Genomic DNA, 72,089 nt, shown 5'->3' with positions numbered 1-72,089 from the left:
ACCAAATCCACAGCAAGGGTGCACTACACATAGGCTTTTGGCAGACGGTTTTGTTCGTATATTAATTCAACACATTTATTTCCCAAAGTGCTTGTAACGATAACTGGAAGTGGAATGCTTGGTGGTTTGATCTGCACTGTGGTCTCAGTATGGTCTAGAGGCCTTTCAGTGCCCTCTGAGGAGAACCTGGAGAATCTTCCTGTGACATCCTAGTTGGGGCTGATTTGGATTTCCCCGACCTGATTAAGTCCTTCCCCAACACTGACCAGAGGTCCACCCTGCCATCAATTCCCTCTGTAACTCCTTTCTTCTTTTTTCTTAAGGACAGTGGATGCTCAGTAACCAAATTTACTCATGAGCCAACCAGCAAGAGAGCACTTCCCTGGCTACCATTTCCTTGGTCAACCCTGTTCTGCTCACTGTAAGTGATAGAATCTCTGACAGAAAATGAGTACTTGGTAAAGAAAAGGGCTTATGGAGAGCTTATGTGGGTCCAAACAGGGAAGGTACCATGACCACTGTAGGGTACTGGACCCTGTGGGGTACTGGATACTGAGTCCAGTACCTGGTCCAGAGCAGCTCCCCCCCAGTGCTCCCCACTGCTCCTGGGTCCTGGGGTCTGCTCTCCTCTGCACACTGTTCTGCTGTTGCCTTCAGGAGCCTCCTGCATATGCCCATCCAAGTCTCTGCTCTATTTCTCCATCCTGTTTATTGGTGATACCTGCATATTTACACCTATAATTTCTTGCTGTTCATATGGGCCAGTTTGTTGATTTGATTCTCTTGTTTTTCCTTCCCTACCCTGGAAGATAACTCTCTGACTACTAATATGAGTTCTAGTTTGTTCTCTTCTGTACCCCAGTGCCTGGCATAATAGGTACTCAATAAAACTGTGCTGAGTGAATCACACAAAGCACCACAGCCACTTTGGCCCTGCAAGATGGCACACCCTTCACTAGGAACAGGGCTGTAGCTCCCCTGCAGGGTCCCTGATAGCTATCACAATTATGTACATCACAGGCAGTGGTGATAAAAATCCCTCCTGGCTGGTAATGCTGTCTTCTCTTTTACATCACTAAGGGAAGTCCTAAAATATATGCCCACGGGTTAAATTCCTACAGAAGCTCTCTGCAACAAAATAACAGTTCAGGTTTTTCTTCATTTGTCTCTGATCTCTTTGGGAAAATAGTTCAATAGGGGCCAGGTTTTACTCTGTGAATAAGAAGCAGCATTTAATTACAACAGACAGAATGGGAGCAATGCTATTTACCTGAGTTCTCCAATGGTGCCTTCCACTTAATTGCTACCGGCTGGCGGTGCAGAACACCCTGGTTCCTGACATCTGTGCATTAGCTGTATGTATGTGGAAGACTGGCTTAAGGTTTTAAGACCCCAATTTATCATATGTAAAACAGCAGTGCTATTTCTTTGAAACAAATTGCTTAAGCAATTTAATATAATAACTAAAAAGGGACAATGTATGCTTTGCGATATTCTCACACCATAAAACAAATCAGAACAGTACATTCAGTTGACATTGATGTTAGGAAGGACACAACACCAACGTCCAGTCCCAGATATGACAATTAAACTCATGCATTACAGAGCATGCAATTATAAAATAAAATAAACATTGACTCTCAATGCCATGTTGTTGTGTTTTTTTTTTTTTTTTGGAAATGTCAAAGGGTGATAAAAAATTATTCATAAATTATGAGTTTTCCCACAGTGAAGCTCTAATTTGGCAGGTGGTTACCCAGGCAGCAAGCAGGAATAAGGAATAAAACATATTTAAAAAGATTTCATAGGTGGAGGTTTGGTAGTTAAAAGCATATTTTTATTTACTGTTTGGGCTTTCTACAGTATGATTTTTATAATTTTTCTTAAAAAGAAAACAAATTTATGTACATAAGTAACTTAAATGAGTATGATTTTCAATTACATAATGCTACAAAAATCTGAAAATGTGAATGCAAAGAATAAAAACATTTAAGCAAAGTGTCACATATGCAATGATTTATTTCAAATAAAATAGGGACTTGGAAGGTTGAAAACTGAAATGCTTTCTGGTTCCCCTCCACTTTGTAGAATTTTGTGTGCAACCAATCTTTACAAATAACAAACCTTGAGGGTTCAATCTGCTTCCATTAGTTACACTGACGTTGTGATTTGCTTGGTTTCTATAAGTTCCAGAGTGCAATAAATGTGGAAGCAAATGAAGTGATGAAATAGCTGGCCGGTGAGTCATTTATCCCAATAAATAATTGATATTCTAGTGTCTAAGACACAAGCTAGGTATTAACACCCAAACTCTTCCTGAGAATGTGTCATCTTTACCCAATTCACAGTTTCAGCTTGTGGGCTTTGGCATCCACTAGGAGCAAGTTCTCCTGGAGCCGGCCTTGCTGGCCATTCCCTGTGCCTTCAAAGCACACTCGCTTTCACCAGTGCTGTGTGGGAAGGGTGGGAAAGCCTGGGGACGGTATCTAAAAGTGGCAGTTACTCTAATAGAATATTGTAGACCACAGGCCAAGAGCTGTTGGGGAATGCTAATGAATGACTCAAGATTTCTCTCCGCAGAGAAGGAGGAAGATGGTAACATGATGGCTGAAAACTTAGGTCCTAATAAATCTCTTAGAGTCCCTGAGACTGCTCAATGCTCCAGAAAGCACTTTAGATTATTTTTCTACCATTTGCTCTTAAGTACGTTAATTCATAAAATACTTCCATTAACCAAATCTTAACTTTGATAATCTAAAAAGAAATTTCTAGCATCTCCCAGCTTGTTCCCTGAGAGACACAGAGCAAAGCTTTTCTCATTCAGAGAAACCCAACATCCACAAGGGGAAGATAGGCCAGACAGATTTCTATAGCCACCAGGAATTTGCAGAACAAAGCCTCTTGGAGGATTTCATGCATCTGCATGCATAAAATTTGTGCATGAACCCAGCGGTGGGTGCAAGGTTGATTTCAGTGGCTAGGGGTTTAAATCACCCAGAGCCTCACCTCCCCATGTGTCTGGATGCTGACCCTGGCCCTGGGTGGAGCCAGCCAGGAATGTCATGACATTCTACCTTGGATTCCTCAAAGCATGGTGGCTGGATGAGAAGAGCTGCTATCCCAAGAGCCACTAGCCACTCCCAGGTAGTCTTAAGGCTTGGGGCCAGAAACTGTCACAGTGTCACGCTGTACTTTACTAGTAAAGCCCTCACAGCTTACAGAATGTCTTCCGCCTCTCAATGGCAAGAGTGTCAAAGAATTTCAAGTCCATTTTTAGAACTACCATAGTCAGCACTTCCATTCCCTCAAGGATTGAGTTGGCATTTTCCTTGAAGAACCTAAAACTATCTCCTAAGGAGGCTCCATAAATTGTCCAGAGGCAGCTGACAGAGCAATATGCAAGTTACTTTAATGATTTCAGGATCAGAGGTGGAAGTCACTGGACACACTTCACCTTATTAGGGCCTCACAGTTCAATTTATGGAGGTGCAAAACAAAATCTCCTGTTTTGTGATTTTTCCTACTGTCCAAAGAAGAGAAGCATAGTTTACCATTCTTGAAAATTCTGAAGAACTTTGTAGGATTTTTGCATTACCCTGTTTTACTTTTGAATCAATTCTAACTCAAGAAGATAAAATTAAGGAGCTGGTATGCTCAGTGCCAGAGCCTTTGACTGACATGTGTGAGGCCCTGGGTTCAGTCCCCAGTGCCAGAGACAAATGAGCAAACATATAATTAAGAAAATAAGTACCAAGGGAAGAAAAGTGTTTAAGACTTTAGAATATTTTATGTTAAATGCTATGTTCATAATCATCCTTAATATATACAAAGGACGATTGCTCAATTACCATACAATTATTTTAAATTTTTTGAAATTTAAATTTTGTTTTCAAACTGTAAAACGAGTTCCACTGTTATATTAATAACCAGGTAGAACTGGGATTCAAATATTAAAATGATTTTCATGACATCTGAGCATTTAGAATAGTAACCAAAAACAGATTAAAAATGCACATTCTCTACCCTCAGGATGGGAATTCATACCAGAAATATCTTTCAAGGAGGTTATACCTACAATGATTCTTAATGGACACAGTTTCTCCCAATTTGAAAGTGTCCCAGAGATGCTCACTGGCTGAGAAAGGACAAGAACAGTGACCGGCCTCAGACACAGAGGATGGCTCTCAGATGTCTTCCTCTGCCCTTCCTATGCTCCTGGAGCAGCAAGACCCATCTGGACTCCCCCTGTCCCCCCCCCCCCAATCACCTCTGGAGCCACCGGCAGGGCTTTCTCTGATGGTTTCTTACCTAGGGCTGTGTTCCCAAAAAGCAGGTCTAGAGATGTGGGAAGTGCAGCCACTCAAATAAAAGTGACAGTGAGATTGAGATGCTGATGAATTAATCCGGAATCTTTAAGATAATTGATTTTGTTTGCACTGTGCTGACTAGAAAAGCAAAAATTGATTCAGTCCAGAAAATTATCTTCATAAGCATAAAAATGACAATATTCTAATGCCATGGGATATTCTTATGCCCTCATTGACCCAAAACTAAACAAGCTTTTTTTTTATCTCAGTTTTAAATAATATTGATCATATACCTTGATTGGTGGCACCCCCAGCCCAAACACAGATTGATTGCTTTGTACCTGGTACTCTCTTAGGCACTTGGGAGTCATCAGTGAGTAAAACAGGTTCTGCCCTCTTGGAACTTATATTTGATCAGGAAAATACAGATACAGGATAAACGAATGGTTAATATACCATATTTTATTATAAATTCATTTATGCTGTTAAGTATATTTACATATGATGCATGCTGGTTATTAAGTTTGCCCCTTGTATGGATCAGAGTTCTCCAGAGAAACAGAACCAATAAAATATACACAGACATGTAAGAAGAGTTGATTGGGGCTGGGGTTATAGCTTTGTGGCAGAGCACTTGAGTGGCATGTGTGAAGCACTGGGTTCAATCCTCAGCATCACATTAAAAAAAAAACAAATAAAGGTGTGTGTGTGTGTGTGTGTGTGTGTGTGTGTGTGTGTGAGTTTATTATGGGATACAGCTGGTGAGATGACAAAGGCCAAGGACCACAGTATGTTGTCTAAACACTGGTGGAATCTTCAGTCTGAGTCTGAACGTCCGAAAGTCCTGAGAGCCAGGGAAGAAAATGGTATCACTCCATGTCCAAGGTCAGAGGCCTGAGAACCAGGAAGCGGGTGGGACACCGGTGTAAGTCCTAGGGTCTACAGGCCTGAGAATCTGGGGCTCTGCTGTCCCAGAGAGGGAGAAGATGGACATGCCAGCTTCAGAGAGGGTGGATTTGATGTTGCTCTGCCTATGAGGACCCTCAGTGGGTTGGATGATGCCCACCCTCATTGGTGGGGACAATATTCTTTACTCAGTCTACTGAGTCAAATGCTCATCTCTTTAGAAACACCCACACAGAAACATCAGAAATGAGGGTATCTCTTAACCCAGTCAAAATCAGCAATTGCCTGCCTGTCCCCCACTCCAGCCTCAGTTCTGCCCTGTGCCTGTGGAAGCACCCACCCAGGCTTCCTAGGCCAGGGTGGGTGCAGTGGGTCATGCTTTTCCTGCTTCATCTCCACCTGGGGCCACATTTCGGGAAGAGTCCGGGCCCCTGCCCACTTAGTTCCTCTGAGGCCACTGCTTCTTCCGAGGACCTGTCCCTTTCTAGGCCCAGGACCACACTGCCTCCTTTGTGCCCTCCTCCTGTTTCTAGGGTCTTGGTGTCCCTTACAGTCCCTCACCTTGACCACAGCTCCCTGGCCAGCCCCTCTAGGGAACCCTCTTGAGTTACCTGCTGGTGTTTCTGAAAAGATTCTAAATCATCATGGCGTCACTTCTATGTGGAAAAGAGCACCCACAAGACAGGGAGGCAGGAGCAGTGTGGGGGACGCACCCCTAGGGCAGGGACTCGAGAGAAGCTTGAGGCAGCCTGATGTTTTCACTTTATTACTTCCTCTGAGCCCTACTTACAAGTCTACTCCAGTTTCTACTCTTCATCCCTGCAGGTAGACCTTCTTACCCAGTTCATGTGTTCTTTTGAATATACATGCATGTAGTATAAATTTTTATACATGCACCCTCACACATGTACATAGACACACATGCACACAAACATATGGTCAGATACAACCGTGAACAATGTAGCATTTTAAATTTACATAGATGGTATTGTGTTGTATTTTATTTTCTTAATTTATAACTCAATGTTATGTTTTTGAGATGTATTTCTGATGATATGCAGATTCACCTAATTATATAAACTTGTTTTATATTCTATCAATCACATATAATGTTTTACTTGTTCTTAACTGATGGACACAAATTATTTTTAATAGTTTATCATTATAAATTATTTTGGTAAATATCCTACAACCTGTGTCTTTGCATATCTAAAATTTTACAGTGAGATCCTTTGTGAATTATGAATCTCTTAATTAAGAATTCTGAATTTCTTAATTGGAGTAGAGCTTTTGCTAAAAAAAAAAAAAAAAAAAAAAAAAAAAAAAAAAAAAAAAAAAAAACTATGCCAAGAAACAATTTTAAATTTAAAAAGGAAATGAATCTAGTCCCATTCTAGTATGTTCTACATGAGCAGGAATGGCATCTTTATTTTGTCACTTTAAAGTGAAACCTGCTGGTTCATAGAAAAAAAAATCATAAATATCAAGACACCCAGCTAAAACATTAAAATACAAGATATAAGCAAAACAAAAAGGTGATTTTGATATTTTAACTGCCATGTAACCAGGAGGAAAAATGTAATCAGATGAATTGAAGGAGCTCCAGTTCACTTAAAAATATATATTCCATAGTTTAAATTCATCTCCACCTGGGCCTCTAAGTTGAGGGAAAAGCCGTAAACCCTGCAGGCACTGTGGAGAAAGTTTGCCCTTCTTCTCTTTGAAATCTGTACCACACGTTTCAATATGAACATGTTCAAAGCAAGGCCCCTGGTGAGCAGTAGCAGCTCCTGAGGGCTTTCAATCACCTTTGTATGGCATCTGGGAGGGAAATCAGTTTTAGGGCGTCCTAGTGGGGCTGACCTAACCACCATAACTCAGGCCAACACAGACCCTGCTTCTGCTTGGACTGTGTGCTCTGCTAAAAGTGAACGTGAAGCTCAATGATGTCTGGGATTGGCTTGCAGATTCTGTTCCTATGTCTTCCCATCCCTGTCTTAAGCAGTCACCAACTCTGTCTTCTCTGTACCCGGAGCACAGCCAGGCTCACTTCAGCATGTTTTATTAGTCCCTTGGAACTTAAAGTGAATTATTAGCAATCTGAAAAAAAATATTTAGCAAATTCGTGGTGACCAGGAAAGAGGGAAGAGAGCAGCCCTTCACACCAAACGTGCCCAGTGCCCACAGAAAGGACTCAAGGGGCTAATGGCTGTGAGCCTGGAAGGCACACAGGACCAGAGGCTGCTGTGTCAAAGAAAGCCCAAGCCTCAAGAGTGGCACAGAAACAGGGGGGGACCGAAGGATCTGAAGGTAAGTGGGGTAACCCCTGATGGGCGGATAACAAAGATGGGGGAGAAAAAGAAAGAACCCAGATAATGAGGGCCAGACTCCCTGGGCCCCACCCCACCCTGCTCCCCAGCAAGGCAAATATCCCAGCCAAGCCCCACCCATGGAGGAGGGTCCTTGCAACACCGAGGTTGTTGTTTGATTTCCCTTCCTTTTCTCATCCTGCCAATCAGTCGGAAAGGACGATTCAAACCAGAGAGTATGTGGAGCTATAGGAAAAAAAAAGAACAGTATATTTCTAGATGCCCTAGTTTACAGACCGAGAGCTACTCATACCTGAGGGTAGAGACCTCTGTGTCCCTGTCACACAGGGCTCTGAGCCGAGTGCTGTTACATCCAGTGCTCACTGAACTGCAAGCAACCTCCAAGGGGAGTTACAGGGTGCAGTTGGGGGTCTACATAAGAAAACTGAAGGAAGCCAAGCGCCAGGCGGAAAGCTCCAATCACAGGAGGGCAGAAAGCTGTGGCTCCCTTGGCTTTGGAGTACTTCTGCCTGGAGCAGGGCTTAGCGCACACTCCGCGGCTGCTCTCCTCACCATGGGCCTCCTTCTCCACCTCCACCTCTGGCTGGACTTCTCCTGCTGATGGTCCTGCCACTGAGGTATGCTTGCTCCGCAGACAGTGACTTCTGTGGACCAAAAAGGTGACATGAGACCTAATTCCTGAGTTCCCATCTGCTCTGGCTTGGGTGTACACCCTGGAACTCATGTATTGGAATTGTAACCCAAAGTCATGTGTGGATGCCATCTGGAGGTGATATTTAGAATTAGACCAGGTCATGAGGGTGGCAGGCCATGATTGCCCCAGTGGCTTTAGAAGAGAAAAAAGAGACCAAGGTCGCAGGCTTGTCCTGGACACTGCAGAGCCCTCAGTGAGAAGGACTGCCCCAGATGCGGCCACCTGTCTTGAACTGCTCAGCCTTCAGAGCCATGAGCAAATGCAACTCTATCCTCTATAAATTACTCAGTTAGTGGCAATCAGCCAGAGCAAGAGAAAACAGCCTGGGACGTCCTCTGTCCCTTGTGAACCTTCTCAGACTTTACAGAAGGCACTAACTACCCAGTCCCCCTCTCTGAAACTCTGTCAGGGAATCTGGCTCCTGTCCACCTCTGACAAGGGATCATGGTCTTCCTGAGCCTCATGTGGGTGCAGAAGGCTCCTTGTCACACTCAGAGACCACAGGAGTGCTCTGTGGTACTTCCTCCTGGAGGGCCCCTGGGCAAGCCTTTCCCCGCAAGCCAGCTACGTATTGCAATTCCTTACTCACTGAAGTGTGCGTCCTGTCCTCCTCCCTGTGAACACCCCAGGATTTGTGTCCCCCTCCCTGGCACTGGATCCTGGTAGGTTTCCCAAACACCACTCAGCTGGTTTTATCCGGCTCTTCCTAATCAAGGCTCACCCCTCCCCCTGCCCCTGTGGTGGGTTCTATGCGTGTGAAATACACGGCCAGCAATGATGGCCATCTCCCAGGGAGGCAGCCCGTCTGGGAATTTTTTCCTCAAGAGCAAAGAAAATTTGGAACATGAAGACAGTGACCACGAAACCAGTCAAGGAGTCTCTGAAAGTTGTCGTGAAGCTGCGTCAGGGGACGGATGCAGTAAAGAGATCCAGCGCTCCGCAGCGAGGCCCTTGGTCCCTCCTTGTCTGCAGCTGCCACCTTCCACTGGACGCCTGTCTATCATGTAGCTTTAGTTTCGTAGGCTCTCCTAGAGGAGGCAAGCACCAAGAAACTGCCCAGATCCTCAGTCCTATTCATGAAATTAGCTACTAAGTACTTTATTCTGAATTTGCCATAACCAGTTTGCAAAAATGTTTGCAGTGTGACTTTTTTTTTTCCAGTATCTTTTCTCTCTTTCAATTTTCTGTGGTTTAATATCATTGATTGCTTTATAAATAATTTCCTTAGTGGATAATATTGATATTTTGGGGAAGCATTTGATCTCTTCTGGTATCCATAGTCTTTAGGATTGCAGCAACATGCACAGGATTTCTATTGATGAACTAGAGGATTCAAAGTACCAATTGTATCATTAAAACTCAGTTCCTGTTTCTCTCAGCATTACTTGATGTCATCCTCAGCCTCTGGTCTGAGGGAGAATCATAGGTCTGCTCCTATAAGTCTGCGGTGGGACCCAGTTGGGGACATAATGTGATAGCAATGCTGTGACAGAGACTTGGTGATGATATCCTTGGGCAAAGGACAGAGCAAAGAAATTGACAGATGTCTATAATTAATTCCACTGCTTTTGTACAAGCCTGGATTGAATTTTAAATTTCTTGCTTAGAAGAGTCAACAACAGCATGACATCCATCAATAATTCATTATTTCAAAGTTCCTCTGAGCATATCTAAGGGTGCCCCAGCTTGGAAAGGAAGAAATATGGATCTTTCGTCTTAAATGTCTTAATGTGACATTTAACTTTCTGCACTTCTGTTTCCTGATATTTAAAGAAGAATTGCTCACTGTTTTCCTGAGACAAATTCGTATGTGCTGAGATAATTAATTGTAAGACAATTGGTTACTTTAGTGTTTGTATAAGTAGTTCACATTTCATCTTTGAGGCCATTATTCCTTACAAAACATGAGAAAAATTTTCTAAACATTATTACACCATTTATTTTTCTTACTTTATTTATGGATCTCTCATCTTCCCACCCAGCCAGTTTGTGAAAATCCACAGATAACAAATATTTAAAATTACAGTATGGTCAGGAAAGGGGTTTTGTTTGCAGAGACACAACTACATCATGCAACTTACAGAAGACATATCCTGTCCTTGTTAAAGGGAAGTTATTGAGTTATTATTATCCTTCCAAATGCTATTGTAAGTAAAGGAAACAAGATGCAAATACAATGAAAAACATGTCTTTTCTTTCAAAACAATACCATTCACACATTTTGACACAGAATTTCTTAGCTTTTTCAACGATAAAGTTGCTTTGTGTTAAACAAAGTTACATGGATAATGCTCATTTTTGCTTCATACATATAACATGTCTGATTGGCTAATAAATGAACTCTAGATAGGGCAAAGGGGAAAAGGGGAGGGCAGGGAAGGGAGAGGACATAGGGGTAGGAAAGATGGTGGAATGCAATGGTCACCATTATCTTAGGTACATGTATGAAGACATGAAGGGTGTCATTCTACTTTGTGTACAACCAGAGATATGAAAAATTGTGCTCTATATGTGTAATATGAATTCTAATGCATTCTGTTGTCATATATAACAAATTGAGATTTTTTAAAAAATGTAATTACCAAAGAGTTTTAAAAAAGTCTTGCCCAAGATCAGACACCAGGCTAGAACCTCAAGCTAATCCATTGCTCTAGAGAACTTTAGGGAATCTAGTTTGGGTATTCTATTTCACACAAAGACATAATAATTCCCTTAATGTTATTCCTGATAATTTTTAGACTATCCCAAAATGAAAATTGAAGTGCATTTTTATGATCCTTGCCACAGAATCAATATGCTCCCACTTTCAAATAATACTTTTTTTTATATATAAACTGATGTTTCTCTTTTACTTGAATAAGTTTAAATTGATGCTATCCATACAAGTAGGTCAGAATTGGATTCTACAATCTATGGTAGAAAAATAACAAATGATACTAACTGAAACAAGATTTAACTTAATTTCCATCTCACATAGAGTAAGCCTAAGGGCAGTAGTACGGATTTATGGAAGTTTCTCAAACCTCAGAACCTCAGAAATCACTGTAGGTGCGGTGACAGGGATGCACACCTGCAATCCCAAGTGCTCAAATAGCTGAGGCCAAAGGATGAAAGTTCCAGGCCCCCCAAGCAACCCAGAGAGATCCTGTCTCAGAATTTTAAATGAGGGCTGCTGGTGAGGTGTAGCTCAGTGGTAAAGCATTTGCGTAGAATGTGTGAGGCCTTGGGTTCAATCCCCAGTACTGGGGGAAAAAAAAAGCCCAGAAACCCAGTGTCCTTGAAGTTCTCAGATTCCATTCTCTACAATGCAAACTGCATCTTCATGTCTCCTGTGGCTGCTAGGACACCAACCCCATGTCTTCACTGTGTCACCTCATACTGGTCAGAGCTTGGTAATACAGCCACGTCTGGCCTCGAGTGAAACAGAGAAAGAAATCATCCCTTAGGGAGCAATATCCCAAGGCAAAATTAAGTGTTCTGTTCCTAGAGAGAGAATAGACATTGGGAAGCCATCAGCCATTAGTGCTATGGTGCTCTTGGGCATGTTCCCAAATGAAGTCATGGTTTTAAAATATTGGGAAAGAAATATATTTTCTAGGAGATGCTCAATAACCCAGCATCAAACGTTATATTTACACAAATATTCATTGATACATCCACCTAAATATTCACCTCACAAAGTGAATTTTCAGTTAAAAATAACATGCCTGATGAGACAGTCCATTTACATAATAATTAATATTTTGTAGTAAAAATTCTGCCAGTATAGAATATGGACAAGCACATAGAAGTCACAAAATTGGGCATGTCTAAAAATTTGGGCCATTTAAAATATGTATAAAAAATGGCAATAATTAACCTCAATTTGAAAAGGAAACAGTTACCAGCCAAGTAATACATATTCGTGTTAGTGCTTCCTGGACCCCTGCAGTTATGCCTGTGAACTCCTGTTCTGACCTCTGACTCAGCACCCTCTGGTGTGTTCTGAGAGTGACACACTATGGAATAAGCAAGGTGCTTTTAACGGTGATTTCTCATTCAACAGTCATGCAATTCCGGAAGGGGATGTCCATTGTACAGGACAAGGGTGGAAACCCGAGATGGGAGAGGTTGGCTACCTGGCTGAGCACCAACATCAGAGGAGGGGCTGAGCTCGCTCTGGTTAAAATCACACCACCTTGTTTTGGCTGCTGATGGGAGGGGGAGTTGAAGGTCAGGTGCATGAGGAAAAGACTAATAGTAAACAAAAACGAATGGGGGGAGAGAAAGGGGGAGAGAAGGGAAAGCATATGGAAATGGTAGGAGACCTTCAATGATACACAAAATTATATGAGGTTATGAGGGGCAAGGGGGGGGAAAGGGGAGAGAATTGAACAACAGCAGAGGAGGTAGAGAGGGAAGAGGGCAGGGGAGGGGAGGGGGGATAGTAGGGGATAGGAAAGGTAGCAGAAGAAAAATAAAATAAAATAAAATAAAATCACACCACCTCACACCATGCACGTTCTGTGTCTCTGGCCACAAGGCCACTCCAGCAATTCACTGAGAAATCATGAGCATCCAAAGAGGCAGATGCGCAAATCTAATAGCTGGAAGCTCAAGGCACAACAGGACAAGTGTCCTTGGCCTTCGGAAATACCTAGTGTTCAGGGAGTCGCCCTTATAATATGGCAGCCTCCTGCATTCCTGAAGCATGAGTGGCTACAACTCTGAGAGCCACAGGGGGAAGGAGACAAGGTACTTCTTTTTTTAAAAATTTTTTATTTGTTTTAATTAGTTACACAGGACACTACAATGACCTTGACATATCATACATTTGAATCAGATGGGATATAATTTCTCATTTTTCTGAGTGTGCAGGTTACAGAATCACATTGGTACTTCTTAATACAGACTCAACACCTTAAAGATAAAGGTGTTATTTAGTGTTTCCCTTTCAAGCCTCCTAGTCTGTTTCATCAGCCCAGAGCAGAGGTCGGCAAGCTTTGTAAAGGGCCTGAGGGTTGGCAAGCCTGTGCAGTCTTGGCAGCCCATTCTTTTGTTGGTTTTGTTTGTTTACAATCCTTAAAAGTGTAGCACAGACTCAGGATGGATCTGACCCCTTGCCTGTGATCTGCCAATTCCTGTATTGTTATTAAACAACTGAAAAAAAAATTTCTGGGCCCAAATGAAGTTGCAAAGAAAATTAATGCTCATAGCCTAACCCCAAAGTGGTAAAGTTGAACCATGAGCCCCGAGTTTGACACAGAGGACCGCGAGAGACAGCTAGCTTGGATGTGACCAGGAGCACGGCACTGGCCCATTTACCCTCTGTGATACCATTAGAGCGGCTTTCCTTTCAACTGGGTACCGTCCCCAGGCTTTACTCCCACACAGAAGCAGTGTGGTTCCCTCTTAAGATTTAGACTTGAAAAAAAAAAAAAAGAAAGAAAAGAAAGGACTGAACACCAGAGAAAAAAAGATTTAGACTTGAAAACTAAGCCTCTTTTTTTTTTTTGTACTGGAGATTGAACCCAGGGGACCTTCACCCCTGAGCTAAAACCCAACCCTTTTTATTTTGAGACAGGTTCTCTCTAAGTTGCCCAGGTTAGTCTTGAACTTGACATACTCCTGCCTCGGCCTACTGAGTAGCTGAGAATATGGGCATGCACACCCAGCTTAAAATTAAAGTACTTACCCAAGGTAACATAGATTTTAAGCAAAGGGAGGACATGAGAGAGAATTAGAAGCAATCATGTGACCTTCCTTGTTCTTCCTATTCAGAACCTGAGTTCTTAAAGTGTATGACTCTTAGTAAATCTGAATACTTACTCAAGGAGTATTTGACTCTCTACAGTCTTTAAAGATGACATTTTCTTGAACTCTCTCAATTTATTCTTATGAACATTTCCATAACTTTCTTCAATGATTGATCCACAGAGAAGCTGCCACTATGGAACAATCTGATTTGCATACTGAATGCCTTTAAACTGTCTGAATGAAGATAATGCAGTCACAACAGTCTATTTTCTTTTATTCAATTTACTGGGAAATCAATCACAAAGTGGAGTTCACATTGTTTTCAGGCTTATCAAACTTTGAAATTCAAAAAGACTCCATTTACTTCCAGGTTAGGTGGCTGACCAAAACATGTGCTTTCTGAAGCCTTGAATTTTGATCTCTCAATAAGAGTGAATTCCTTGGCTTCAAAGAACTTGAAAAGCTTTTACTTAGAGCTTGACAAAAATCAAGTGGATTATGGACTTGTCTCAGTTCCCTGAGGTAATTGTTTGATTGTAATGCAAAGTTATTTTAATTATTGCTAAATTCACTGCGGCTGGAATCAACAGGAAGCTACCACCAATAGAAAATTACAAAAGCATTTAACTATGGACTTTATTTTTGCTATTTTTGAATAATAGCCATTGTGGTACACAATAATTAGGAGTGAATAAAAAAACCAATTATGAAATAATTATCCTTCTCATAATCACTCTCATCTTAATTGAGCATCCTGCTTCCTGTTAACCTAAAGTCAGCAGCCAGCCAGACTAAAGCAACAATAAAATCAGAAATAAAGTGCCACTGAATGTAATCATTCTTCTTTGTTCTAATCTGCCTTTAATTCAAATGTGAAAACTCAAAAGCCAATTAACTACTCCTCGAGGTAAATGCCAAGATCTGAAAGTGGAGGGTTCCTGGACTTTTCTCCCCTCGAGGCTGACTGCTCAGCTTCAGAAAATGGGGAGCAGGCACAAAGGCATAAATCTGACCATTTATAAAGGACAGAACAGCAGGAGGCTTATTGATATTCCTCTCCTTTTATTTCCTTCAAGCTCTAGGCTTGACAGCCAGTTTTCTTGAGAATTGATTGCCGAGACAAAAGATGAACTTGAAACACATTCAGTTCTTGATGAGGGAGAAAAAAGTGATAAAATATGAAAGACTGTACTTACATGCTGATATTGAATGAAGCCCCTGGCAGTGACTTTCGATCTGATTATTAAATTATGTGTGTTGATTTTGTGTCTGAATTAAGTACTCATTTGCTTTAGATTGGTATTTTCCTTCCAAGGTGACCTTGGGAGCAGTGGCCAGACAAAGCTCCAAAGAGTCTAAGCCACAAATGAGACATATCCAGGGTGCCTGGAGATGGCCAAGTTGAACTTGCAGTAGACAAGCAGGTCTGAATTCCCTTATTGATGCTGATGCTTCACACAGCATTCAGAGACAACCATGCTCTTGTTTTCCTAGATGTCAGATAGCTCCTTAAAGCAGAAGGGTAAAAAGCACTCCTGCAAACGAGATGAGATTGCAGCCCAGGACATCTTGAGGTGTCAAGTGAAACCCAACCCCGGCTCCACCCACCATCATCCAGGCTTTGCCAACCAACCTTGCTTATGCTTCCTCTCTTCCAGGATGTCCAGATCACAGATCTGCTCCTTCAAGGCCCTTTCTGTGCTCTCTCCCTGCATGAAGGCCTTCTTCAGTTTGACCCCTGTCTTCTAGAGGGAGTGTGGCGACTGGGAAAGGCCTTGAACCCAAGGTCAGGTGTCCATGGTCATCTGCCAGAACTCTGAGACATCACAGGAATCCATTCAGCCTTCAGTTTCTTCATTTGCAAAATGACCTGAATGACCATAACTATCTGTCAAAGTTCAAATTCAAGTTCAAGTTCAAGATGTCTCCCATGCTGCAGACCTCCCACTTCGGTCTCTCTCTGGCCATCCTGTGTCCACTCAGACCCCAGCTAACCCGAAACTAAAGAGTCATTTAAGAGAACTTTCTTCCTAAGTCTACTCCACAATACCTAATCCTCCCCATCTGCATGTCCCCAACCAAACCCTTCTCTGACTCCTTAGTGAGGACTCATTTCTCATTGACTTTATTACCTATACTTCACCCAACTAATTTTTAGTTACATACCTAGTAAATTATTAGCTCAGGAAAGAAAAGACAGTACTATTTATATATGTGGTACTATGTCACTTAACAGTGTTTTACAATTAATTCGATCTCAAATAAAACTACAATTTGACTCATAATATATTTGTTAAGTTTAAATGGTTACTGGTATAAATAAGTAGATAATGTTGTTTCCGCTTACTTGTGGAACCTAATAAGAAAAAAATTGAGTTGGAACAATTGGTTCATGCTTACAGAATAAAACACATCATAACCAAGGGCAGTTACACTTTTAAATATGCTCATTCAGATAGATTATTCCATAAAAATCAAATATATAGTCATTTTATCATTACTTGAGTCAGATACTAATAAGGCCATCTGTTTTCTCTGTGTTCACTTCCAGCCATACTTGTGAGCACTGTATACTTGTTCAAATGCTTCACATATTCCAGTTACTGTATCTTACTTCAAATACCACAGAGCTCAGCATGCCCACCCTAGGTGTTGGCACCACTGAGATACACTGTGAGGTGGGGCAGAGGTCTGCCTCCTTCGCCTCCAGTGTCTTTCGACCATTCAAAGGAGGGTCTCTCTGCTTCTTTCTGACCTATCAGAATGGGCAGAGTGACACTGCTTTCTCTGTCCTGCTTCTATACACCCCAAAACACATGCACGCACACACGCACATACACACACACACACCCCTGTAGATGCGGCACCAGAGGCCAATCATGTCTTCCCATGCTTTAGGACATACTAAGAAAACAGAGTAAAAAGGAACAAAAGCATGGGCTATTTCCTGCCCCAGCACTGAGTTCCAAAGCTCTGCTGTCACCATGGGTCATGGCAATGGGGCACCCCGGCACCTCCATACGGTGACAACCTGCTGGCTTGGAGCACAGCCCATGTCCTTCTGTGTCCTCATACACACAGCAGCTCCAGGAAAACCCCACAAATCCAGACATTGGCAAAGGAGTAATACAAAGCCACGCTAAGGTAGAGGAGACTACAGTGTCCAAGAAATCACCCACAAAACGACACAGCAGATGAAAATTAGGATAACATATCTCACTGTGAATTGTACGAAAAGCTTAACGAATCAGTTCCTTAACAAAGGTTCTTAAACTTTAAAAAATGAAAGAACTCAAAAATGAAGCTACGGGAAAAGAAGTACAATCTGGCAGATTTCAGGAAAGTTGTGGGGGAAAAAAACTGTAACTGAAGTTGGAAGGAAAGGCACTGAGCTGAAAACCCCCAGAAAACTCAGCAGGAGTAAGGAAGACAAAGATGAAAAAGTGAGCAGAATCAACCAGGAGCAAAGAGCGGAAAGGAATTAGAAAGAAAATGATGTAGAAGATGGTAAGAGATCAGCACATCCATGAATGTCCTTCTCAAAGTAGAAGAACAGAAAATAAAGGGACCAATACAGAAGACACATTAATAAGATAAACTTCCCTGATGTGAAGTGCTCATCTTAAATGATCAACACAAGAACGTTCTTCCCATTTATTTGGGTGATGGTTACTCGAATGTGTTTAGTCTGAAATAATCAGTCACATATGATGCGTGTAATTTTCTCTACATGTTATACTTGAATTTAAAACACTAAAAATTAATATTAATCAAATAACATCGTTCCAATATTATGGTTGGGATCTGAAATGTTCTCTAAGTCCACAAGTTGGGAGCCCAGGCCCCAGGGTATCGAGTTTGGGGGGATAGGGTTTGAGGCAGTGGTTAGGGTTCAACCCCATTGGTGGCTTAATCCATTACTGGATTAATCCACTGGTAGCTGAATGGACTACTGGGAAGTAAAGTACGGCTCCAGGCCCTGGAAGGTTGATCTAATCCCTGCCCTGCCCCTCTGCCTCTGCCTCCTGGCTGCCCAGTCCTGAGCACCTCTGCCCTGCCCTGCCCTGCCCTTCTGCCATGATGTTCTGCCTCACCTCAAGCCCAGAGCCATGTACTCTGCCAACGATGGTCTGAGACCTCTGAAACCATGAATAAACTTTTCCTCCTCTAAGTCATTCTTTTATGTATTTGGCCACAGTCATGAAAAACTGATTGACACAATCACTATATGTAGAAAAAGCACAGAAATTGTAAGGAGAAATTAAAAATAAATTATTAGTGGATATTTCAGCGCATGACAGATCAAATGGACAAACATAAATCAGTATAGAGATGTTCTAAAAACATCTTTAATAAGGTAAATGCAAATGTTACACTTGTACCGTGTTGAAAACACAGAATTAATTTTTCTTTGAGATTTAAGAAATATTGGCTATAATGTAACTTAAAAAAAATCAATGAATTACAGAAACTAAAAATGATACAGGCCATACTTTCTAACCTCACTGCAATATAAAGCAAAAAAGAAAAAGAAAGTACAACTAAAGCACTGATATCCAGCGGTAGGTAAAACAGAAATAGAGCCAGGGCAGAGCAGCCCGTGCCTGTAATCCCAGGGATCGGGAGGCTGAGGTAGAAGAGTTCAAGTTCATAACCAGCTTCAGTGACTTATCAAGACCCTGCCTCAAAATAAAAGAATAAAAAAGGACTGGCAAAAGAAGTAGAAGGCAAGAAATAATTAAAATCAGAGCTGAAATTAATGAAATCGAAACAAAAGAAACAATTGAAAAAATTGATAAAACTAAAAGTTGGTTCTTTGAAAAAATAAATAAGATCGACAGACCCTTAGCCATGCTAACGAAGAGAAGAAGAGAGAGAACTCAAATTACTAGCATACAGGATGAAAAAGGCAATATCACAACAGACACTTCAGAAATACAGAAGATAATCAGAAATTATTTTGAATCCTTATACTCCAATAAAATAGAAGATAGTGAAGGCATCGATAAATTTCTTAAGTCATATGATCTGCCCAGATTGAGACAGGAGGATATAGACAACATAAACAGACCAATATCAATTGAGGAAATAGAAGAAACCATCAAAAGATTACCAACTAAGAAAAGCCCAGGACCAGATGGGTATACAGCAGAGTTTTACAAAACCTTTAAAGAGGAACTAATACCAATACTTTTCAAGCTATTTCAGGAAATAGAAAAAGAGGGAGAACTTCCAAATTCATTCTACGAGGCCAACATCACACTGATTCCTAAACCAGACAAAGATACTTCAAAGAAAGAAAACTACAGACCTATATCTCTAATGAACCTAGACGCAAAAATCCTCAATAAAATTCTGGCGAATCGGATACAAAATCATATCAAAAAAATTGTACACCATGATCAAGTAGGATTCATCCCTGGGATGCAAGGCTGGTTCAATACACGGAAATCAATAAATGTTATCCACCACATCAATAGACTTAAAAATAAGAACCATATGATCATCTCGATAGATGCAGAAAAAGCATTCGACAAAGTACAACATCCCTTTTTGTTCAAAACTCTCGAAAAAATAGGGATAACAGGAACATACCTCAACATTGTAAAAGCAATCTACACTAAGCCCCAGGCTAGCATCATTCTGAATGGAGAAAAATTGAAGGCATTCCCTCTAAATTCTGGAACAAGACAGGGATGCCCTCTCTCACCACTTCTGTTCAACATAGTTCTCTAAACACTGGCCAGAGCAATTAGACAGACGAAAGAAATTAAAGGCATAAAAATAGGAAAAGAAGAACTTAAATTATCACTATTTGCAGATGACATGATTCTATACCTAGCAGACCCAAAAGGGTCTACAAAGAAACTATTAGAGCTAATAAATGAATTCAGCAAAGTGGCAGGATATAAAATCAACACGCATAAATCAAAGGCATTCCTGTATATCAGCGACAAACCCTCTGAAATGGAAATGAGGACAACCACTCTATTCACAATATCCTCAAAAACAATAAAATACTTGGGAATCAACCTAACAAAAGAGGTAAAAGACTTATACGATGAAAACTACAGAACCCTAAAGAGAGAAATTGAAGAAGATCTTAGAAGATGGAAAAATATACCCTGTTCATGGATAGGCAGAACTAACATCATCAAAATGGCTATATTACCAAAAGTTCTCTATAGGTTTAATGCAATGCCAATCAAAATCCCAATGGCATTTCTTGTAGAAATAGAGAAAGCAATCATGAAATTCATATGGAAAAATAAAAGACCCAGAATAGCAAAAACAATGCTAAGCAGGAAGTGTGAATCAGGCGATATAGCGATACCAGACTTCAAACTATACTACAGAGCAATAGTAACAAAAACAGCATGGTATTGGTACCAAAGCAGGCGGGTGGGCCAATGGTACAGAATAGAGGACACAGAAACCAACCCACAAAACTACAACTTTCTTATATTTGATAAAGGGGCTAAAAGCATGCAATGGAGGAAGGATAGCATCTTCAACAAATGGTGCTGGGAAAACTGGAAATCCATATGCAACAAAATGAAACTGAATCCCTTTCTCTCGCCATGCACAAAAGTTAACTCAAAATGGATCAAGGAGCTTGATATCAAACCAGAGACAAGGCATCTGATAGAAGAAAAAGTTGGCTACGACCTACACACTGTGGGGTCGGGCTCCAAATTCCTCAATAGGACACCCATAGCACAAGAATTAATATCTAGAATCAACAAATGGGACTTGCTCAAACTAAAAAGTTTTTTCTCAGCAAAAGAAACAATAAGAGAGGTAAATAGGGAGCCAACATCATGGGAACAAATTTTTACTCCTCACACTTCAGATAGAGCCCTAATATCCAGAGTATACAAAGAACTCAAAAAATTAGACAATAAGATAACAAATAACCCAATCAACAAATGGGCCAAGGACCTAAACAGACACTTCTCAGAGGAGGACATACAATCAATCAACAAGTACATGAAAAAATGCTCACCATCGCTAGCAGTCAGAGAAATGCAAATCAAAACCACCCTAAGATATCATCTCACTCCAGTAAGATTGGCAGCCATTAAGAAGTCAAACAACAACAAGTGCTGGCGAGGATGTGGAGAAAAGGGTACACTTGTACATTGTTGGTGGGACTGCAAATTGGTGCAACCAATTTGGAAAGGAGTATGGAGATTTCTTGGAAAGCTGGGAATGGAACCACCATTTGATCCAGCTATTCCCCTTCTGGGTCTATTCCCTAAAGACCTAAAAACAGCATGCTACAGGGACACTGCTACATCGATGTTCATAGCAGTACAATTCACAATAGCAAGACTGTGGAAGCAACCTAGATGCCCTTCAATAGACGAATGGATAAAAAAAATGTGGCATTTATACACAATGGAGTATTACTCTGCATTAAAAAATGACAAAATTATAGAATTTGGAGGGAAATGGATGGCATTAGAGCAGATTATGCTAAGTGAAGCTAGCCAATCCCTAAAAAACAAATGCCAAATGTCCTCTTTGATATAAGGAGAGTAACTAAGAACAGAGTAGGGAAGAAGAGCATGAGAAGATGACTAACATTAAACAGGGATGAGAGGTGGGAGGGACAGGGAGAGAGAAGGGAAATTGCTTGGAAATGGAAGGAGACCCTCAGGGTTATACAAAATTATATACAAGAGGAAGTGAGGGGAAAGGGAAAAATAATACAAGGGGGAGAAATGAATTACAGTAGAGGGGGTAGAGAGAGAAGAGGGGAGGGGAGGGGAGGGGAGGGGGATAGTAGAGGATAGGAAAGGCAGCAGAATACAACAGACACTAGTATGGCAATATGTAAATCAGTGGAAGTGTAACTGATGTGACTCTGCAATCTGTATACGGGTAAAAATGGGAGTTCATAACCCACTTGAATCAAAGTGTGAAATATGATATATCAACAACTATGTAATGTTTTGAACAACCAATAAAAAAATAAAAAATAAATAAATAAATAAAAAATAATAATAATAAATAAAAAAGGACTGGGAATGTAGCCCAGTGGTAAAGCACCCCTGGGTTCAATCCCCAGTAGCACAAAGAAAAGGAAAAAGAAATGAGAGAAAGACAAACCAGATATAAGGATGGTCTATAAAGTATTTGCAATTAAAATGTATCATTGGGCTGGGGATGTGGCTCAAGCAGTAGCGCGCTCGCCTGGCATGTGTGCGGCCCGGGTTCAGTCCTCACCACCACATGCCAACAGAGATGCTGTGTCCGCCAAGAACTAAAAGATGAATATTGAAAATTCTCCCTCTCTCACTCTCTCTTTAAAAAAATAAAATAAAAAAAAAATAAAATGTAGGGGCTGGGGATGTGGCTCAAGCGGTAGCGCGCTCGCCTGGCATGCGTGCGGCCCAGGTTCGATCCTCAGCACCACATACAAACAAAGATGTTGTGTCCGCCAAAAACTAAAAAATAAATATTAAAAATTCTCTCTCTCTCTCTCTCCCCCCTCTCACTCTCTCTTAAAAAAAAATAAAAAAATAAAATAAAATGTATCATATCTGGGATGGGGTGGGGGCCACTGGTAGAACGCTTGCCTGGCATGTTCGAGGAACTGGGTTTGATTCTCAGCACCACTTAAAAATAAATTAATAAAGGTCCATTGACAAGTAAAAAAGTATTTTTAAAAATATTTAAAAAAAAAACTGTCAAAGCAGAGCTTTGAAGAAAATCATGGAAGCATATTATAGACTTACATTAACAAATTATAAATGCAAAAGAAGGTGTGAAAATAAACAGCATGCAAGTCAGAAGTTTGGAAAAAATGAGAGAGGAGTAAAACAACTTCAAAATATAAAACAGAATATTGAAGTTTAAAAAACCACAAAAATATCTGGGGGAAATGTAAAAACAACAGTAGACACAACAAAATAGCTTAACTATTTGGTAACTGATGGGGTGGGTATGAGGAAATGTATGCTGTCCCCTAAAACCACTAAACAGCCAAGGAAACAATGGACACAGTTGAGAGAACCCCACAAAACAGGAGACTATTGCAAACTCTTGGTCTGAGAAGGAATTAACATCCAGCATCTAAAAGGACTCAAATAACTCAATATCAAAAACAAATACTTCTATTAAAAAATGGGCAGGTGTCAAAGGACTTAAAAACAGCATACTACATACACAGCCACATCAATGCTTATAGCAGCACAATTCACAAAAGCTAAACTATGGAACCAACATAGATGCCCTTTAGTAGATGAATAGATAAAGAAAATGTGACACACACACACACACACAGCACACACACACACACACACACACACACACACAGAGGAATATTACTCCTCATTGAAAGAAAATAAATTCATGGCATTTGCAGGTAAATAGATGGAGTTGGAGAATATCATGCTAAGTGAAGTAAGACAATCCCAAGAAACCAAATGCCTCATGTTTTCTCTGATATAAAGATGCTGATTCATAATGGGGATGGGGGGGTCAGCATGGGAGGAACAGACCGACTTTAGATAGGGCAAAGGGGATGAAAGGAAAGGCACGGTGCATGGGGGTAGGAAAGACGGTGGAATGAGATGGACATCATTACCTAGGTACATGTATGCAGACACGAATGATGTGACTCTATTTTGTGTACAACCATAGACATGAAAAATTGTGCTCTATTTGTGTAATATGGACTGAATTGCATTCTGCTGACATGTATAACAAATTAGAATAAATAAAATGAAATAAATGGGCAGGTCACCTGAAGACACTACTCAAAAGAAAACATACGAATGGTAGACATACGTGCCCACCAACTGGAAAGGCCCATCTAAACCACAAGCAGATAGCACCTCATCCCGAAAGACTCCCTCCAAAAAGATGAATAGATAAATAAAAATGAAAAGTGCTGGTGAGGGTGTGGATAAAGGGAAACTCTCTTACACTGCTGGGGGGAATGTAAATTATCACAATGACTATGGAGGACAGAGTGGCACTTTCTCAAAAACTAGGAACAGTATTACCACATGATTCAGCAATGCTGATAAAAGATACAAACCCAAAGGAAAGGAAATTAGTTGGCCAAAGAGAGTTGCACATGTGTGTGTGCATGTGTGTGAAATGAAATATTATACAGCCATAAAAAGAATGAAATCTTATCATTTGCAGCAATGTGATCAAGCCTGGAAGATATAGAGTAAGTGAAATGTCAGGTACAAAAAGGCAAATATGACCTGTGTTCACTTATAAATGGAAATAAAATAGTTAATCTCCTGGAAGTAGAGAATAGAATAATGGTAAACAGAGACTGGAAAGGATGGGGCTTAGGACTTGCGTGTCCATGATCCCAATCTAAATCAAGAATTGTAGGCTTCTGTGCCCCTTGCTCACACTAGAGGAAGAGAATCTGGCTGTTAAAGTGGGACCCTCTTTCTTGCTTTCTGTAGGAGCTCTGAGGACTTAGTGCAGAGGTTCTGGAGCCTGAGTGTGCATCAGTGGGTGAAGAGCTTGCTGGCACGTGCAAGGCTCTGGGTTCAGTCTCTATCACCACAGGGGGAAAAAGTTTTCATTTAAAAAACACACATGCAACAAATTGAAGAAAAGAAAGTGTTACCATACAAATCCCTTTTAAAAAGTTAATTTCTCAAGTATATAAAATGTTCCTACAAAGACTGATATCCCAATAGAAAATTAGTAGAAAATAGACAAGAAATGTGAACAGATGGCTCACAGGAGAGAAACACTACTGGCCCAGAGATTCCATCATAATACAATAAATGCAGGTTAAAACTCGCTGAGGTGAAGTTCTCACCTAGTTGTTTGGCAGAAGCATCATAGTTGGGAAAGAGTCTGTAGACAGGATTTTGAGGATGCATTGGTAGTGAGGCTATAAATCAGTGACACTTTTGTGGAAGTTTGGCATTAACTTCTAAATCACAGTGAAGGGTGTTTGCCACGTTTCTTACAACTTCTAGGATGTCAGAGCTCTCCAGTGCTCAGTCAATAGGAGACCAGTTAGTATATCCTGCTTTGCATGCAGAGGATTTCCAGGTCCCTGCAGAAAGAACGGAGACACTGTAGAACCAAAGGGGGCGTCTCCAAGGTATGTTGTCGCAACAATGAACCTAACACCAAAAACGCAAAGGGAGGGCTGGGGATGTGGCTCAAGTGGTAGCGCGCTCGCCTGGCATGTGTGCGGCCCAGGTTCGATCCTCAGCACCACATACCAACAAAGATGTTGTGTCCACCGAGAACTAAAAAATAAATATTAAAAATTCTCTCTCTCTCTCTCTCTCTCTCCTCTCTCACTCTCTCTTTAAAAAAAAAAAACGCAAAGGGAAGTCTGTCAAGTAAAGAGAGTGATCTTTTGTGTAAAAAAAATGGCAGCAAAAGAATATTTTTTCTTATGTACTTTAGAAAAATTCCTTAGAAGAATACCTGAGAAACACAGGGGGTGGTAGAAGGACATTTCTTGTAGTATACTTTTTAATTCTTTATTATTTTTGAATGATAAAAGCATGCAACTTGTTCAAAGTTCAAGCAAATAATATTTTAATTATAAAGAAAATACAGAAGACCAGTATCTGAAGTGTATAGAAATCACAAACTCTAGAATTCAACCTTCATTGGGATTTTCCGTGTGCGGGAATGAGTCATTCCAGGGCTCCTGGGGCTTATGTGTTTTCCAATCCTATTAACATCCCAATAAAACATACTATTTTGTGATGTTAGAATAAGCTTAACTGTAAACTGAATATGTGTTCTTTCAACGAAGAGATTTACAGTTCAACAAACAATAGGCACCAGTATCATTTAGAAATTGCTTTTCATTACCTTAATACCATCACTATTTTAATTCATCTGTTCAAAATGTTGTTCTAACACAAAAGCAGCTTTCAAATTAATAGGTACTGACTGAAACGAAGAAATAAGCTATTTTAAAGCCAACAGCTTATAAACTTTACACCATTTTATCTGTTCATTTCAAATTTTCTGTTTTTAAGATGTGCTAAAAATCGTTAAGATGAAGTGTGGCATTGAAGGAGGTGGGTATTTTGCATTTGTGCAGTATTTTAAAATATTTAAATTGGTTCAAAATTTAGAATAGAATCACACACACCGAATCGCAGGGCTGGAGGGGATGTTCAGCAGGAGGGTGCTCTTCTCTGGGGTGGTGCACTTTTGACAGTTCTCTCCATGTGGCTGCTCCGTCCTGGCCTCTAGTGACTCATATCTGGGGGTCAGCGACTGCAGCACAGCCCTGACTCTCCCTCACGAGGCCACGGCCAAGAGAAATGCCAACATTGACATCCACTGTGTCATTTTAGGCATTAAATTGTCTCTCCAATGAATATAAAGATCCAGACCAAGGAATGTGATTCCATAGCTAAGAAGAGTAGCCTCACCAGGAACAAGAAGCAGAACGAAGGTTCCAACATCTTCACGACGACTCTTTGTGAAGCAGGCCATGGAAATCCCTAGAACTATGGCTGACAAATCCTGAGAATCCCCGAAGTCACCCACAAGACTTTCACAGTAGAACTTGATTCCCGAGACTGTTCTTGAAGGCCCCTCATACAAAGGTGCCTAGCAGTGAGATGTGGCTTCATGGTATACAAAGGCCTGAGAGTCGAGACACACATGTCACCCATCACAGCTATAGAGGACTTGATCAGGTGGCCTCTAGATGGTAAGAGGGCAAGCACACAGGATGGAGAGGAGAAGAGAAAAATAGAGTATGAAAACATAATGATTTTGAGAAGATGACAGCGTATCTTCTTTGATCCGTCCCATGCTGAATTTTATACCCGTGCTGTTTGTGACAGAGTCCCACATTCCCAAGTAGGGCACATCCCATTGTACGGGGTTTTCATAATTTCTTGGGAAATTAAATTTTATCAGACTGATAACATCTTGTGTTTTACAGAGAGCTCTCTCAAGCCAGATGGTACAAATTCCCACCTTACTAGGCTGACATTGCCAATAACTTATCAGCCATTTCTCCCTTGCCCCGAAGGCTCACGGGGATATAGACCTAAAGAGAAAATGATCTCTGCCCTTGACGTTCACAGCCTCAGGAGGAGATGCTATGCCTGGACCCCAATAATGAGAGCAAGAGAGTCACAGTGCAGTCACGCGGACCTGCTTGGGGAGGACCTGGGAAAGGGTTGGACTGGAGACGAACCTTTAAGGAGGTGGAATCCATCCAGAAGACAGGAAGTGTAAGGGTGTCCCACGGGGAGGTGACCACAGAAAGGATATCGAGCTGTGGCCTGGCTTGGTGAAAAAGACAGGTGCTAGAGAGCTGTTTGGAAGATCTGGGTTTGAGTGGGAGGCAAAGGGCCTGTCCAGTGGAGGCTTTCCTACTGATCAGCCAGCAAGCCACACTTTCTTTTGAGACCTCTGGGCAGGGTGGGGAACCAAAGAGGAATTCTACCTTACTGTGGGCTATGAGTCTGGTCCCTGGAAGTGTTTGAAAGCTATTGAAATACTTTAGGAAAGCAGAGTTGCCAAATTGCAAATTACCTTGCTGAGCTGCTGGACTTAACTAATTTTTGATTTTGTTTTACATGCACTGATAAATCGTTTGCACTGCTTAACCTAGTTTTAGGTTTCCCACTAGTTGGTACCAAAAACATCCTTATTGACACAATGATGGTTCAGTACTGCCTTTCAAAAGAAAGAGACCCACGTAGTTCTTATTTACCAAGGGGAGTCTACCTAGGTGTGTTGAAACCCCCAAGCCAGAGACTGTGAGCATGAAGAAGCACACACAGCATGTTGATGTTGGTAAGGATGAAGAGGGACAGAACCCAAGGGAGAAGCTGCTACAGGCTCCTTAGACGAGGGAAGCGGATCCTTCATTTCTGGACTGTCACTGTTTCCATTCAGCCAACGGCCAGGTGTGTCTGAAGCAGGAGAATACCAGCCCAGTTTGAAAGGACATCCAGATTCTGGCCATGTGGGAGAGATGACTCCCTGGAGTAGATTGTCATGCCTCTATTTGAGTTAAATGAAGAAGGGCTTGAAGAAGGGGTTCTAAAGCAATACAAAAGGGCTTCTGAAATGTCATTCAATGGCTGGAAAAGAGACAGATTTTTTGAAGCAATGAAGCCCAGCAGATACATATGGGCGTCGCGTTTGAAAGAGTTAAAACCCGGGATCGCTGTCTGTGATCAGTTCTGTTTTATCTGTGGAAAAACAGATGGATCCCAGGCCATGGGTGTGTAGTTCAGTGGCCAGCAGCACTGCACATGCTGTGGGGTGGGCAGCTCCATGTGAAGGCACCCTGCAGACGCTGAGCAGAGAGGGATGTGCAAGGCATCCTGGAGTGCCGTGGGGGGGGGTGGGTGAGCATCCCATCTGCATGGGGACTGGCTGCCTGGGGCCAGTGTGCAGAGAGCTGCCCGCTAGAGAAGCCAAGGGAAACTACCTATTTCTGGGATCCTGGTTATTTTTTGAAGTTGTTGGACTGTTTTCCAGGTGACTCACAGGTGATATTATGGAGTTGGGGTTTCTCACTGTCAGGGATCTCTTTTTAGTGCTGCCAGTAATAGGATGAGTTAAATTTAAATTCCCTGGTCTGACGCTCAGGCTCCCTGTACTCTGCTCTCCATTGGCCTTGGAGCCCTTCCTTCCTGCCCTCCTCCCCTGCAATACAAGCCTACAGGATGGTGGACCCCTGGCTTGGCCTCCACCCACCACACTCCGCACGCTTCGATTTCCATCTGCCTTGGAACCAGCGGAGGGGCTGGCTGGGATTCCAGGGTCCTGCTAAAAACTAGTGCCTGATATTTCCACACAGGGATCTGCATGTTAAATTTGCTCCCTGTGATTTAGTTTTAAGGGCATTGAGGTTTGAGGCCCACATCCCACATCCCTGGTGACCCACAGGTAACCAGCCTGGGGACCAGGGAGCTGGGAGTCTAAGGAGGGCCCAGGACAGGATGGTCCCAATGGGATGCAGGCTCGCTCTGGAAGGCAGAGTCCGTGGAGGCTGCAGGGAGGCTGGGAATGAGCCCTTCAGGAAACAGATGCCTATGCTGGTTCTGGACCAAGAATAAGAATCACCCAAGAGTCAAAGAAAAGGGTATGATTCCAGTCCCAGGTAGAGAGGTATGCATGTGATCAAGAGAGACAGAACAACCGGATAGATTCACATGGCAAACCAGCAACCTCTGCCTTCATATCTCCCCCTTCACTTTCCTCACTCCATGAATGTGTGTGTGTGTGTGTGTGTGTGTGTGTGTGTGTGTATGCACATGCTCACTTGCATATGATTATGAACAAGGGAGCAACAGAAAATGTGCATTGAGGCCAGGTGATGTGGTGGTGCAGTGGACACTAGCATGGTATAAGGACAGTCTAGGCTGCAGGATGAAGGACTCCTGGTTTCAGGTTCCAGTGTGGTTGGCTGCAGCCAAATAACCTTGGGCAGGTTGTAGCCTCTTCCTTGTCTCTCATTTACATAACAGATGCAGTGATAGCATCTACCTGGAATGTTATGCTGACTGAAAGAAGTACTTAGCACGATGCTCTGCCCATAGTGGGCACTTTTAAAAGGGTGCAAGTCAGTACGTTCTGGATTGGGATCTTCCTTCCAAGTCCCAGCTGCACCATTTCCTAAATCTGCTAGACTGTGGGAAATTAATTAAATTAGCCTTAATGTGTGTCCCCAAGATCCTCACCCTCCCCATTCAGTAGGGAAACAAATCAAATCCACAGCCCAGCACCTAGTACCCGGGAGCACTAGATAGATCATTATTCTCATTATTACTGTTAAAATTTATTTTGTTTGTCAGTTCTGCAACAAAAATATGCCATTCATGCTTGGAAAGTTACCTTGTGAAATAAAGCATCTCATTTTGCTGCCATAAAAGATTCTGTTTTAAAAAAAACATCTAATGACAGGCGACGACCACAAGGTGGCTCCAGACGGTTTCTGGTATCTACCCAGTGCTGAACTCTCTTTCTGGGAAGAGTTGATTTTCAAGCAATGCCTGAGAACAACTGTGTTTTTGTTTGTTTTACAAACAAATATGGAACTCTCAAATAAATTTGTCTTCATTGTTTTCCGTTTTCCTCCCACATCTTTGTTAAAGGTAGGTATAATTTTAATTGAAGAACATAAATTCAGACATTGGCCTAAAGAGAATTTAACTGCAGTTGATATTTATTCAATTAAATTCTTTAGTTTTACAATATTGATATTACTGTCTTCAGTTTCCTTGTGTTTTTAAGTATTCATACTATCTAGTATTTTTTTTTTTTTTACAAATGATGCCAAAAATCTAGTAATGGGAAATACAATGAAAGAATATATTTTTTTTTTCTTTTATAAGCTTTCATTTAGAAGAGTAGTTTCAGGACACTTCAGCTTTTGAGTTTTACTTTTCAAAATAAGTGAAATACAGGGGCTTTTTCAGCAAAGCTCTGTGGTGGTGTTAGCTCTCAGAATTGGGGAGTCTGGGTGATTCGGGATACGTAGTCGGTAGAAGGCAGGGATACAGCCAGGCCCTCCGGCTCCCGGGGCTGTACTGCCTCGCGCTGCCCTAGCTTACCCTGTACTTGGGGTCTGAAGTGCTCCGGCCACCACTGTAGGAGAATGTGCTTCCTCACTCATGTCCCTGTGCACATGAGTGTGTCCCTGGAGCTGCTGTGGGTGTGTCCTCCTGGGTGGCTGTTGGGACTTGGTTTTAGGGTTTTCTTGCTCCTGGAAAGTGGAGCCTGCTGCTTCTGTGTCCTGGGACAGCTCTGGCTTATACCTTGCTCACCTCCAGCTCGGCCTCTAGATTAGCTGTGAAAAGGTTTCCTTCTCTTCCCATTTTTTATTTTTAATTGACTATTAAGAGATGTGTGTTGTGCACAACAACTTGACAACCAAGCAATCCTTTCACACAAAGCCCTCTTCTGAGCAAGGCAGGTTCACACACACAATGCATATGCACACCCCATGTGAATGGCGTTTCTATTATATAGTCGTGGCTCCTGCAGCTTATTTGCACCTGGACTTGAACTTGGGTTCCTGCAGGCCCTGTGCTGGCAGCCTGACCCAGACCTCCGCTCTCCCCTGTGATTCCCTGCACGTTCTGACTGCCCTTGGTGCCTGGAGGCTGCGGCTCCTGCCTCAGGCTCTGAATGAACAAGAAGGGCAAGTGCAGCCAGGGCAAAGGGAGAGGGGGACAAGTTTTTCGGATGGAGAATTAACTCACAGTTGGAGAGCTAGCTTGGCTCTAAGGACATTAAAGAGAACTTCAGCATCCCATGCCCAGAGTCACAAACGAGCGACAGGGTCCTCTTCCCTTGCACTTCTGTCTCACCCATGCTCCTAGAGCTTACAGCAGGTCCTGGGTGGTATGGAGAGTCTATGTAATAATCAACACCAAATAGACAAATACCAGGACCCAGCTATGGTCCTGTGGTACACAGCAGAAAGGAAGATCGGGAGTACTTAGTTCTATGCAGTGGAGGGTTTGCTCAGGTTAAAAGTAATCTAGAAGTTGCTCTGTCAAGATCCAGAACAGGAAGAGACAACCCAGAGAGGGATGGATCAGAGACCAAGAGTATCCCACCAACATGGAGACCTCAGGAGAACAAGCAGCCAGTGCAAGTGTCGTGGAACAGCATTGGGAACAGGAGGAACCCCATGAAGCTTCATGTGACCATGAGCACAGGTGGCTGTAAATCTAGATACATTATTACAGTCCAGCTCCAAACAATTGAAGATAGAGAAAGAGCACTCTCTCCCACCAGGGGTGAAGTCAAGGACAGAAATAAGCAGCCTAGTTTTTGTCAGTTCAGGATATAAATCCAAGACAAAATATGAGCAAGAGGGTAGAAAACACAGTTTCCTCATGTTAGACCCTTATCTTTTGTTCTTGAGAGTAAGCTTATGTCTGAGAAATGTACTTTAAAACATGCTTAATTACCATAGGTATTCAGAATTCCCAAGTCCATTATCAAATACCTCCCAGATGCATCCGATGGAAAGAAAACGGTATGTGCTGCCTCAAGAGAAGTCCCTGTCACCTGACTTATATCTGCTCATAGTTAGCTTGTAACTTTCCCAAAATTGTAGAAGTTGACAAGGACTTGGATGGCACAAGCAGGGCACAAAATTTAAGTCAGCACCCTCTCCCTCAACATGAGCAGAGTGAGCACCCACCAGGAAGCGCCTCCTTCAGTTTTGCCTTCTATGTGTTCCTCAGCCCCATGAGCCCTGGTCCAAGCCCTGTGAGTTCTTGCCCTGCATTTGTCATTTTAACTTCAAGGGGGACATTCATGGTCTTGTTGCCACCATTGTCCAGAGAAAGCCTGGCAGGAGACAGCAAGCTGGCTCTTCACCAGCCGGCAGGTCTCCTCCTACCAGCAGCTGTCATGAGACAGAGGAGCCGCTTCAGCTGTGTTGCTCCACCCACACCAGCAGCTGCTTGTACTTGCTCCCTGTGGAGCACAGCAAGGGTGTGTGTGTGTGTGGTGTGTGTGTGTGTGTGTGTGTGTGTTCATGTGAGTGCACACTGGAGAAAAGCGCCTTCGAGACCTGTCATGACTTCACCTATCTCTAGGCGTTTTCCATGAAGCACCTTGCTTACACCCCCTGGCTGGGCACACATGGGTGTCAAAATGCTCCTGCTTTTCAGAAGCAATCAAAACCATCTCTATCAGGTGTCTGATGAAGATGCAGTCTGATGTGCCAGCCTGGAAAACAGGTTTTGCAAAGACCAAAAAGATCGTTGTACTGGATTTTGTACTTCGGGAGTTGAATGAAAAGAGCAAATTTCTCTTTCACCCTTTTAATTTGATAGGCTTCTACAAGATGCATCTGATTGCAAAACAAAATGTCACCAGAAGTATTATTGTGAGACATTTTTGAATGTAAATATTCGCAACCTGGACAAATGAAGCTAGGTTGAAGGCACGAGTTTGTCTTCCTGTGAGTCATGGTGTAGGGAAGACGTGATGTGTCTGGGGCAGAGCGTGAGGTGGCTGGAAAGGGCCAACTGAGCAGCTAATCAACCAAGATCAGTCAGGTCAGCAAAATCTTCCAAATAAGAACCTCTCTCTGCCCCTAGGGAAGAGAAGCTGCTGAGAGTCTCTGTTAGCCAAATAAGATGATGTAAGCCCAGGGGAGCAAGCCAAATTTCATCTGGGGAGATTATGGATCTATTATCTTGCAATATTTTAGATTGAATTCATTCAGGTACTCAAGGGCAAGAGCCTCAGGAAGGTAATAAATGTGTTCTTTAGTAAGGGAGTCCCAGGGAAGGGTAGGTCCCTCTTTCCAAGATCCAGGCATCATCTCATGCACCAGTAATTCCTCATACTGAAATTAACCCAAGAATATAATGGCTATAAAGCCATTTAAAATCAAAATTTAGAAGTCATACTCAATATATTCTCACGTCGTTACCTATTAATTGAGCAACAAATTCAACAATGGAACATACCCATTAGAATTTTTTTATAAGAAGTTTCAAATTTAAGTTTTAAAAATATCAGTTTGGTCATTTATTTAAATGATAAAGGACAAATGTTTGAGATATGAAAACTCCTGGTTCAAACTGAAAATAATGTGTTTCTTTCCAGATTTCGTAGGCAACAGAAATATTTTAGAAAATATGGAAGTTAGGAAGGTAGGGAAGAAGGGGGAGAGGGAAGGAGAGAGAGGCAGGCAAGTGAGCAGAGAAGCACAGACCCCACTGGGCAGGTTTGAGGGCCCGAATGCTCCAGGCGTGACGAAGACCCTGAGTGTGTGGTTGATCTTTGCCTGTCTGCATGTCAGAGGGACTTTGCTAGTTTTGTTTTGCTTTTAATCTTCTTCAATTTAATTATTCTTCTTGCTTCTGGATTTGTAATGTCTTTAAAAGAAATTAAACCAAAAGGTGAATGGCATAAAGAAGCCGAATGGGATTTAGAGTCAGAGTGGTGGGTCCAGGCTTACTGTGGTCTGTACAGGAGGCTCAGGCCCACGGGCCCTTCGGTTTTGTGGAAGCTCTGGATCTCTACTAAACTTCATCCAATTTTTGAAGTCATTTTTAATGTCCTCCATATCATTTCTCACCTCCTGGTATTTTTTATTTGCTTATTAGATATATCACCGAGCTAGCATGTGATCTCCAGGAGACTGGGATTCTTGTCTGTCTGCCTCGCTGCAACATGGCCAGCACCTGCGTGGGGCAGAGGGGAAGAGGCTGGTCAGAGCTCTTTTATAAACAACCTACTACAAACTAAATATAAGGTGACTTTTCCAAAACTCCCACTACAAGAATTGACTACATTCGATTTCTTACAAAGTTGGTCATTCTAGATCACTTTGGTAAATCACGAAATATTATTGAGAGTAACATTAGCCAGATATTCCCCTGTGATGTGTTTTCTATAATGAGTGCTAGTTTCAGTGTTTATAAAAATAATCTGTTAAAATTAGTGTAGAAGGAAGCACAAAAGATTAATAACTTCAGAACTGATCCTGGGTGTGGACCTTACACTCACAAGCATTGAAGGGCCATGCAAACAGGTTCCTAAAGATTGTTTTGGAGAACAATAAAGGTTATTGACTTATGAGGTTTGGCGATCTGACCCTTGAGGAAGAAAAAATATGAAAGTAAAACTGCCCTAATGTTCTTAATGGAAACCTCCAGTGTCAAAATCACACCTATAATCTGAAAGGATCAAGGCCCCTATGATTATTTAAAGGTAGAGCAAGGCTAGGGACACCACCTAGTAGGGACCAGGCCCTGGTTCTATTCCCAGCACTGCAAAGGAAAAAAAAAAGCAGCTCTAATAATGCCAATGACACTGATATTAAAGTTGATGGATTTTTTAAAGAGTGGTGGTGGGAAAAAAAAAGGAACATTTCTAAATTACTACACTTAGGTAATATTTAGTCTAAATATACATGAGACTAGAGAAATTCCATAAGTAGACAATCCACTGTGTCCCCCACACCTTTGAAGTTTATATTTTGATAACAGACAAAAGGCTTATTTGAAACAATCTTCTCACTGAAATAAATGTTTATTGTAAAATTCATCCTGCTCTGTTGTAAGCACGGTATTTCAACATGAAATGTCTTCTTTTCAGTTCTAGTTAAGGCTAAGCCATTAGATCTTCTGACTTCTCACCTATTTCTTTCATTCTCTTTCTCAAGGATTCCTGGTCCAGAGGTTTCAGAATCTATCCACAGTGTCCATGTCTCTTGACTCCATTCATATAGATTGTTCGATCTCTTGCCCTTGTGCTGAATTATGCATGTACCCTCAATAACTTTTTCCTAATATTTTAAAATTTTCTCTTTGACTGCATTTAGTCTTGGATGACTCTTGTGGATTAATTTTTTTTTCTATAATAAACTTCATTTACAAATTTTTACTCGATTCTTTTTCACATGCAGGTGTTTTATTTTTTGTAAACAATTTTCTTAGAATCGTTACTCCACTTTCTCTCTACAAAAGCTTGCTAAAATTATTAATCAAATTTGTTTTATTTTTTTCAGATAGGTGAGTTGTTTGGATGTCACTCAGAGTGATTATAGTTTCCAGAAGCTTCTTTAGATGGGAGGCTCCCCCACCCCCTTCATGTTTTTTGCTTACTTTTTATACTCTTTTTTTTAGTCTTCCCTCTCCCTGTGATGCCCAACCCACAACACTGGGGACCCCAGTCCACAGCCAGGTCACAGTAGGTGCCCAAGCCTGCCCAGCTGTGTTGCTGGGTGACACAGGTGCAGGTGCTGCATGACAGGCAGGCTGGCACCGGCCCTGGGTGTGAGCTCTCTCTTATGCCTTCCCCAGGTTGGGCAACTCTAGGTGAGGCACAGCTCCCACTGTTGATCAAAGACCTATTTTCCCTTCCTTTTATGGGCAGGGAGCACCCTATTCCAGCAAGCGACAGGTTCTGCTCCCCCATTCTTAGAATGCAGGAGCTAAAAGTAATATCTCCACCCCAGGTCTCTGGACCCAGAGCTCAGCAGACCTGCCTCCCTGTGACACTTCTCCATCAGTGTCACAGATCCTGTTTCTGAGTAATTCCATATCTTTTCAACTTTTCTTTTTATAAATGCTGTTCCATGTATTCAGAGTGTGAGTGGTAAAGCGAATAATCCTCCCAAAATAAAGCTTTGGTGGTGTTTGGTTTAAATCAAACAGTAGAAGTGTACATAAAGTAGATCTGCTTTTCTCCAAATAAAATGAAAACCTGGAGATTTGTGACACCAGCTACATGAGGCGCAAAGTAGGCACTTCACTTTAACTGAGTGCTCAGCTGTTCATCCCTGAGCTCTGGGGGGCGAGGGGAGATGCACAGGTGTCACAGGTTTGTGGTGCAGCCTCTGGTCCTCTCCTCACCCAGGTGACGGGACAGTGCAAACACAGGACAACACAGGCAGAGAATTCCCCGACTCTCAGGCTACCACGAGCACCGTGGCATCTGACCAGCTCCTGAAGTACATCCAGCCCAAGGTCTGAATAGAGGGAAGAGTGGGCTGAGACACAGACAGTCACCTCAGGCGTAGACCTGGGAAGGTGGTGCAGCGGCCACTCGGCTGATTGTGCTAGAAGGAGACAAGCACAGCTTTGGTGTGTGTCTTGGGAAATGGCGCAGCCGCAGGAGTGGATGTTAAATAGCAGAGGTTACTTTTGTAGAGTGACTTCATTATTAAATGTGTAAGTTCAGGGTATAGAAATGTGTTTAAGGACCTGGATGAATGTATAACATGGTAATTCATTTCTGAAGAAAGACTTTTTTTTAACAAGCAGTGTCTCCATGGTAACGACAAAGCAAATGCTGTACATCAGCACCAGCAGCTGGGACAGGCTGGAGTCGAATGGCTGGGGAGCAGAAGGTGGGGATGGACAGAGGGAGGGAAGGAAAGATAGCACAGACCAACCGTGTAACCGGGCCTCGACTCCTGAGCATGGCCTTTGCAGCGATCCGAGGTCCCAACATATTTTCAAAGATATTTCCCCCATCCTGTTCAAACCAGAGGTGGGATAAAAATCATGCCATATATTTTTTCAAGTATTTGATTTGAATTAGGCATATTTTTAAAAATCAGTGGGCTTTGACAAATCAGGACATTTTTTTTTTAATCAATGCCTTTGACAAGAGCCACACAAAGAAAGTGAAAATCTGACGAAGCCGCACAGGCTCGGGTCATGAATTGATGCAAAAGGAGAGCTGTTCTGTGAAGGGAGTTCTCTTCACACTTTGGGAAAACACTGTATAATGCATGTCCACAGGGTTCAAAGATAGTCTCCCCCAGTCGCTCATTTGTAGACATGCTATAAGCAAGCAAAGCAAGGCACCAAGGCCCCTGCATGGCTGTGTTTGTGAATAAAACTTCATCCTAATGTTTTATTTTTGGCAACAAAAAATGTGTATAGAAATTTTAATTCATTTTTCTACATAAGTGGAAAGATAATTATAATCATGATTAATCTGGATAATACTTTGTCTACAATGATTTAATTTTATTTCAAATTGACACATAAAATCGTATGTTTCTGGGATACAGCAGGACCTTTCAACACATGTATAATGGTCAGATCAGGTCATTGGAATCTCCATCACCTCAGGCATGTATCATTTCTTTGCATGGGGATCTCAAAACTCCTGTTTACCAGCCATCTTAAATACACAATTAATTGTCAACCAGAGTTGCATATGATGCATTAGAACATAAGAAGTCATTTCTCCCATCTGACTGTGATCTATATGGTGGACCATCCTCTTTCCACCTTGGGAAGCACTATTCTATCCTCTGATGCCTTGAGATCAATGTCCAGCTTCCATATGTAAGGAGCAAATTGCACATTTGCCTTTCTGTGTCTGACTTATTTTACTTAATGCAATGTCCTCCAGTTCCATCTACATTACTGCAAATGACAGAATTCTATTTTTAAGGCTGAGTACTATTCCCCGTGGAAATAGATGCATTTTCTTTATCCATTCACCCATTGGTGGACATGCAGGTCACTTAGTATCTTGGCTACTGTGAATAATGCCACAGTAAATGTGCAGTGCAGATCTCCCTTGGACATACTGATCACTGGATCATAAGGTGAGTTTTTCTAGTGTTTCTTTCTTTCTTTTTTTTTTAAGAGAGAGAGAGAATTTTTTAATATTTATTTTTCAGTTTTCGACGGACACAACATCTTTATTTTATTTTTATGTGGTGCTGAGGATCGAACCCAACGCCTTGTGCATGCCAGGCGAGTGTGTTACCGCTTGAGCCACATCCCCAGACCCCTAGTGTTTCTTTCTTTACTCTTTTTTCCCCCTAGGAAACTCCACACTGCTTTCCATGATGCCTACAGTACCTTGCATTCCCCACAGTGTATGAAAACTCCCCTTCCTCCCTATCTGTGCAGCATCTGTTACTGGCTTCTGGGTAACAGTCATTTGAATTAGGTGAGATGACCTCTGGGGAGATATGGTCTTGATTTGCATTTTCCTAAAGATTTATGTTGTTAAGATTTTTTGAAATATTTGATGACCGTTTGTATATCTTCTTTCGAGAAATTTCCAAACAGGCCATATGCCCATTCTTTCATCAGATTGGCTTGTATTTTCTATTTGCGGTTGACTTGTCTGAGCTGTGTGAGTTTATGGAATATGATCTCCATGTTGACCCTTTGCCAGTGTGCAAGTGTTTTCGCCAGTTCTGTGGCTTGTGTGCTCACTGTTGGTTATTTACTTGCTGTGTGGAAGCTTTACAGTTTGATATAATCCCATTTGTCAATTTCGCTTTTGTTGCCTGGGCTTTTGGAATCTTATCCAAAAACTCCTTGGCCGACCAATACTGGGAAGCATTTCCTATGTTTGTAAGGTTCTTTTTTTTTTTCAATGTGTTGAGACAACTGAGTCTAATTTCATTCTTCTGCATATGGAACATTTATTAAAGAAACTGTCACTTTTCCAATGTATGTTCTGGTGTCTTTGCTGAAAATCAGCTGGCTGTAAATACATGGATTTATTTCTGGGTTCTCAGTTCTGTCCATCTATGTTGATTTTTGTGCCAGTACCATCTTGTTTTGGTTATACAGTTTTATATTTTGTTGATTTTTCTCAGGATTGCTTTAGGGTCTTTGGTTCCCTATGAATTTTAGGGTTTTTTTTTCTCCTATTTCCATGAGGAATGTCATTGGTATTTTGAAAGGGGATTGTATTGAATCTGTAGATTTCTTTGGCAAGTATGTACATTATAATTATATTGTTTTTTTCAGTCCATGAACATGGGATGTCTTGGCACTTTTTTGTACTTCTTTCAATTTCTTTCATCAGTATCAATTTGTCTCAACAGAGTTTTCACCTTCTTGGTTAAATATATTCATGAGTATCTTTTAGTAGCCATTATAAATGGCATTGTTTTCTTGATTTCTCTTTCAGCTAGTTCATTGTTGATCAATGAAACTGCTATTGATTTTTGGACTACTGAATTTATCAGTTCTAAAAGATTTTCTATTTATAAAATCATGACATCTGCAAACAGAATACCTTCAATCTTTTTAAATTAAGCTTCTTATTATGAGATAATTGTAGATTCACATGCAGTTGTAAAAAAAATAATACAAAAAAAACCTCTTATGACCCTTAGGTATTTTTTCCAATAATATCATCTTATGAAAATGCACTATAATATTTCAAGCAGGATTTTGACACTGATACAATCCATAGATCTTTTATTGTTTTCCCAAGTTTTACTTATAGCTAGGTGTGTGTGTGTGTGTGTGTGTGTGTGTGTGTCTATCTGTCTGTCTGTCTGTCTGTCTAGGTGAGTATTTGTTCTATCTCACCAATGACATGTGTAAATGTGTGTGTCTACCACCATAACAGATATAATAGAACAGTTTTACCATCACACGAATCCCTGGCCTTGTCCATTTATGATCCCATCTGCCTCCTTCTTACCCACTTTCCTCAGATCCTAACCACAAATATGTTCTGAATTGTTTTGATGAAAATAAAAAATAGATTTTCTATTACTATAATTTTGTCATTTCAATAGCATTATGCAGCCAAAAGCAGTACCCAACCTTGGGGAATGACTTGTTCCACCAGCATCACTTCCTGGAGACCCAGTCAAGCTGTTGTGTAGATGAACAGTTTATTCCTTCTACCTCAAAGTACTTATCTATGGAATGAATCCACCACAGTTGACTTGACCATTCAACTCCTGAAAAACAACTGGGTTGTTTCCTCGGTAGAGCTATTATAAATAATATAATACAATATGACAGCTACTATGAATAGTTGCATACAAAGTTTCGCAGGAACACAGGTTTCATTTGTCTGGGCTAAATACCAAGGGTGCAATTGTCTGGCCATTTGGCTATTGCATGTGTAGTTTATAAGAAACTGCCAAACTTTTTACCAAGTGGCTGTACCCTTTGACTTTCCCACAAGTAATGAATGAGTAACACTTTCTGACATGATTTTGAACAAGTTAATTAATAGAATCATTATCTCAACAGAGCAAGGAAACTGAGACTGTTTATTTGGTAGAGTTCTTTGTTCTCAGTTGGTCTAGGATTAAATAATGTTCTGTCACTTGATAGCTACACAATCTCTGATAGGTCAGTCTCTGCAGCCTCAATTCCTCTCTATATAAAGTAGGAATAATGGGCTGGGGATGTGGCTCAAGCGGTAGCGCGCTCGCCTGGCATGCGTGCGGCCCGGGTTCGATCCTCAGCACCACATACCAACAAAGATGTTGTGTCCGCCGAGAACTAAAAAAAAAATTAAAAAAAAAAAAATTCTCTCTCTCTCTCTCTCTCTCTCTCTCTCTCTCTCCTCTCTCACTCTCTCTTTAAAAAAAATAAAAAAAAATAAAGTAGGAATAATGATAAATCTATTTCTCTAGAGTGTTAGAAAGACATACTAATTTTTATTACTTGATTTGCTGTTATTCACAGCATGGTTATGAGGAAGTAAAATAAATGTATCTGAAATTAGTGAAACGACCACATTCCATATTATCATAGGCTGACAATGTCTGTAAAAGAAATAGATTGTGGGAAAGTCTCTTAGCTGTGAGAAAAAGATGGCTTCACACATAAATCCTTTCAGACTTGAAATTTATTTCATGAATAATTATCATGAAATGGTGGCCAGAATAGTTTTTTAAACAGTAAAAAAGAAACATAGCCACCTCCCCGAATTATAGCAAATTGCAAAGCACACTACCACAAGCCCGAAGCATGGAAAATTCAATTTATTAAAAGTTGATTGGATAGAAAATGGGGTGGCTCTAATGATTTATAGGAAGTGCTAAAAGCTGGCCAGGATACAGAGAGTGTTATAACTTACCCATAATCCCTGCCATCAGTTCCTACTTCTAAAGAGAAAAGAAGAGAAAAATAAAGGGGTCATTTTACAAGTGGTCTATCAAAAAAATCATTCCAGAGGAAATGACAGTGATCTGACTCTTACCCTAAAAGCAGCTGAATTTCTGCCTATTCTGTTGTGTGCTGGGCAAGCGCAGGAAAGGGCTGGAATGCAGACGACTGTGACGTCCAAGAACCTCTGCGTAAATTCATACCAGATAATATCATAATTACTAAAACCAACACCCCAACTGAGAAAACATTTCCATTATCTTCGTGTTTTTTTAATTAAAAAATACACTATTTCCATTTTTAAATTTTCACTTCAATTTGAAGTTTTGTTTTCATTTATTCTGATATGGTTAACAGAAAGTTAAGATAAAGGACTAAAAAGTAAATCCATACACTTTATAGAAGAGACATACCATGTCATTCTAATTTGCAACTCAATATGGAAAACTCACTTTGGGCTGGAACAACCCTACCTTGAAGCAGAAAAAATAAATTTGAATTAATATTTTACATCCGTGTAAAAAAAAACACAGAATATCCCTTTCAGGAGCCGGCAAGTTGAAGACTACATATATTCTGTATACTGAAGTTTGGCTAAATATTTTCCATTTATACTCAAAACATTGGAGAAAATTGCTATAGCTTATTTTTTAAGAGCATGTTAAACTGTGGCATCTGTAGTGTGTGAATCAGAGTTTCAGTGTTCTTATCTTTCTGTATTCTTCTTTTGATGGAATTTGTCTCGACTTAAAATTCACCAAGTATATTTTGCTAGAATTTTTTTCAACATGATGTTTATCGATTTTGATTAAATTCAATGGTCTCTCTTAGTTTTTAAAAAAAAAAAACCCACAGGATTTATTTTGTACTAATCCTCTTTGCCAATAGTGTTTAAACTGATATTTCTGATCATTTTTTATATTCTACCCAAATGTTTTAGCTAATATATTTTTGAACATGATCTTTGAATAGCTTAAAAGGAAACTTTATTGTCTATATAATACTATGCTGAAGGCAGGGCAGTCTCTGGTGGTTGATTCTACATCTGAACAATGTCATAGATGCCCACTGCTCATTTTTTAAAAAAATATTCAGCACATTATTTTGAATATAGTTTTTTTTTTTTTTTTTTGGTTCTTTTTTCCAGTACTAGGGTTTGAACCCAGGGCCTTGCTCATGCTAGGCAAGCACTCTACCACTGAACTATACCTCCTCCCCACACACAGAGTGCTCATTTTTGATTCTGGATGTGAAGTTCATTCACCTCATGTCACAGATGACTGTAGCAGTTCCAGGCATCACATCATCAGAGTCCAGTGTCAACAGGCAGAAAAGGAAGCATTTCTTACTATGCTCCTTTTCATCTAGGGTAAAAGCTTTTTGGAAGAAATCTGTCTTTGGAGCCAGAAATTGGTTGCATGTCGAATCCTAAACCAATTCTTGATCCTACAAGAGGAGGGACAACATCAAGGTGTGGAAATGCCACAGATAAACAAAGGAAATCCACCCATGTCCTTCAGGTGTTTGTGGAATTTAAAGCCAGAAGACTCAGATGGGCTTCACAGTACGAGAACTAAATCTGCAACTTTTTCTTTGTGAGGACTACGTAAATTAATTTACAAATTGATATACACACCTAGCTCATCGGAGATACACAACGTATGTTAATCTCCTCCCTCTTTCCCTGTAAATGTGAAAAATAAATAAACGACACATAAAATGCAAGAACACAGATTTTAGAACTTGAATATCCCAGATTTTCCAATATTCCCTTTCCAACTCTGTAAAGAACTCCTAACATGATTTTTAAAATCCTACACTAGGACAATGTTTTAGGGTAAATTCTAATATTGTTATTTGAGTTATTTATGAAAGTTATTTCTTCCTTTTAAAAACTGTCAATAAATGTGATCTATATAGTCTTTGAAATCATATCATTTTTCCTTCGTTTATCTTCTTTTGTTTCATGCAAATCTACATAGAGGTGCTTCTCCGAATGGTGAAGTTGAAACAAAACCTGAAGTTGAGGTCCCCACCGTCTCCAAGCACCTTCTTTATACCGCGAGAAATCATTTACCTAATAAATTTCCAATTAGTGCCTTATCCCTGAAAATTATTATACCAACTATCTCACTATACTAGTTTTTCCTGTGTTGGAAATAACAGAACTCTTTTTCCATGGGAGGAAAAAAAAAATCTGTCTTAGTTGCTTTCCTCTATTTGAGCACTAGATGGCACCCTAAGAACCTACTAAAACTGCAACTCTTCATAACTTTAAAGGACCAAGGTCTCTGTTTCTATTTCTATTTCATTTGTCTGTTATTTCGGCAAAGATGTACAGAGTTTCTTTTCAATACATGTAACACTCATATTATGATTTTTAAAATAGCTTTTAAGGTCCACTAGGATTTTGTAAACACCTTCCTTCACAATGAATCCGTTTTCTATTCTTATGTAATGAACGTTATTTATCTTCCTTTTCTTATTCTGATACTTTTCTTATTCAGATTCTTACTCTGCTGCTTCTTTAAAAACACTTGACTCATTCCTTCCTCCTGGGAATTAGCTACCAAATGCCATGCCTGCCCTCCCTGCTCAGCACTGCGCCTCAACCTGCTGTCCAAGAACATCCTGAAAATTCAGCCTGCACTCCTGCCTCCTAGTACCCTGGAGGCTCACTACAGTTCTATCTATCCCCTCTGGATGTTCGTACCACGATAAAATCTAGGTAACCAAAACATGTCTGGTTGCTCTCATGAAGAGAGATTTGTCATTTCCCAAGCTCTGAATGGGGAAGGAAGGAAACACACACACACACACACACACACACACACACACACCAAAAGAAAAAAAAAACTAGAAATTAATTTGGTTCTGAGTCAAACTCCAACTTAAAAAAAAAAATCACAAACCTCTTTTTGACCTTCCAAAGCCTGCACTAAAACTTTGAAAAATTCCTTTATCCATATAAATAGTCAAAAGGAAGAGACGGATGTTTTATTAAAATTATTTTTGTAGGTAAAACATGGGCATGTGTATGAGCGTGAGCGAGGTGTGTTTTCATGTGAGTTCGCACATGTGCATGTGACACACACAGATGGGATCTTTTTTCTTTGTCACTTCTGTCTTCACATCTTTAGGAAGGCGTCAGACTGCAGAACTTGACCCAGGGCATTTGATCCACTTTTCTAACCAGCAGTTGCCTCTCCTCCTGGGCACAGTGCTTGACCTTGACCAAGCCCTGATTCAGTTCATTGTGCCTTTTATATCATAGACTGTGTCATGCTTGGGTCTGGAATGTCCCCCAAGTCTCCTGTGCTGGGGTCTTGGTGCAGCCCTGTCCTGGGGGGCTCTTGGGAGGCCACTGGTCACAGGGCTCTGACCTCATCAGTGATGACATCACTGGCAGGTGGTGGAACCCCAAGGAGATGGAGCCCAGGTGAAGAAGCTAGGTCCCTGGGGACAGGTCCTGGGAGGGTATGTCTTACCTTGGCCCACCTCTCCGCTTCCTGACTGCCATGAGGTTAGCAGCTGTTGTCCACTATGCCCTTCTGGCTCACCTTAGGATCAGAAACAGGGGAGCCAGCCCACCATGGACTAAAACCACTGAAACCATGAATCAAAACAAATCCTTCCTATGTTAAGTTGGTTTTCTCAGGTATTTTGTCACAGTGACAGAAACTTGATTGACACAAACTATAATTAAGGATGTTGTTCAAAGAAAGTGTTTTCCTTGGACCCAGCTGTTTTCTCCTTTTGTCCTGAACACAGCACAGTGCTGCAGGTCTGAGGTGGAGGTAGGCTTTCCACACCCGTTTCTTTGACAAGCTGAACATACCTGACATTTTTACTCATCTGTGTTTATTTATGGATCCCTCACATCCCCTGGCTGAGGGATGGACCTGTGCTCTGGTTTTGAACTTGCCCTCTGGGTTGCTTCATCTCCCTCTTCTACTTATTAGAGAACTGGCACACCCAGGGAGGGTTCAGCAGTGCCCATCGAGGACACACCCTCTAGAAAGGCAGGTGAAGCTTTTGTATAGCGTGTATGTAGCAGCCGGTGCCACTGGTCCTGTGTCTCTCCCTCAGTCAGTTAGAGGACGGAGGACTCTGTGCCTGCAAACTGGAAAATCAAATAGATCCAGGGTCAAGCTTTATGCAGAAAATTCTCTAAAGATCCGGAGACTCCTGGTGGGAAGACGTGAATTCCCAGGTGGCCACGAGAGCCCTGCAGGGCTGCACATTAGCACAATTCTAGACTCGGCCTGAGATGACTCACCTGTAATTTGTAAAGGGAACCTGGGAACTTGTACTTCTCAAAGCAGTTTTTCATTTAACTGCAATCTGGCCCTCATACATGGGTTTGCGTTTAAGAAAGAGAAGTCAGGAGTCTTGAATCTCCACTTGATGGTCAGTGTATCATGGCTAAGAGGCCGTCCAGTGCCTGGGGAGGAGATGAACAGTTAGTGCTGTGTGCTCTGTGTCAAGCACTGCGCAGGTGAGCTCAGGAGCATGGCCCCAAGAGCCAGCGTGCTGCACCGCGGGTCCCTGCTCTGCCCCTTCGCACTGGGTGGCCTTGGGTACAAGACCACGTTTACCTCGGTTTGCTTATCTGTAAAATGAAAATAATAGCAATCTACCTATGAGTTCAATGAGTGAGCATCTGTAAAACATTTAGAACAAGGCTGGCATGAAATGTATTATGCTCAAGAACTAGATTCTCGTTTTGATTATCATGTTGTTATTGGGGGAGGGGAGCAAACTTAGTTTTTGTTTATTTAGGAAGATTTTATTACCCTAACTTAGGAAAACTCAGGCTCAAACAAATCAAATGTCACGTTCACTGTAACAGCAGGTGTTTAGAACTGAAATTCAAACCCAGGAGACTTCAAGCCTGTAGCTTTTGCATCTTAAGAAGCTACTTGAATCCTTCAAATGATGGCTAAAATTACTGTTTCCAAAGCCAGGAATGTTTATTGTTGGGTGCTTCTGACAAGTAACAGTCACCATGGGGACATTGATGGCAAGCGAGGGAGCCAGTGGGTGAGTGCCCTGCCTGTGCTCAGTACTTGGCCCCAGTGGACTGATCATTAGCATTACCTGCAAGTAGGGCTCTTCTCCTCACCTACCAGACAGGGAGATTGAGGCTCCGGGAGGTTAAACAACAGGCCAAGCTTCTACATAGTACCTGGAGGAACAGGTACTTAAGCCCAGCACTTTCCAACACTATAATTTGTATCCTTCACCACCCTGCTGGCCTCTGGCTGTTTGAAGATTCTTCCCACCAGCCGCCCAAAGCCCCTGTTCCTGCAGCCCCTGCGGTTGATCTGGCTTTCCTTGGTGCCACAGGTTGGGAAGCTTAGCTCTTCCTGTTAAGTGAGACTTTTTATTTGAGGAAAGAAATGAAGTCTTACAGTTTCTAATTCAACATCCCAGTCCCTTCAACAAATGTGTCCCCCATCGTTGGTGGCCATTCCTGCACATGGCCACATTTTGAGACCTTCCACTACCGAAGTCCCTCATCTGTGACTATGCTGTGAGTGTCTTGGTCACTCACACTATGACCTCCTCGGGAGCTGTAGGTGACTTTCCAGGACTGGAGTCTGGCGCCTCCAACCGGTGACAAGTGGTGCTTCAAAATAGACCCATGAAGCATTTATCCATTGAGTGCCCTCCTCTGTTTTCAGCTTTAGAAGGTAACATCATGAAGGAATAGTTTTATTTTGCTGTTAATTACTTTTGCCTTTGTGGTCTAGTAGCCTGAAATAGATCAAAAATGAATCTTTGAAACTTTTGTGCTAATTTCTTCACAAGCAATATTTTATTCAACCTTAGGACACTGGACAGGCAAAAAAAAAAAAAAGAGAAGGAATTTTTAAAAGGGGGATCTATTTTTCCATCTAGATAGGTGGTTGGTAAACAGACTACTTTGGTATACTAGTGGTTATGTGCCAGGTCAGAAACCTGTTTTGCCAGTGTGGTGGTCTATGCCTGTAATCCCAGCAACTAGGGAGGCTGAGGCAGGAGGGTCTCAGAAGCCAGCCTCAGCAACTTATCAAGGACTTAAGCAACTTACTGAGACCCTATATCAAGATAAAAAAGAAAAAGAGCTGGGAACATGGCCAAATGGTAAATCTCCCCTGGGTTAAATTCTCAGTACAAAACAAACAACAACAATAAAAAAAAAACAAAAAACACCTGTTTATTCTTACCTGATACATCTCTGTATAGAGAAATTCCAGAATATGCAACTAATACAATCCTACCATGTCATACCAAATTTTATTTAGTTTCTTTATTTCTTAAAGACAAATCCATTTAATGTCCACATTCCATATTTTTTGTTTATACGAGGTAAGTGAGATATTTTCCTCAGGCAATTTCTTTTGGCCTATGTGAATTCTCTTAATCAAATATGTTTGCATATTATATAGAGATAAATCTATTGATCAGGCATAATAATAATGTTGTCTTCTTTTTTAAAGTTTTGGCCTCATTATTTTTAACTCATATAAAAATGACTCAGATTACTTCAAAATCACCATGTAATCATAAGAAACATTTCATAGTTAAACACCAATGAAGTTATTGTTAGAAATCAGTGAAAGATTGGTGAGGGCAAGGAGATAGATGAACCCCAAGATCTTCTGGAGTTTTTCTTTCTGCTCCATTCCAAGAGGACTGCATACAGGGAACCAGTCTGGCCTGGTTACCTTCATCCAAGGACTTCCACCAGTCAATGAGAAAAATGTGCCCATTACTCTGAGCAGTAGCTGGTGGCACCCTTACTTAGTCTTCATGCCTTACCCAGGCCCACTTCAAAACATCACCAAATAATAAATCAAATCACTAATACAAAAATCTCCAGAGTTTCCTGAATTTGGCTGGGAATTAAGGATTGGTATCTTGGATTGTGGCAAACATCCTCTGTTTATTTGATATTTGAACTTAAAGTTTGTTTTTGACTTAAAAGTTACTTCTGTTCTAGAAACTTTGTGCCTTTGGTCATTTCTCCAGCTACTGGTGGACTTTTGAGTCACCACCTCAACAGTGAGACCTTCCATTTTTTTCACCCAACAGTAGCCAGAGGCCTTCAGTCCATGGCTCATTTTCACCTCTGACCCAGCAGCCCCTGGAATGGGCCCTGGCTGATGGGTGTTTCCTGGCACCTCCTGGTCCCTCCAGTGCCGGGCAGTGAGTTCAGCTATAAGTGTGACCTGAAGACAGCCTGAGAGAAAGAGTGCACCCCAGGTTTGCTGTGACAGAGATCCGTGCAGAAGAGCATGCTGTGAGCTCCTGAGGAAGGGAGGCTGGATCCTGGGGAGGAGTCAGACAGGGAGAAGAAACAGAGAGACGAACAATGGGAGACCAGAGTCCCTGGAGCCAGCTCTGTCTGGCCCTGCACCTCCGCACTTGGCCATCTTGTGACCTGACGAGTCTATTTCACTACTGAAGCCCCTTTGATTTGGGTCTTCTGTCACTTGGGCCACGTGTGGAGGCTCCTCTGTCTCAGGGAGGGAGCAGACACCACCCTCCCAGTCAGGGATCCGCTGAGCTGGAACTGGGTGGCATCTGCCAGGGCAGGGCATGTGCAGGGCAGCCAGCAACTACTCAAGCCACTTCCTTTCCTTCTCCTCATGTCCTCTTACAAACTTCTGGGTAGCGATGCGATGCGGCAGACCAGTGCTCTGTTCTGTGCCGGGAGTTCTCTGAGATGGGAGGGGCAGGGTAAGGACTGAGGTCATGATTTAAAGGGCCACAGTGCCCAACTTTGCCTTGGCCATGTTGATGCCTGGGAGTGAAACATGGGCCTTCCTCCGGGTAAACAGTAAATCAAGTGCTTAGACAAGAAGCCTGAGGCAGGGGCAGCACTCAAATGGCACTCAGTGAGTGTCCTGCCTCCCTAGGATGCAAAGCTTATGCCGTGCAATATCCAAGTGCAGATATTTGAAGATTGAGTCTTGTTTTTGATGAGAAAAATTTCCAAGAACTACAGACCAAGATGTCCAGTCAGAACTATGATAAAAAGCTCCATTTGACAGTGAGGTCACTTTTATTTTCGTTTGGTTCTGCAACTGGGTGCAGTCGCTCATTCAGACCCTGGTAGATGGGTGAACCCAGGAGAAGACAGGCGGACCTGCTGACTCAGGCAGCCTGGTTCTGTGAATGGACCCTGCTACCACCTGGCCTCTGCTTAGCAGACGCCACTTCATTCTCTCCTGCACACCAAGTATCTGGCAGACACACAAGCGCCTGTCAAGGCTAACAAGCATAGCCAGTTTTCCCAAAGGCTGCACGATTGTCACCTGTGTGTCAGCTTCCGATGGCACAGACACACTTCCCCTCACTGGGCACAGCAGACATCTGGCCTAGAGCTTTACCACCTTAGGACTCTTGACACTGGGGTGGAAAACTCTTTGTTTAGCAACAGAGAACCAAGTAGAGGAGGTCCTGCCATCCCAGATGCAGGAGGAGAAAACAGGATGTGCCCAGTGAGGCTTGATGGTGGGACATGTATTCAAGAAAATTTGGGCTGGGGATGTGGCTCAAGCGGTAGCGCGCTCGCCTGGCATGCGTGCGGCCCGGGTTCGATCCTCAGCACCACATACCAACGAAGATGTTGTGTCCGCCGAGAACTAAAAAATAAATATTAAAAAATTCTCTCTCTCTCTCTCTCTCTCTCTCTCTCTCCTCTCTCACTCTCTTCTTAAAAAAAAAAAGTCAGCAATGCTATTAAAAAAAAAAGAAAATTTAAATAATGTCAGACTTCTGGATAGAGGATATAGCTCAGTGGCAGACCATTTACAGGGTTCTATCCTTAGTACCGCGTGCGCGCGCACACACACACACACATACACACACACACTACACGCAAAAAAAGAGTGTCAGAAAGTGTGAGGTTTCTACACTTCTACTGACTCACATATCTGCAGTTTCTATCAGTTAGGACTTCCTCTGCATCAGAACCTTATTTTCATTGCATAATTTTTTTTTTTTTATTTTCTAAGTGCATTGAGAAAAGCAGATGGACTTCGTTCCTTTACCTCATAGTATTTTAGCGTGTTCACCTAAAAGGGCCTGAAATGTAGTAAACTACCCCAGCAATAAGAAATTATTGTAAGAAAAATCTTGCAAAATGGAAAGGCAACTCCACTGTGCCAGTGAGAGGGAAAAACAGCAGTCTATGATAAGTAGGGGACTGGGAACTGCTCACCAGAGGCTCTGGCCCCAGACACCTTCCTTCCTAGGGTGCACCCTGGTTCCCACCCCAGATCCCCCCTCGAGCTGCAGGAAGCTGCAGGTGCCCAGGAGACCCCACCATGGTGACAGAGAGAAGCAGACAACAGCGTGAGGTTGAAATGTGGAAAGGAGTGTCAGGAGAGGAAGCAGGAGAGAAAACACAAAGGAGGACGAGGCAGGGGGTCAGGAAAATCTTGCCGGAGGACTCCAGCCTCAATCCTCCAAAAAGACTTTTTCTCAAAAATTTGATTTTCTCCACATGGATTATTTTTGTGGAACAACTGAAACGTTTCTCATTTAGAAAGTCTTCATCCAAACAGCAATTGAGATTTTGTTGTTCAGAATACTTACTTATGTCAAATTTCCACTATTCAGTCTGATAGAAGAGAAAAGAACACCCACTACTGTCCGCACCCTCACAAGTGGGCCTGCGGGGACGGCCTGGCGCACTGGTGCTCTGCCGAGTGTCCTTGGCGAGACTGCCGCCCAGCAATCTACAAAAGCTTCCCTTTCTTCCTTCGTAATCGCCGAGGACAACACATTCTTATATTTCATTTTTAATCATCGAAAGCTTTTCAGATCCTCCGCAGTATGCCTTCAATGGTCCAATAAACCAGATCCAAGATTTCTAAGGGCCTTATGTTTCCTTTCTCGTGTGGTTGATGGCGCGCTGTTTCTGCCTTGGATTGGATACCAGATGTGGAGCAGATAACAGAAGGAGAGGAAAATAAGAAGGCTATTCATAGGAGGGTTAGGCTCAGATGAGAATGAAAATAATTTTGCCAAACCAGGAAGCCTCTTTCTTTAAAAAAAAAAAAAAAAAAAAAAAAAAAGCATCCATTCACTTCAAGTGCCAAGATAAGGCAATTTAGAATGATTTTCACCTTGGCCCAGAAAGCTTAAGTGGAAACAGAACTATTAGAAGAGCTCAGAATGGCAATTGTTTGTTTGTAGGAGAGAGGGGAGCAGAGAAACGGGGTAGGGGGGCGCTGAGGGTGAAAGAAAAACCCCCAAGTAAAAACATTCTCCAGAATTACAAATCAGATTACAAACATGTTCCCCTACTTGGAGAGCTATCAAATTTATGATAGTGCATAATTTTAAAAGAAAGACTTGGTTTCATTTTTTTCAGCAAAAATAATGAAGATGTATAATAACAAAAGCAAGATAGTAGAGTCTGTAAGGAAATGCATTTACTTTAAGTATTTCTAAGTAAAGGAGTCATTTGATGGCTTTCACACCTGCCTATAATTAAGATCACATCCTTTTTTTTTTTTTAAACTAGGGATTGAACCCAGGGGCACTAACCACGAGCCACATCCCCAGATCTTTTTATTTATGTTTTATTTTTTTATTTTAAGACAGGGTCTCACTAAGTTGCTTAGGGCCTCATTAAATTGCTGAGGCCGGTCTGGATCTTGCAAACCTCCTGCGTCAGCCTCCAAGTCACTGGGATTTCAGAAGTGTGCCATCGTGCCCAGATGTTGATCTTCTTTTATAGCTCCTGATTTAAGAATTCTCAGATGAGATTTGGAAATGTCTTTTTTAAATATCTTTAGGTGGTTCTGATGTTTTGTCAGAACCAGAAACTGCTGAAGAATTCAAGCTAAGAGACAAGGTTTAAAATACCCACAACATTGTATTAGAGCTAGAAATGACCCAATTTCTCAGTAGACCCTTTGATCCACAGCCAGGCCTATCTGCTTCGGACACAGGCGCTGTTGACTTCTAGGGGTCTTAAGCTCTTTGCTGATTTGATAAAGGTGTGGAATTTCACACTGAAAAAGTACACAGCATAGACAGATACAGTTCTTGCGTACAATTTCAAGGTATCCATAAGTTGCTGAAATCCTTCTGGAGCAAGAAACACCTCTGTTTGAATGACTGCCCTTACAGTTCCTGGAGTTCACTATTCGGCATTTCCCTGATATTTAGCACCAAAGGGTAGCCTGTGTGATTCTTGAAAGAAAGGTCCTGGGATTGAGGTATCAGGGCAGGGACTGGATAGGTGCAGTAGTCTCCTGACTGGACTCTCCAGGCCCAAGTGTACCTCACTGTCTCGCCCCACATCCGAAACCTTCAGGTTCATACTGGCCATCAATGCCATCAGGGTCTCACTAAGTTGCTTAGGGCTTCAATAAATTGCTGAAGCTGTTTAAAATACCCACACATTGTGTTTTAAACTGTAATGCAGCAGCACCTAGGAAGCTTTTAAACACACCAACTCCAGGACATCACCCACGACCAGCTAACTAAACTCTGGGTAAACGTGAGGGTCTAGGAGGATTCTAATAAGTTTTGTTTGTTTGTTGTTTGGGGGTTTATTATTATTATTTTTTTCTCCTCACGAGGTTCATTTGTACAGTGAGAGTCTAGAGTCTCTCCTGCACCAAGACTTAACTACTGGTACTTCCAGAGCCTGGTATATCTGGCCACTGGGCTTTGGTATGTTTCCCTCCCTCTGTTTACAACACTGTGTTTTTACCCCTCTTCAGCCCAGGCTGAAGTCAAAACCAGTCAAACCCAGAGCAGGATTGGCTTCCTCTAAGATGTACCTTCTGCGTGTCTCGGTGATTGTTAGACTGACACTCAGTGGGCTAATGGCAGTGCGCAGGTGCACTGAGTTCTAGAGCCTGGCACTTAACTAGCATATTAAGAAGCCACTTAATACCTACGTAACGCCTCTCAAAAGCACGTACTTTTATTAAACACCCTGGGCATGCCACATCTGTTACAGAGACTTGTGATGCATTAACCCATGTCTTCCTCAATGATACTGAACAGATTCTATGATTATCTGCATTTTACAGATGAGCAAACTTAGGCACAAAGAGCTTGTGTCCCTTTCCCAGGGTTTTAAATGAAAAGTTTTTCAATAGAAAATCCATGGGTCAGACTCTGGCAGCGGCCTGCAGAGCCTGTGTTTCAGCCTCTGTCCTGGACTTTCAAAAGACAACAGCCAGCTTATGAAGCTGTTCTTAAAAATGTGGATTTAGTCATACTTGTAGTTGCATTTTAAAGTCATGAACAAGATCCTAAGGTTTTCCTCTGTGGCTTGGCTAATACAGGGTTGAGTAATTTTTTTTTTCCCTAGAGATAATGTGTCAATATATATTGTTCTTGGCTCTAAAATCTACAAATAAAAGCCCATGCCTCTGTGACCTTCTTGTTAAATTTTTAGAACAAGAAACTTTTTTTTTTTTCATTTTTCATTTAGGACAGAACATCCCCCTTCCTCACCAATTGGAGAGAGTAAATGAAGGAAAGACAGAATTAAAAAACAAAACAAAAAAACAGTATCTAAAACCCTCTTGGAGGGCAGAGATCTAAATAGAATGCCTACAATACTGTCTCTTTTAATTTTAATTTTCTTATTGTCATATTTTTGTGACAGTAGAAACCAGGTAAATGCAGGTTATGTGTTTGTGAGTTCAGCTAGCCGATCAACTGCTAATTAACAAGGAGAGAGGTCACGGGCATCTTCAGAGTGGTAAGTGCTAGGCAGAAAATAAAGCCAGATGCTCTGGTAAAGAGTAAGGAGATGGTGGGGTATTTAGATTTCTTAATATGAAATAAGTATGAGTAAAAGGAAAAGTAAGAGGTTCTTGGAATCATTTGGAGTTAAGAATAATCAATAATTTGTGTTATTAAGGAAAACATCTCACTTTTAATATTGTCTGAGTTTTACATGAATGACTTATATATGATTTCTTTCTCTCTCTCTCTCTCTCTCTCTCTCTCTCTCTCTCTCTCTCTTTCTTTCTGTACTAGGGATTGAACCCACAGGTACTTAACCACTGGGCCACATCCCCAATCACTTTTTTTAGATTTTATGAAGAGACAGGTTCTCACTAAGTTGCTTAGGACCTTGCTAAGTTGCTGAGGCTGGCTTTGAACCAGGAATCTTCCTGCCTCAACCTCCCCAGCTACTGTTATTACAGGTATGTGCCACTGTGCCCTGCTTCCATGACATTTTTTATAGAATGTTAAAACTCATCTTGCCATTTTTTAATATAATTTTAAATAAAAATCAGATCAAATTTTCCCCCCAAATGAAGTAAATTCTACCTCTGAGATATTGTCTATTAGTTTGTAAATTTTCCACAGAAATTGTTTCTATTATTCTATAGAAAACATTTCCACAGCAATTATGTCCAATATTTTCAATAGAACTGGAAAAATAAAAATAATTAAGTGGAAGGAAAACAGGAGAATGGGCATCTTGGTGTAGATTTTGTTTACATTTATTTACGGGCTGAACTCATGATTGCCTATCACTCTAAAATGCCAGGAGACATAGTGAAAGTGAAATGAGTGATCTTTTATTTAAAAAAAAAAAAATAACTTGTGAACCTAAAGCTTATATCATTAAAATGTAGAAGAATAAATCCTTACATTTCCACATTCAACTAGAATTCCTAAGCCATCTATTCTGGAGTTAAAACTTGCAATTAAAAATGAGGCCTCCTGATAATTCTTATCTGCCACGATTTGACATCCGAGTTTCCTTGACTTTCATTCATGTTTATGAATGAAAAAACTGCACCTCTGTTAATCATTTAACCCTCAGGCTGCTCTGCAAAATTGAATTTTTCTTCCATGGTTCCTTCTTAAGGAAAAATGTGGCCACATACAGCTTTTGTCTTGGTCCCTTTGGGAGACAAAGTATTCCACCCGTTCCCTGTCTTTAAAATGATAATGGCAACAATATGAATGACAGCCCCCACCTGGTCCCACTGGGCAGGAGTTGTTCTGGGCAGGAGTTGTTCTCTGCAGTCCGGCGACCACAGTAAGCATTTTGTGAGACAGCCCTTGAAAACAGATCACAAGACATCCATGTTCTTCCCTTGGCTGGCAGTAGATGGTTGGTCATAAAAACCAATAAGTTCTGCCAAAAACAAAATTGCAAATTGAGACTGTGCAGGGATTGCCATCCAATCTGTCACTGTTTATAGTTGCCACTGTTCGTTTTAGTCTGTAACCAAGGCTGAGACTCTCTATTGGCTTCTGAAAGGCTGAACACAAATTTGCTTAGTAATTACACTGTTGGATGCACGGTATTTTTATTGAATGTATACTGTTTGATGATTAGAGATAAATGAAACTTCATAACACTGAAATGCCAAAGGTCTAGAAGCAGCACCTTTTTCAAGTTCTTTCCTAAGAAACGAACTAGCATTACCTACCAAGAATTGAAGGTTGTAAATGCAACAACAAAAAATGCACTTCGTTCAGTATTTTCTCACTTACAGCATTTTCCTATTCGTCTAATCATTTGAGTTTCACATTACGCTTTGAAGAAGACACAACAATTTCAGTATCCATTCAGGAAAAGAGAAAGCCAGAACTTGGATTCATGAACAAGGACTCCAAGTGACCAATTAGAATATGCATAAGGCCACGTTGCTTAGCCTTGGTCTTCCAGGCTCAGAAGCAGATAGTGCCTGGAGGCCCTTCTAGAATTGGAAGTCAGTAAAGTTAAGCCTGAAGACAAACTTGTGATTTTTTTTTCTCAAGGGACTTCTCAATACAAGGTTTTAAATTTTTATTTTTCATATGTTTTAAAAAGAAAGAAAATAAATATTCTGCATTGCATGTGAAATCAGTCTAAACTTTGGGCACCTGGCATTCTAAAAGGTGTGCTCTTATCTTCAAGACTCCTAGTGAGATCCTGAGTCTCCAAATGGCTTCTTTCCCTCACTTACCTCTTAGCTCACAGTTTTCTAATTTATAACTCTACACATATAATACTGTGTAAGAAATGCACTTCCATATGACTATGATATAATTGATACAACCTATAAAAAGGGCCTCTTTCCTTCCTTTTGTTTCTTTTTACATGCATTTATTTTAAAACTATCCAAATTGAAATATATTCATTCATCATTTCTGTAACAGGGACTTTATTGCAGAATTATGTTGAACTGGGAAAAAAGCTATTTTGCACTCTGTCCTGGGACCATGGTCCCCTTGGTGTTTTTCTGCTACACAAAAGAACAATTCTTTTCACCCAGAGCCTAGTAGATAAATGCCCACGTATCCTATGCAGTAATCTATCCACAGCTTTCCTGTTGTAAGTATGACCTCTATGTGTCTGTGAATTTAAACATGCATCTTCATAGTAAATATAGGCTTTTGTTATTTGCATAATAGGTAAACCAAATTCCAATAAGATATGTATATCATAATGTTAGCTAAGTTGGATATTGTCAGTGTATGATGATTGATTAGGAGACAATGCCTTTAATTATCTGATTTCCTTGGGTAAATGGGGGACCTTTGGTAAGGCAGCATGTCTATTATTGAAACAATGTTTCTGGTTGGATGTGGTGGCACAGACCTATAATCCCAGCTACTGGGGAGACTGAGTTAGGGGTATCACTTCAGCCTAGGGGTTTGAGGCCAGTTTAGGCAACTTACAGGATCTTTTTACCTAAATAAATAAATGAATGAATAAAGTAGGAGAGGGAATAGGAGAAAACTGGGAAATGATATTGACCAAATTATATTGTTATATTGTGTGCATGTATAAATCTGTAACAGCAAATCCCACAATTATGTACAATTATACAATTATAATGCACCAATAAAAATATGAAAAAGGTAAAGCACACAATGTTCTATTACTAAACTGTTGAATCTTAGTTGCTGTTCATATTGACTTCAACATTCTGTAACTACTTTCCCCTGAAAACAGAATAACACACTTACTAAAGTTACAGTTGTAGCTAATATTTCCAGTGCTAGGTTCTGAGAGCTGATCTAAGCAGTTGACATTCATTCATCCCCACGACACTGTATAGTTTACAGAGAAAAGTGAGGCTTGGGGCAAGTCTGTAACTTTCCCTACACCTAGATACTGTGTGTCTTCCTGGGGGAAGATCGCTACTGAATGTCTACAATGATGACCTGTGTATATTTTCAAGAAGAAAACAACTGTCATTCCAGTTTTTGTCCCAGAATCAAGACAGCAATCCTGCTCACCATTAGCCTGCAAACTCACGTTTATGACTTCACAGGGAAGGTGTCTCTGTCCTTCAGTTTGCTTAGCTGCATTTAAATCAGATCCCACGTATCAGGAAGTGGGGAGCCATGAATGCTTCCAAACCTAATCTGAAATGGATAGTGGGTGAAATTATGGGCAAAGAATCCTGAGACCATAGACATCAAAATAAAAGTAGTAGCTCAAAACAGAATTCACTGTGAAGCATTGAATCCACATCAATACCAAGGTCCTCAGGTATGGAAACAGGGTGTGTATAGTGGGGGAGGACAGGAAAGGTTCCCGGCTAGGACAAGGTCCAAATGTCCTTAATGTCAGCTCTTCAGCACTGTCCAAGCCACCCTTCAAGACTGGGTATGTGACATCCAAGACACCTGACAGTGAGAAGGGACACATTTGATCCCAACACCAGCCCAGGCACCACGTGCCCTCAGAGGGAAGTGCTCTCTCTCTCTTTCTCTTCCCTAGTAGGAAACACTTGTCCATCACAAGGATTAGAGAATTAGTGCTCTCACCCAATTTTTAAAAATAATTTAAATCTGTAAAATTATTTATTTTTTCTCAAGATAAAAATAGGACGTTATTTTCTGTTCTTTTTTTTTCTTCTTCTTCTTCTTTGTAAAATTGCTCTACAAAATTTAGAAAAAAAATGGACTGTCTTATCCTAAAATCTCCTTAATGTACAAAGGCTTCTTAAGGGTAAAGTCATTTTCCAAACTTCACAAAAATTTCAAGGAGTAGCTAATCCCTTACTTTTTTCATAACCTGCCCTTGTAATGGCACCTGGGACCAGCATCTGTTGGTACACCATGACATCTTTATCCTCAAACTGCCTCTGGCAGAGGCGCTGAGGTATTATGAAGTTGAGACCAGGATTGCTCCGTGGGAGCCAGTGAACTGCAGGGCAGAGTCGGTCCTCAGAGCTGGCTTTAGATTCGTCACACTCTGCCATCAATGGGAAGCCACATGCCACACACTCCCAGAATGAAAAGTTTTGGTTCATAACCAGAGTTTTATGAAAAGCCAGATTCTTTAGTCATAACTGCTGTCCTTCAGCCCTTTCTATAGGTCCTTACTGTTAGTATATTCTAACTAACTCCACTATTATAGCAAGTTTACATCTGCTTCTATTTTCACATTGATATTGTGATAAAAACTATATATATATATATATATATATATATATATATATATATATATATATATTATATATAATATATTATATATAATATATATATTTTTTAATATCCTACAGGTTTCATCCTACAGATAATGCTTAGGAATGGGAATGAAGTTCACATTATATCAATAGATCACTATAATTTAATCAATGTTGAAAGCCAAAATTCTTTTTCTGTAAGACATTTACATTCATGCTCTGTGAACATCCTCATTGCTTTTTTTTGTTGTTTCTGGTTCTGATGCTGGAGATCTAGGGCCTGCTCAGCTGAGTTAGTACCCTACAACTGAGCTGTAACCCCAACCCCTGTTATTGGGTTCACATTCTTAAGCATTCTGTAGGATAAACTAGAAATGAAAGTCATTGTTGTAAAGAAGCCATCATGAAAGGCTCTGGCTGAGTATTACCAGATCACTCTTTAGAGTATCAAAAAATATGTTTCCACCAGTAGCATGTGAGAGCGCCCATTCCCAGTGCTTCTCCATCTCCACCTGTGCAACCTCTCTCTCTGTTCAAATCCTGGATCATTTCAGACACCTATAGATTAGCTTTTCTTTTTTAATGCTAAGTCTATTCTTTTATAATATGATAGTTGTATGAATTGGATTTTGTTTAACTTATTGGTCTTCAGTTAAAATTCTTCTTAAATAGTAACAGACAATATAAAATGGGACTCCTTAGATATCTACAGTCTCACCAAACTACATATATTACTTGTCAAGAATTTACTGTTCCAGAATGTAAAAGAAAATATAAATATTATATTCTTTTTTTTTTCTTCTTGGTACTAGGGATTGAACTCAGGGCCTAGCACATGCTTGGAAAGTGTTATACCACTAAATTAAACCTATAGCCTTTTTAATTTTGAGACAGGGTCTCACTAAATTGCCCAGGCTGGCCTTAAATATGTGAGCCTCCAGTCTCAGCCTCCAGAGTACCTGGGACTACAGGGAGGTGCCATAGTGCCTGGCATGAGTTCTATATTCCTTATGTCTATATTTTAATTACTTTCTGTTTCTTGTAAATCAGGACATTTACTACTTGAAATAGTAATTAAGAACCCTTTTTTTATATAACAAATTAATTATTTCTTCCCACAAGATTTTTTAAAAGAAATGTTTATTATTCTAAAAGTGACATATGATTGTTTGAAAATACAGGTAAGTAAAAAGAAAACAAAAATCATGTACATTCCGTCTACCTAAAATCAGTGGAATCAGTGGAAGTTTTTGATGTCTCATTGTAGTCATTCTGATCCTTATTTACATAGCTATTTTCACAAAAATTCATGAATATACTCCATATGCTATTCTGCAATCTGTTTTTTTTTTTTCCTCTTAACATCTTAGCTTTGCATCCAAAAGCATCTCTTGATCTGAACAGTATTACTCAGCAATTTCATCAGTTAGTGAATCTATGCACTACCAGACATTCTGGGGAGCAATGTGAGGAAGAGCAAACTGTGGGTGGAATCACCAGCCGTCCTCACACAGTCCAGCCTGGTGTTGGGCCCTGGCATCCAGGCACCCAAGGGACAGCTGAGAATGTGTTCACCGAGGGAAGCTCCCAGCCTCCAGCCCATCCCTCTGCTCACTCCACTGCTGGCACCTCGGTCTGTCCTTCCAGAAGGACATCATCAGCAACCCCTTCCTGTCTTCTGTAGATGTCATTTCCAGACAAGAACCTTGGAAGCTGAGGTCTGCAAAGGAGAAGCCTTTACACGGCTACACATGTTTCCCGAGTATTATCGTTGTTGAAATTGCATTTGTGGGCATGCAGCCATGTCTATCATTAGAAGTGCTCCTTCCATTCATAAAATGCATGAGCTGCCAGGCGCAGTGGTGCACGCCTGTGATCCCAGCAGCTTGGGAGGCTGAGGCGGGAGAATCACCAGCTCAAAGCCAGCCTCAGCAACAGCGAGGCCCTAAGCAACTCAGTGAGACCCTATCTGTAAATAAAATACAAAATAGGGCTGGGGATGTGGCTCTGTGGTTGAGTGCCCCGGAATACAATCCCCAGTACTCCCCCGCCTCAAAATATATATATATATATACACACACACACACACACACACACACACACACACATACATATGAGCTGATGGGACACAGGTTAGTTGACTAAAAAATATATCCTCACACTATAGAACACACAAATTAGCCTGTTAGTTAGGGTCTGGAATAAGTCCAGTATTGTTTCTAATAACAGGAGAGGCACAGGTTAGGAAGTATATTACTGCAGGTCCACAGCAGTGTAATTACTTATAGGAAATAACTCTCTAGTTCACCCATCAGGAGCTAAGATGTATCTCTAATATGCTATGATGGCTTGTACTTTGTAGACTCCCGCAGGCAACCCAATGAGAGATATCTGTTACTTGATTTAACTTTTTGTCCAGGAGAAGTAACTGTTATAAAAACTTTGTTAAACCCTCTTGGTTTTAGCTAGGAGATCATTGATTGGGTACCTTAAAGGGGATTAAGGGTGAGAACATGCATGTGAACAATTTGCTGTCTTCTTCCTTTACAGAGCTCAAACCAAGAGTCGTTAGACCCCAGGCCAAACTTGAAATGAAAGGCCATTGCTTTTTCCCACCCATCTATCCAACCTCTAGTTCAAGTACAACTCTAAAACCATCTGCTTTCCAGGAGGTGGAAGCTCAAAACCCATTAACGCCATATGTATCAGCAGAAGTGTGACTTTAGAGCCTCAACTGTTTCCCGGTTTGTTGTCTTCATTATTATCTGCCAGGAACTTAATTGGAATGGTCTCCCTTTCCTTAAAGATGCACTGAATTTCAGTTTAAGTAGGCAAGTCTCTTCCTTATTAATTTATTACATACATTTTTCTCATCTGTGTGTCTATATTTTCAAAGTAACTGCTTCATTTTGTTGGGGGAAAAAACAGAAAATGAGCCCAAATAAAGGGGCAATAGATTTCATTTTCCATTTCCCTTCTCTCTGCCTAGAGGAATTAGTGCATCTTTCAAAGTGTCAGGAGATGAAGAGGCTGACTCAGTCTTAAATCATCCCTAGAGTCTACAACACTGTCCTTAATGAGAGAGTTTTCTGTATAAAAAGTTGTTTTATTAAATGAGTAAAAAAATAATTTCTCCTTTCACAAAATGGTCCTTCATGAAATGATTTAAATCTGAGGCCAAATATTTCCATACTTACCCCCCCACACAAAGGAGGTCAAACAGTTAGACGTCAGAATGACAATCTTGCAGCTCAGTTGGAAATTCCATTTTGGAAATCTCACCCAAAATGAGAGGTTAACCATGGTCCACGTGGGAGTAAAATGATTGTCAACTAAAAAGAAAAGCAAAGAGAAAGGGCAACTCCACGGAATCTCAGAGTGCAGAGACAAAAGTAAGTTTCTTTGTAATGATTGCACCTTCTTTTTATGGCTGGAGATTTGCCTTCATAATGATTCTCTGAGTTTGTAGCTTGTAAAACATCACATTTCTATATTTGTTCCCTCATTTGATCCTCACAACCTCTGATCATGGGGCAAAGAATAAGTTACCTTCCCAGATTACAGACGTGGAATCTGAGGTTGAGAAGTGTTCAGTGACTTGTCGCTGGTCCTGTGGCTGGCTGGTGGCAAGGCTGGCTCTGAAGAGCCCTGCCCCATCTCTGAAATTGGAATTATTTATACACAAGTTGTTAGGGTGACTCGGGGGCATTGTTGGGGCAAAGGGAAAATAGGGAATTATTTAAAACAGATAGCACAGACAGATGCCATTCATGTGGTTAGTTGTGTTCTGCTCCCTGAGAATCTTTCAAGGCTGCTTACTTTCATGGGCTAACTAACCACAGATGGTTAAGTTGCTCCTTTTCACATGGTACAGTCATGGTCAGTTGATGGATGGGTCCGTGACATTCCTTCTTCACATTGGCAGGGAAAAAAAGTCAGTGGTGGGACAGCAGAATGGAAACAGGAAATCAAAAGGATCTCTGCATTCTGAGAACTCAGGACAAGGTCTCTGGTACCAGCAACTGGCCGTGAAGCAGCATGGGCCGGAGGACTAGAGGTTGATCTATACTAGCTGACCACTTAAGAGCCTCCTAGCTCAGCTGCCTCCCTCCCCTACCCTCCATCCTAAGTATCTCCAGCAGATTACCTTGTCCAAAGTCTTCTGTTAGTTGGCTGAGAAGATAAAGACTCTGGACCCTGAGGTTCAAGGTCTCTGAGATAGTAACGCCTAGCTCTCACTAAACACCCATTACAGACCAGATATCTCAAAACTATCATAGGAAATGCAGGATTAGGTCTGTTTTAGAAATGATAAATCCAGTGCTGACAGAGGTTAAGCAACTTTCTCTGGGTTAGCTACCTATGGGTGGAACTCTGTTCCAGCCCCAGCCTTCCCGGCTCCAAGTCCTTGCCCGGCTTCCAAGATGTACTTGTGACACACATGGCCCATAGTACGCCGCCTGCGGTGGTGCTCCCTTTGCAAACCTTCCTGGCCCTGTCTCAGCTCCATGTTGTTGTGAAAAGTTTTCCACCTGGAAAACCCTCCCTGATCCTGCTGCCAGTGGAAATGTCATTAGTTCTTCAGGACTGATCTTAAACATCAGCCCTGTCCTTAAAATTCTTCCCGAGTCTTATCTCCAACAGCTCACAAACATGGGGGGAAAAAATCTTCCCCTTTTCTGCAGACCTTCAGGTTTTGCATAATTCCTGTGGCTCTTACTCTCTCTATTACTGTGGTTATGTTTGCATCCTCGTTAAAACTTTGCACGCTTTTTGGAGATAGATGCTCTGGATTATTCATGAGAATTATATCCTTGTAGCCCCTAGCCGCCAACAAATGCTGCAGTAAAGAGTTGTACAGTTGAATAATAAATTCCACACCACGTCTACAACAGATCATCCCTTTTCTTCCCCAGATAGCCCCTGGTTTCCAGCTTGGTGAAGGGCCAAAGTGCCAGACGCCCATGAGCCGGCAGCTCTGGGTGCCATTCTCGACTCCTCCCTTCGCCTCTCCCACATCCAATTACAAATTCTGTAATATGCCCTCCAAAGAATCTTTCCAATCCAAGGACTTGGTTTGAGCAGCTGTGCACTCCAGAAACGCATGAGTCGAGGAAGAGACCCAGAGAAAGGAGCCAACACATCAGGGTCCTTCCTACTGTGTCCTTCTCACCCCCTTTCAAACGAAGTCACTCTAGGACTCATAAATGATAAACGGTGAATGGTAAATGAGTCCCTCAATCTTAGTCCCACTGTGGCTGGCTCCCTGTGTTCCTTTTCCTTCTGCCGACAACCCCCCCACCTCTCTCTGACTCACTTCTCAACCCACTTATCTCATTCCTCCTCCACCACCATTCGCTGTACTCCTCCATCTCCTCACTTGCAAAGGACTCCATGGATTTGGGATGGAAGGAAGCATCCTTCCCTGTGGGGAAGGAAGGATTTGCCCATTGCTTCAGTATCTGGGGCAATTTAGTTTGGGAGGTTGGCTACTTAGCTGGAGATGCCTGTTAGTCACAGTCCATGAGGCATTTAAGTATGAATTCTGAAGGGTTGGCATGAGGCTAAAGTTGGACCTGTGAATTTGCCAGTTTTCAGTATACAGAGGGTATGCTAGCTCTGGATAAATTAATTTAAAGCAGTGGTTCCCAATTCCTGTTGTGTACTAAAATAAAGGGTGTGCTTAAACTTAGTAGACTCTGCCCCAGGCCAGTTTACCCAGAATACCTAGAGTACTCATCCAGGTATTGTATTATTTTTAAAAATCCCCCAGGCTGGGGAAGAGTGCTTCCCTAACATGCAAAGGGTCCTAGGTTTAATCCCCAGTAACACACACTAAAAAAAAAAAAAAAAAAAAAAAAAAAAAAACACAAAAATATAAAAATTTCCCTGTGTTATATTTATCTGGGGGTTGAAGAAGATGTGGGGAAAAAAGAATGAATTTCTTCCAAGGAATTTATATTCAGCACAGCCCTAGGACTTGACTTAAATGTAGTTTATCATAATAAGCAGAGAGACTTTTTCACTGCATGACAAAAAAATGACAACTAAATAGAGTTGAACTTTGAGTTCCCAGAACTTTCCATTCCATTCTCTCAAATTCCTCACTGCTTAAAAAACTGCAACCGTGATTTGTTGTCAGAGGACAGTCAGAAGAGAGCAGAGATCATTGATTATGATTCGCTCAATAAATGCATTGAAGTGCTGGGACCCTGTTTATTTCAGGAGACTGAAAGAGGAGACACAGGCCCACCTGGGAGATTACAGTCTAGGCAGAAGAGAGGGACTTCAAGGCAGTCAGGAACTAACCAGGTAGGGTGAATTGGATGTGGGTGGGACAGGAGCAGAAGCCCTTTTGAGTCTCAAAAGATAAACAGGGAACAATTTGCAAGCCGGATGAGGAAACAATAGAAGTGAGAGGTGTGCTCAGGGGAACAAGGGCAGTACTGAAAGCACCCTGGGGAGTGCCTGGGTGGAGGGAGAGGAGAGTTGCTAAGGGGCAGGGGGATGGGCTTTGTAAGGCACAGGAAAGCTTTAGACTCTCTCCAGGTTGCTTTTCCAGGAGGCAGTGTCTTATACCAAAGAAAATGAGGTGCCACCTAACAGAAGTTGCATAACCAGAGCTGTGTCGTCAGGAAAAGATGACAGAGACAGCTCGTGTGTATAGATTGCTGTGTGTTCCTTGAGAACCAGTGTTGCCAAGGGACTCTTGTCACTGCATTTCTATCGAGATAGGTGACTTCTAGAGCGGAGAATTGGGATCACCCCACTAAACTTTGTACTCTTTGGCCTGCTACTTCCCATCCCATAGTCTTCAATTCTCCGTCTCTAGGTGAACAACCTCTTGCCTTTGGTGTCCTTCCACACACCCTCGCAGCCACCCCAGACTCTCCAGGAACAAGTGCCCTCACCTGCTTATACAGAGGGCCTTTGGATTGAAAGAGAACCAGTCCCTCCGAAGAGGCCAGCTGCCTGGAGGGCGGGACTCCTTCTGTGCACTTGTGATAGTCACTCCTGCACCACAGAGCTCCGCAGTGCTAAAGGAAAAGCCGATAAGAAGTTCAAGGGTGTTAGGGTCCGTCCTCCACAGGGAGGAGAGCAAGGGCTTTCCTGTGTGTCCCCCTGCTGCCAACCCCAGAGGCAGCACCTGCAGCACCTGCAGAGGCAACATGGTTCCAGGTGAAAACCACGGCCATTTTCCCATAGATAGTCTCTTTTAATTCAGAAAATGTTCTTGTGCACTCTTAGACACAGAGAGGGCCACAGACTTCAGCCACCCTGTGGGAAGAGCATGGCAATCTTGCTCTGGAAGCATCATGGTGTCTATGCTCCTGTCTGGAAAAGCTCATGTACAGATCACTCCACTCTGCTACCATCCAGGAGGCAGGAAATCCAGAGCTCCATCCTCCAATCCCCTGTTGCCTGTTGGCTTGATAGACTTGGCATTTTTTCCATCAGGAGTAACTCTCCCTAACCCCTGAGATGCTAGAGAGCTTCAATGGGACTTTTTTGGAGGCAGTAGTTAAAATGCAAACACCTGTTGAAATTAACTAACTCATTTCAAACATATTCTCTCCATTTGAAATTGAAAAAAAAATCTTTCCTATGAAAAATAGTCTTCTATGTTAGCTATCGGGAATGAACATACACATACCACAATTATGTAAGTTATAAAATATTTATCAGTACCAAATTAAATCCTTCATTAAAAATGGCAGCTTTTTGAGATTATAAATACTTCCTATCCTCGTAGCTTCTTGAAATGAAAGAATTATGCTAAAACTCCTGAGATCCTGACCAAAAGATTTCAACATCTATTTCTAATACAGATGAGGTCATAAAATGCATTATTCCACTAACTCTTGTATAGAAAAGAGACTATTCTCTTACAGCTCAGAGATGCTCCCAAGTCTACTCTTCCCTGATAAACAGATCCATTTTTTGAAATTCCTATCTCATCTCCCAGAACATGGCATTTGTTCCTAGAACTATACAATTAATCTACTTTCAGCTCAGACTACAGTGAAGCTGTACTTAATGTCAAGAAAAAGGGGCATAAGGGAGACTGTCAAATAGGATTATTCAGAGGAAAGAAACCTAAGTGGATTTAAAATTGCAACCTGTCATTGCCTTCTGCAAGTCCTGCTGGAAGACCTGAAAAGTAAGAGCATTTTATCAAAGTATAAAACCTAAGAAGAAGAAATAACTTCTGGTTTAAAAAAAAATGTGTCATATTAACTGCCATGTTTGCTTGGTGGCATAGATGGTTCAGTATTAAAGTTGCTATATTGTAAAATTGTGTGTATGTGTGTGTGTGCATGTGCGTGTGTGTGCATGCATATGTGTGCGTGCATGTGCGTGCATGTGTGTATGTGTGTGTATGTGTGTGTGTGTGTGTGTGCACGCAGCTGCTCCCCGTCTTCTCTACTTGTTGTCAGGTATTAAAAAACAAGCATATTGCAAGGATTTTTCTTATGGTCTCAGATGACTGATACCATGTATTCAGTAAGCATTCTTTGCTAAACATGTTATCACCCATTACCTGACCTATCTTGGGATGACACTGTAGATTCAGAGCTTTTCTCCTATTTCTTAGTTTAAAAAACAGAAAAAGGGAGATTTTCCCTTATGTTCTCAAACAGTACTTTCTGCTTTCTCCCTCAACCTACCTGACTTACCCCTACCCTGTCACCGCCCCCCCCCCCCCGACTCTCCTGTGTTGTGTACATTGCTGTCTTAGAGCCAAGAGCCCAGTGTTGGAGGCATAGCTTAGTGAGGCATGGCACACTCTTGAGCTCCAAATGCATTGCTCTCCTAAAGAGAAAGAAAGGCTTACCACATAGAGACCAAGCTTCAGTGACAGACCAGCGGGGCGGTGGCCTTGTGTGAGGACAGTACCAGCACCCCACCCTCGCACTTTGCAAGAGGCCACCCTCCTTTGTGAGCATGGTGGCCTTGCTGCCTTAAGCCAAACATAAGCCAATAACAGAACCAACTTATGCCTCCTGATTCCTTATCCTGAATTCTTGCCACCAATACCAATTCAGGCAGCCTCCTAAATCCCAATTTGCAATGGGAAAAGTGGATTGAATTGTGATTACCAATCAGAGAAATCCTCAGATCTTCACTAGGTCTCTGAGTTTATGAGTTTTTATTATCTCAAAGAGTTTCCCTTGAAAACCAGAAATGTAAAATCAAAAGTTCCAGGGAAGGAGGATGAAAAGGAAATGATTAACGGCTGAACAAAAGAGCATAAACACATTTAAGCACTCTGTCACTAGAATTTCTAATAATACACACACTTATTGTGGCATTCTAGAAACATCTGTTTTCTCAAGTGTTTTTCCTATATACATTAACTTTTAAATAAAGTTTTGAAAAGAAATAATTAAAAAAATGTTTATTTGAAAAGATCAATGACAGATATTAGATAAAAACAAGTAGAACTACTAATGAAAAATTAATTACAACCATTGATATCACTGAATTTAGAAAGATTGTAAAAAAATAGTTGATGTAGATATTGGACATTTTTTTTAATTCGGAGAATATAAGTGATAGTCAAACAATGTAAAGTCATTAAAATTAACTCCTCCCAAAGCAGAAACTTCTGTAAACAAACACTTAACACAAAAGAGAACGGAAAAAAAATTAAAATTGGTTAATGAAACAAAGTCACCAGGATACATTGCTTTAAAACTTATAATTTATAAAAATCATTCTCCAAATTACTGAAGCTATTTCTGTATATATTAAAATGAAAACTTTTTCCAACTAATTTTGTACATTAGCATTACAATTCTAAAACCACAAAAATGGTGATACATGTATGTTTGTGTTCAACTATTTAATTCCCCCAAATTTATTTGAGCTACTTATCATAACACATATTTTGTAATTTTCTTTTTGTATGTTTGACAATATAATTGATAAATTATGCATATTAATTCAATATAATATTCTAACTATAACATATAAAATAATTAGTTAATGACACAATATTTTCAATATATAAATGCACATTTAAAAATTTATTAGAAAGCAAAGTTAGATGTCTTAGTGTTCAGATTTAGATGTTTATGCCCAGTAAAGAATCACCATGAATGGATACCTCTGCAAGTATAGAGTCATGGAGTTGTACTATTTACTCAAACACTTCTTTTGCCATTCTGTTCATGAATAAATTTTATGAAATGATCATTGACTTTGAGTTCTAAATAGAAAAAAAATTACAGTCTCTATTTTTTTAAAAAAAAATCAGGTTATGCAGTAACTTTCCCACTGATAAAAATACTGTAAAAGTTTCACAGCCACATTAGATATGTACAAATGCTGAGTAAAACTTTGTATCAAGTACTAAATAATATCACATTAAAACCAAGAAGGCTTTAGAAAAAAAAAACAAAAAGCAGAAAACAGACTCAACACCAATAGATACAGAAGTAAAATACATTATATTAGCATATTAAATAAAACTGCAATGTTTTGAAGTGCTACAGTGTAATTTGAATATCTTCAACACTCATTCCCAATTTAAATTCTAAATTAAGCTCAAACAAAAGGAATGATCAGAGGATAAAGACAATTCATAATATCAGCATAAACTATCATAAAAGGTGAAATCTTCACTAGGTCTCTGCTAGAGTTGTTCCGATCTATAATAAATAGCTGGCACCCCCGACTGTTGGTTGCATATTTTTACCCAACTTTTAAAATTTTATATCAAAAAGCTCATTCATATGCTCATTACCATAAATCTTACAAATGTATCCTATATACTATTTAAATATGTGCATGACAATGAGAGTCTGGATTATAACTTAAAATCTTGCTTTCTCAAGCAAGGGGTAAAAGTTAAGCCCCAGAGTATTAGGGACAGGAGGAGAGAAGAGAAATGTACCATATATATTGAGGCAGATTGTGGCAAAAATTCAGTTATCAGGGTTTATGGGGAGAACTAATGAAATTAATTTGGAAACCTAAAATTAGAAGAAATTAGCCAATGTATAATTCATAGTAATGTAATGTACATAAGTATGATGCTGAGGGGCTCCACGCCATCTCTTTGGTATAGAAATGTTGTTCAGGGTGGTGTATAATTACAACAGGAATTGGATTAAGGGAATGCATGCTTGGGGGACTCTGTGGGGTGCATATAGATTTTACTTTTAGATTGCTCACTTGAATTGAGTTCAAATCTTTGCTTCCAGTGACTAACCCACCAAGTAGCCAGCCATAGCATGGTAGGAAATAGGTGGCACTGGGGTTGCGTCACAAAAAGCCTTCTTGTCTGTTGGCAGACAGAACCGAGATCTGAGTGATCCAGGAGTCAGAAAATGGAATCAGAAGTTAGATGGTTATTAAAGCATAGCTTCTCATTCTCCACCAAGGATGCAAGGTAAATAGAAGAATCATTGGGATTTATGCAGATTTATACTTTACCCTCTCCAAACCATTTGTTTTCACTTACGAGATTTAGAGTGTTTCCTTAATCATTAATAACACATGTTCAGTAGATCATTGATTCATTTAACTATACTTTAACTGTTCATCCCACAACATCAATACAAATGGGCAGGCTCCTTGCACACCTGATTCCAGTTTAAATAAATGGAAGCTCCTGTCCCCAGAAAACACTCATGATTACAAACAAAAGCATTGATACCTAATCACATCACCCATGAGGTACATTATGATTGTGTGCAAATGCAGAGGGCTTTCCTCTCCTCTCTTCTTGGATTCTTTCAGGGAGGGGTGTGTGTGTGTGTGTGTGTGTGTGTGTGTGTGTGTGTGTTTAAATATCTGTATAATATCTAGTGCTGAAAATTGTTCCAGAGTTGACATCAATAAACAGCACCCCAGTCCTGACCTCATCTCTTACTGTGTTTCTGGTCTCAACCTTACATTTTGGTGAAATTTAGCCTTTCTAGAAGACTTAACCTCTCAGAGCCCCAGTTACCTCCTAAGAATCAACACTTTTTGACAGTTTTGTAAAAGATACTATTATGTGCCCTTCCCAACAACCTGTGAAGAGATTGCTAATAGTGTCCTCATTTTTCAGGGCGTGGAGGACCTGGCACAGGGGTGAAGTAACTCACCACAGGATAAATGTGCAACAGGATTTGAACACTGGCCGCAACTTTGTGCTTCAAAGGAGTCCTCTGTGCAGCCCCTTCAAACAGCACCAAGAGTGAGGACAAAATGAGATAATGTCTGGGGACAGGGTTTGAAAAGTTCCAGCTTTAAAGATGAGAGGCTTAATCATGAACGACTGTTAGGTCCAAAAGTACTGCAGGGGCCATCCAGTATCTGCCGTGCTCGCTGTTCACACAGTATGGACTTTCCGTTCTTTGGATATGTTATGGCTTAGATCTGAAGTGTCCCCCAAAAACTCACATGTGAGACTCTGCAAGAAAGTTTAAAGGTGGCAAGATTGGCTTCTGAAAGCCTTAACATAATCAATGCATTATTCCACTTGAATGGATTAACTGGTGGTAACTGTAGGCAGGTAGGGTGCCTGGAGCATGCCTTGGGGTTTATATTCTGTCTCTGACCAACTATAGGTCTCTCTGGTTCCTCGTTGCCATGTTCCCAGTGCCTGTCCTCCCCTTTCTACCCAGTTATGCTGTTTCACTTGGGCTCAAAGCAATGGAGTTGGCTGCCTGTGGACTGAGACCTCTGAAACCATGAGCCCCAATGAATTTTTCATCCACTAAAATTGTTGTTGTCAGTACTTTTGGTCACAATGATGAAAAATCTGATTAAAACAGGATAAGAGTGTCTCGATTCCCTCTACTCTCAGTCTCTGGGTTGAGTGGAATTGGCCCCCCTCCTGTCTCCAAGGATGAGAATGCTGAAAACGGTTGGCTAGTACACCTGTTGTGGATCAAGAGCAAGGGTAGCAGACAGCCAATGTTAGATGCCTGTATTCCTTCTATGCTGCAAAGCCTGGGCATGCCTCACCCTGAGGACTCAGCACCATGAGTAGTAAGTCAAAAGCTTTGCCTTTCTTTCTGAAGTCTCCCATGAAATAGCTACAGGGCCTCAGCTTCTCATGCACAGCAGCGCTCGAAGTTTCTTTAATATCGATGCCTAGGTGTCAGTGTAAGTGTAACCTACGGGTTGCATTCAAAAATAAAGGATACAAGGACCCTTGTCCTTTAGACAGTGTGTTTTCCTTCTCATTTCTTCTCACCACCCTTGGCATGTCAAAGGAGTAGCGGGTGCTTCCGATGACCCATAGTCCGGCCGATCCCACTTGCCTCTGAATGCAAGAGAGACGGCACCTCCATGCTGGTCCTGTGAAGGAACAAAGCCATCCTGCCAATGGACATAGAATTACAAACACCAGGTCTCTCACAGTGCGTCCAGAGAAGAATGAAAGCCAC

Source organism: Spermophilus citellus (genome assembly GCF_964194105.1).
Source record: "Spermophilus citellus genome assembly, chromosome: 7".
NCBI classification, from domain to species: Eukaryota; Metazoa; Chordata; class Mammalia; order Rodentia; family Sciuridae; genus Spermophilus; species Spermophilus citellus.
This window is presented reverse-complemented; position numbering follows the sequence as displayed.